The following is a 72,089-nucleotide window of genomic DNA, read 5'->3' on the forward strand; positions in this document are numbered from 1 at the left end:
GCGGTTTTTTCAACGCTTTCAAATTCATGGCCGGTCTAGAGTACTGCTTTCCCACTGCTCCAAAAATGTTTTGCGCGAATAACCCACGCGACAAAAACACACGCCCTACCAGCTATCCTCAGAAGCCTGGTAAAACTCAGTGAAGACAAGTCCCGCACTCACCATTGACCGCCGTGAATTCTGCGAAGTCCGAAGCCGCCTTGACGTCCGTTGTGTTGGGTCTCGCACCGCTGGCTTCAGGTGTTACGAAGTTGCCATCCGACCGCTGCCAACCAGTTGTTGCGACCGGGCGGGGGCACCCGATCCGAGCTCCGTGGCCTCCGACATACGAGTGGTAGCGTGTATGATGCGAGCGGCCAGCCGCTGTTGCAGCCGTGAAGAAGTCCAGAAGCCGTAGGCTAACGTAACTGTTTACTTCATAGCGAGAGGTGAGCCGAAGCCAAAGAACAATGCCCCGACGGGCGAGGTTACAATACAGGACTCGAGCAGAGCGACAACATCGATTCGCTGCTCTAACAGGAATGGTTTACAACGCTTGGGAGCTCTATTTATACCCGAAAGCGGTAACGGTCAAACGCAACACGTGGGAACACGCACTACACTCTTTCCAGAGTTCGTAAGCTGCTCATAGCCTCGGGCACGTTGAGTCCGAGAGAGGGGAGAGAGGAGGACTCCGTTGCGATCACCGGGGCCTCTGTCCTTGAAGAGCGTGGAGACGAGCCACGCAGGCAGCCGCCGAAGTTCAGCCGCCGTAGGCAGCCGCCGAATGCGCAGAGAGCGAAGCGTCTGACGAGGCTTTGTCGCAACTTGTTGCCGACATGATTGCGCCTGTTTTCGAAGGCGCACGAGTGGCTTCGCCGCACAGCCGAGGAGTGATGCGGGGAAGTGCTGCGGCGCTGGCCCATTCGTAACAACGTGCAATCCGCGTGCAAGGTGATTTCAACGGACTGTGGCCCATCATCGTTATGTTGAAGAGTGTCGGACTAGGACCGCACCGTGTGTAGGGGGGGAGGGGGGAGGGGGAGGGGGGGGCCGGGGGATGTCGATTTGTCAGGTAATTCGTTTGCCTTTTCGGCATCCCCCGAAGACAACCGCTTCTGTGATGTTTTTATGTGTTCATTGCGATGTTTACTCGGTAACATCTCCCCTGTAACTTTTTTCGGTTGTCTGAAATAAAACATTCACATTCACATCATGGGTCACTGTGTATACCGGTGTGTCACCGCTGTCCGCTTACCTGTAGACACATCTACCTGTTAGGTTGTCAAAGGTCTGCATACATGCAACCCCCAAGGCCCGAAGACATCATCGTCGAGCATATAGCTTCACGGTGCCCGCAGTCGCACGCCGATTTGATTCCGAGAACCGCAGCAATTATGAGGTTACGCCGTGTTTTGGATTGCTTTATGACATTACCAAGGTCTATGATATTATCGAGGCTACTGCATCTCTCCCGGAAGCCAGACATCTGTGGCGGGTAGAAACTGCGAATGGCGAGGTCGCAGTCCCGCCGATGGGGCACCATTGTTTTCATAAGCTTGCCAACGCAGCTCAAGAGGACAATCGGACGCTAAGACTCAATATGAAGCCGGTATTTCACCTGGTATCAGAACAGCCACAGTACGACCTTGTTTCCAATTTTGCTCTAGGCGGCCAGTTCCACAAGAATGATTGATGCCTAGAAGGCACTTCTTTCCCTTTTCACCCAGATGTGAAAGGGCTGCCACGCTGACATTATCACGACCCAGAGACGAGGCCTTGAGAAATGCCAGCGCAGCGATGCGTTCCGCCGTTGAAAACGATTCATCCGTGGGTGATGTTATCTCTGTAGCTGACACGATCGTGGGCGATGAGAGTCTTATATTTGGTGTCGTCGCAGTAGCGATTTTTCTTCAGAAGGCGCTTGCAGCCTCTAGGTCACTCGCGTTCCTAGATAGAGAAACAAAATTAAAGGGGTGAAGTTGTGTCGGTGGTACCCAGAGACTTCGAACTAGGCGCCATATTACAGAAACAGGCTTCCTCGGGTCTACCCTCGAGCAAAATGAAGCCTACTCGCGCCTGGCCGGCTTCTTCATGTGCCTCTGAACGGGCTTCTGTGCTCTTCTAGCATCTATGATATCTTCAGTTGATCAGGCCCAGCGCGCTCTTCTTTCGGCCCTCCGGTGCACTGCGGGAAGCCTTTCAAACTCTGCATCAGCGGTAGTACGCCTTTTTCGTAACATGGCATACTTAGTGCAGGCAGTCAGGGCGGATAAAAGTGCTTAATAGGCATAGGATGCCGAACACTCTTATATCTCCTCTACTGTGAACTTGAAAGACGTCCAGTCAGAGCAACTCAATGCCCGTTGTGGACGATAGCCCAGTAAACCATCCGCAGTGACGTAATATGATCGCTCTTGTCTAGGGCGCTTGACAAGGTTCCAAAAAAAAGTGGTTCTCCAGTATGGAGGGCACACACGTCGTACCATTGAGCACAGTCAACAAGCCGCCTTTTAGCTGTCACTTTTCGGCCGCCCCGTAACGGGTGGTGGGCGTTAAAATCACCCGTGAGATTGTGGGTTACTGGAGTGGCGTTAATAATGCCTTCAAGTCGATGTATGCCCAGTGCCACACGAAGGGGCACAGGGCATACATGCACTTGAAGGACACATAGGAGGCAGCAATAATACTAAAGTACAAGCCAGCACCACGCACTGTAAGTGCAACTTATTTGATGCGTCGGGTGGAATACCATGTTCTTCGATGACGAGATCGTTACGCAAAGGTACGAGGACTCCTCTTAATGCCACATCAGTTTACGATCGCTTGATCGTGTAGCCCCAGAGACGAATATCTCTGAATTATTACGACTCCGAAATGGCGATCACCGGCAAAAGATGAGTTTGCACAAAACGGCATAAATCAAAGAGACGCTGCCTTAGCCCGTTGCGATTCCACTACAATACCATTGCATTATTTCGCGTTTCCTGCAGTTTCAAAGCTGAGGCCACGGGAGTTACCGTAGCTACTTCCATTGAGTAGGGAACAGCGAGAAAAAATTCAAGAGTGTGAAAGGAGCCGTACCAGCGGCGACGCAAGGAAGGAGCGTACAGCGTCTACGAGCGGTGAAATCTGATTCTAAAATTGTTTCTTTAAGACGTTCATAATCTTAAAGCAACAATTTTAAAATCCGCGTTCAAAACCCACCCCCACCGCGAGGTTAGGGAATCTTATCTCATTTACAAGTTTGGGTCAGCGACGCTTGGTTTTAATGAAAGTTACGGAAAACTAACGTGCTTATTCCTCGATTAAAATTGGCGACTTCATAATTTTTATCACATTGTTTTTAATTTTTTCTACCTTTGAGTTTCCCATCAAAATTCGCAGAAACTCTCCAAATACAGCAGCTTTATTAGCCCAATGCGGCTCAACAATGCGATTTCTCCTTGGGAAGGAGGCCGCGTTCCCCACCACTTAGAAACATTTTACCCTTTGTGATCTATGGACCTTACCTATTTCCTGTTCGGTTGCTAGCTGTCTGTGCAATGCTCTTTTGTGAACCGCAACTATTATTTCTATCCACGGGGGACACACCCAAAATACAGTCTTCGTTCATCCCTGCGTGGATCCGTCCGAGCCAGTCTCCCCACACACTGAATACCTCATTGTATACTTTTCCCTTCTTTGTTAAACCGCGATTGTCCAGTCTTCCGCACTGTCTGGACTTGCAGCCCACGCCACGTGCGTTGCCCTGCCGTTATGCAATCTTGAGAGCTGCCTTGTAATACAACTCCCCTCTCTCTCTCTCTCTCTCTCTCTCTCTCTCTCTCTCTCTCTCTCTCTCTCTCTCTCTCTTTTGTTAATACAACTCCTTTCTCTCTCTCTCTCTCTTTTTCACAAGAAAGATTGATGCCTAGAAGGCACTTCTTTCCCTTTTCACCCAGATGTGAAAGGGCTGTCTCTTCTTTTTGTTGCTGTACCACGGGCATAGCCCGAATGTATGCATACTCTCCGTTTCCGTAACATGTTCCTCTCCTTCTCACAGCTTTCCACGAAGCTATATAAGAAATGCGTTTCAAATGTTCCTGACAGCAAAATCACGTAACTGTACTCTGATGAAGGCAAGTCCCATTGCCGCTCCGTGAGTACACCTTTTTTATTGGTCTTGCTGTGTATCCGACTGTTTGCTCTATCTCTCTCTCTCTCTCTCTCTCTATATATATATATATATATATATATATATATATATATATATATATATATATATATATATATATATATATATATATATATATTGTACTGGAGATAGTTGTCCCCGACACGACATTATACCTTGCGCTTAGTGTGCGCCAATCTCCACTGTGCAACCGACGGGGTATGTGGCGGAGGAAGGACTGCTATGTGCCGCATGATGATGGCAGGCGCAAGGCGCAAGAGAAGAAGAGGAACGGTCAGCATCGCGAGTGGCTCGCTCTAAGAGAACGCACCGAGACATCGGTCTGCGCTGCCTTGCCCGTCGCTGGTCTCTGCCTCTTTCCAAGCGTCTTGCTGGTCCCCAGCTATAATCCCCCTTATAATATATATATATATATATATATATTTACGATAGAGATGTCACAATGAAAAATATAACAATACTTAGTCTAACGTTTTGATCGGGGGCCGGTCTTTTTCAAAGACCGGCGAATCAGAAAAGCGAATCAGAATGGGACACACAACACTAAGAAATAGGGCAACCACTAGCCCTCTCACTAGCGCTGCTACTGTCTGCTGGGCCACCAAAGCAGCACCAGTGTTAGACCTTTTAAATAGTGAATTCGGGACCGATGACGCTCTGCCAGAAAACTAATGCATTTCCGGAGAGACCGATTGCTCGACCGAAAAGCTCTGATAGTGTCTCTGTACACACGGCGCACGCATAAAAGCGGGCTTCCATTGTATCAACATGGTTACTTGAAAATTCCCAAAAACGAGCGGTTCTAATGAACACAATAACACATCGATCACGAAAAAAGAGCACAATAGTATACTTTTATGTAATAAAACACGTATCGATATATATTTAGATCATTCGTAGCTGCGTTTACGTATTGCACAAAAAAATGTCGCATGGGTTCGTTCTTGGTTTGCGATTCGGGTCTTCGAAGATTTGACGCTCGATTAAACGCACTTCTGGCGAAGGCTGGACGCACTTTTAACTTTCTTTGTGCGTTTCGCGCGTATCTCTTTCATTTTTTCATTCATAAATCTTCATTTCATTCATTTCATTTTTCCATTTACATAAATACCTTAGCAACTATTGTGGGGTGAGGAGATAAATTGTTTTTATTTTCCACTTAGTCTCAAGCTCTCTGGTACGCGTACTAAGGTAACTCGAACGAAGTTCCCGATAGCGCACATAAGAACGCGAGAATTTTTTTATGATGCCGCCAAGGCGCTGCCACATTGCCGTCGGTTACGGAACGTATTGATGTGGTGGTCTAGGTGATCGACTTTGACTGCTTAAATAAGAACCCCTCCAAAGGAGCCAATAAATCGTTCTTCGCTCCGAGCCCTCACGGGCGATAAGACAGCCGATGAGACAAGGCGTATTGACCAGGCTATTAACATCTGCCTTCTTGCTTGATTAATTGCGGTCTCTGGCAGATTATTCATGGCGTATCCTACGTTCAAGCAACAATTCCAGCACAGTACCGAATGCTTTGCTTGCGCCTGCAAGAAATTTGTTTCCCAGATTCATAGTGTTGTCGTCATTGCTCGCCGCAGAAGGACGCCCTCATTGAGAAATCGGTTATAGATCCTTCCTAAAAAGCGCCTTTGGCTTATCCGACGCTTTACCCTGCTACGAGATCATGTTTTTAATCAACCCCATTCCCCAGTGCAGGGCAGCAAACCGGGCTCTACACATGGTTAACCTCCCGGCCTTTCCGTCCTTTCTTCTCTCTTCCTAATCGATGTTTGTACGCAACTGCCTTGTCATGCATATGAATGTGTCTGGATTCACCGACATCAGGCGCAGCCTGCAATGGTACGGCATGAGTAATAACGGGGCCGAAAGTAAACTAAGGAAAGCGAGTGGTGACAGGCCCGACATTGAGATAGGTGCCCAGGCTCCACGCAAAGCCTACTTTTTCGTTTTCTTGTTTCGTTTGGCGCAATTGTTACAGCATCGGCCAACAGAAATATTTGGGTAACGGAGCACTTGTGCTCGCGATATAGTATCTCCCGAACGGGTGGTCGCTCATTTCCAGCTAGTTGTGTCCGCTGACAACATACGTATTCACTGGTGGGCCTTTTCGAAACACTGCGTCACCGGGTCATATAACCGGTTTCGACGGGCAACTCTTTATTACAGTATGCCTCTTGTTTTCTTCATGTCTGTGCGTCAAGGAGTGTTACTTAGAACCAGTGCCATCGATCTTGAAAAAAGTGGGATCTAATTGTCCGTATCAGTGCGGTGAAGAACATCTCCAGTCAAACCAAAAAACCAAGGCTTACGATGATGCCCTTTTTAGAGGACTGGCTTTAGTTATCCTCGTTTTCAACGCCACATGGACGCCAGCCTCGCTCACAATTATCCTCTCACCAGCTTTTGCTCGTATTCCTCCTGCATATGAAAACACATTGTCCCACACGCGACCACCCCTAGTAATCGATTTGAATACGCCGCACGACTAACGGAGAGGGACGCAGCAGTCACGTGTTTAGTCTTCGCCTCCCGGTTCGCCAGAGGCCGTCCTATAAAGGGAGGGTGAACAGGATCCCTGTAACGCAGGACCTTTGCGTCGCCTTAAGCTACGTTATCGCGTGACGCATAGCCAGGAAGTTTTCAGAAAGTCAACCTACCCTTGACGTGTTGCTTAAATGGGGCCATTTGAAAAGTGCATTCAATAGCCTACCAAAAGATTTCTTTGCGTGGTCCTCTGTTTCGGGGTTCGCAGCAGGCAATTCTAACCATGTATGAGAAATCCTTGAGAGTATCTATCATGCCCGTGAGTATATACACGTTTACCGTGTCTGTACTAAGTCAGGATTACTATGCATTCTCTCTAAAAACAAATGTCGTAGCCTAAGTTTTGTTTTCAGAAATATTATTTCGTAGCCTAAGTTTTGTTTTCAGAAATATTATTGGCCTCAATTCTCGAATGTTGCTTGCGCTTGTCTGCGAACGGTTCTTTAACGACGTCTAACGCACTATGTTACGCATGAACACCGTGTTCTTTTCGTTTCCACTGTCCTCTAGCGCTGTTTTCGCACAATGTTCGCGTACGAACAACCATCGTACCATACTTCTTTTAATTAACGCCAGGTAACAAGGCCGCAAAAAATATGCACATTATTTCCACTCTTCGGGAGGCGTCGGAATTTTTTTACTAGGTTCCTAAACATTTATAGATATCTAAGGCTGTTTGCTGAGCGTATATTTTGCGTGTGTCAAGCCCTGTTGACATAGCGAAAGAATTAAAAAATAAAACCCGCGCTTTCCACCTCGTGCTCAGTGATGTATACGGCTTCCCTTGAATTGTGATGTGTGTGGACGTGGGGATTTAAGAAAGACCAGGGCGGGGTGCAGGGGGCGCTGTGTCGCGTAGACGGGTCCAAGTGTTCCAAACATTATTTCTGAGAACCTGCTCACGTCTTTCAGTGCGCACCATTATGACTAAACATCTGCACCGGCAAATTCTAAGTGAATGAGAGTGCCTCCACGACCAGCGGAGTAAGTGCATTGTATTGCAGTAGAGCCTCAGTGGCCGCAAATAGGACGCGACGCTGATGGCAGACCTCAACAAGAATAGAGAGAACAGAAACAATAGAACCACAGGCATACAAGTATGCCCATGAGGAAAGCTTACCTCTGTGACTGTAGATGTCATCATCGTACTCCTATTATTCAACGACGATCCCTCGACGACAGTTGAAGTGCACGAAGTGTCAGAATTAATGCTGACGTGTTTATGTAAAGAGAACAGGGAACTTGAGCCCACATGTTTGCACCATAGCTACGCACAAACGTTAGGAATGCCCGACCAGGTCGAGAAGTTGACATTGCGTAAAAAATACCGCGGGTAAACGCCACACTGAATCGCTGATTAAACTAGAGCTGTCACATCACAATGTTTCATCCTTTGTTCCCTGCATTTTTGCACGTTGAAAATGCTGAAATAAAAAAGCTTCAGTCTTTTAAACTACAACTGGGAAGGTCTTGTCCTTCGACTTCTGGCAATTGAAACGGTGGCAACGGAAAGGCAGTAATTATTCTCCTCACGAGAATATAACCGGCAACATTGACTCCTTGTTAGGCGGTTTTTAGGAGATCCGCATTTCTACAGCCTTAAAATCTGTATGCATGCTCTAATATTACGGATAATTATGAATGAATTGCCTGGTAGATATAGATCTACGGCGAATGAAATTTAGCGTGGATAACCACGATTCTGGCATTCACGTGATTCCAAGAATTGTAAATGGTGCTTCTGGGATCAAACCAGGGGTCTTGACATTAACAGCACATAGGCTGCCATCCGAGCAGTGAAAAAGTTCAGTGCTAAGAATGTCTGGTTACCAGCATCACGGAGCGGAGCTAATATGGGAACACTTTCCGAATTCTAAGTTTCCAACCAGACAGCGAGTTGACACGCTGCTTCGCTTGATTCTAGTCCTACAGGCTGCACTTTGAGCAGCCTGTAGTTCTTATCAGCTTTGCGCAGCCTGAGCAATCGACGAAACGAGTTGGAACATTTTATTGTTGCGCGGATTTCAAAAACAAAGGATTTAGGTCAATAGCTATCAGTGTAATGTTACCGTTTGCAGATCTTGTACACCTATGCTGGTCCTAGGTCCTGCACCCCTATACTAGTCCTTAAGGATTAAGCATGCGCTACTAGCCGGGATGACTCCGCATTTTATTTCTGTTTGTGCAGCACAAGCCGACTACAACGGTGGAACGTGGACCTCACGGCAAATACATACTGTCTGGACCGGTCGGAAATATTTTTAACGCCCTGGTCCAAGCGTTGCGCTTTAAGTGAGTACACTGACGTATTTTGTCACGACTGCTGCCATCGCGAACAAAGTCTCCAATTTTTGGGTGATTCTGAGCCATCAGATAAGCTTGAAATAAGAATTCTTATGTCGTCATGAAGGCGTCCTTTATTTACAACTATTTGCAATTGAAACGCTTTTCGCATTTCACTTCACAAACATGCGAATGTGTATAAACAGAAGCTCCAAATACGTGAAGTTGGTTCTGAAACATTATCCACACCACCTGCCTGGTTCCGTAATGTGACAAGCAGCCCTCTTTGTTATTCATTTTTACTCATTTGGTGAAGCAAAGAGGAATGGTTACTGGCGGGGAGGGTGAGCTTGTATTTCCCCACGTATTGCTCATAAAATAAACACAGCTATTACCCTTACTGATTTATTTAGTTGTAGGTAGATGCATTTGAGTAATACCGAGAAATAAAGTCCCTGAACTCACGCATGAACACAAGTGATTAAATGACTTGCATTTCCTGCCAGACGCTGTCAAGTACCGTCGTACTGCTGCGTAAGCATAATTGCTTAATTTAAAAAGTACAGAAAATTTTGTCATCTGCGTTTGTAGCTTATACTTAGCAATGGTTTCAGATATTCATTGTATATACGCGAGGGTATAAAAGTGGAAGTGGCTGCTTCGGTCGCAGTTACTGAGGGTTCTTACACAAGGTTTTAGCAGCCGTGTGCTGCAAACAAAAAGTACGTAGTAAGTAGTTTGTCGGGATCGAAGCTTTAGTTTGATGCGAAATGTATCTTTTTCAAATAGTTACAGCATTGACTTACCCCGAGAGGTGACCACAGGCAGCCCACAGCCTGACGGTTCTTGGACAGGCTGCATGGGCATGTTGCACCGCAATGTGAGTGTCGCCTACTTTTGGGCAACGCCTAGTGCATGTTCCCTAATAGGAAAGTGTTGCGAGTGCTCTTCCTACACCCGTAGACTGAACCGCCTTGCACTCACATACGAACTTCTGCACTTTAGCCGGGGGCGTTTCACAATTCGATTCTGTCCGTGGCACTACACCGAGGAAGGAGGCAATTTCTCCTAAAATAGTATCAGTAACACTGCTGAACCGATCAATACAGATTTTAAGGAGTTGATCCTGTAAATAGGCCACTTTAGTTTAACAAGAGAAGGTGGCCACTACAGGTCACGCAATATCTTTACTACAAGAAGACCACTTAAATATATCTTACAACACGAACAAAAATATAGATTAAAACAACGTTCGCAACTCCATGCACCAAGATTCGCATTTTTTTCTGAGGCTTGCGATTGAACCTGGCAGTAAAACAAAATGCTTTGAAAAGTGCACTCTGAAAATAAGAAAATATTCCAAGCAACGAGTGCCGGAATCGAAAAGTTCCGCCAGAAGAAAAAAAAAAGATGTTCCCGAACACTGTGGCTTTCTCAAATGAGAGAGTTAGCGGCAACATTTTAGCGGTGGAGATTAAAACCAGTCATTGTTGAGGCATCGCGGGTGGTGGGTTCGTCAAAGTACATTGAAATATTTCTGTATTTGTTCGTTTATGTACTCATTGTTTTAAATTGCGAAGCGGGGTAGGACGTGTTTTGAGGCGCAAAGGGGAAACAAACTACAACCGAATTTGAAAAGTGAAGGAAGCTCACACTAAGAAGTAAGAATTGATGGTAGCAAAGCTGTACGAACCCTGCGCGGCCATCAACATGGTTTAAGCCCAAGATTTCAGCCGATTTGCTTCTTCTTCACTGCCGCAATGACCGTCATTGTTGCTATATGTGTAAGTTTCTTTCATTTTTTTGGAAGTGATAATCACATCATCTTGGATGGGCGTACGCTATGACGTGTCTTCCTCGTTCCGAGCAAAAGTTCCCCCGAGCACGGTGATCGCTGGAGTCTTTCTCCTTCCGAGCAAGTGTTGCCACGATTGCGGTCAACGGTGGAGTTTTTTCTGGCCAATATTAGCCAATCTCCGTAATTGGATAGTTTTGGGATTTACAAACTGTGCCGGGCGGCTGCGGCCGCCACAAGGCACTCACACATGGGCGCTCGGCATTTTCTTGTCCTTTTAAAGATGATAGACTTTCTTGGGATACTTTAAAGTAGAAATTTTGGTCTGTCTGTCTGTCTGTCTGTCTGTGACTCGATTCAGCCACTCGGTTAAAGTGAAACAGAAGCTGCGCAATAGTATTATAAACCCCCGCCAAATCTAAACGTCTAAGTGCGTAGTCAATGTTCACACTTCTCCAGATTGTTGAACAAGAACAAGACATTACGAAAACATGAGGCAGAGGATAATACATAAGTTATATTTGCAGTGCTCTGTTAATAAAAAAATGATTGGAGCTTGGTTTTTGCAATAACAAATAAAATACTACATCAACTGCAGAAAACCGGCACCGGCTATTGACGGCGCTCCTGGTGGCATTTAAAAAATCATACCGCAACAGCAACAAAAGGCTCCGCTAGATAGCTTCCACGTTCCGCTTGGAACACTCGTGGATAAGGGAAACGTGGTTCTACAAACATTGTAGTAGGGTGCCTTAATTCACTGGTGTCTCCGTCATAAGACAGCACTGGCATCCAGGCACCCGACTTGTACCAGTGGAACGCAGTAAATTTAAATTAACTTATGCAAACCTCCAGCGTGTTATCTTGGAAGGAACGAGATGGGAGAGGAACAGCATGAGAGGCGAGCGGGAAAGGGAAGGGAAGTATTTACTTGGCAGGGGCGCCAGTCCACTATCGTCTTTCGTCAACATTTGCAACGAAGGGAGTAGACACGCAGCCATTTTTTAACTGCCGGACGGTCGCTGCAATCTTGGCCAATCCCCCTAAGTGGCTATGCTTGGCTTGACAAATGTGAGCAGGGGACGCCGAACGGTCGTCGCGAGGCATGCGCACACTAACGGTGGATTCCTCTTGGTTTTGTTAACTCCCGGGCGGTCGCGGAGAGCCCCGTTCCAACGTGTGCGAGCTCGGCAATTTCTTGGTATTTTGAGCTGCGAACAAGAAAAATTACGACTTGCTGAACAGTTTCGCTGTTAAAAACGTAAGCTTGCGATAAGACGCCCACGATTCACACACTAAAACACGAATATACGTCAACAAGGTGCCACAGCAAACTATAAAAAAAAGCATTCGTGGAATATTCACACGAAAATTTTGTGCGCGGTTACAGGCTAAGGTGACGCCCAATGACACTAGTCCACAGTACAGTAAACTCCCGTTAAGACAAACTCAAAGTTACCGTGCAAAATGTGTTCGTATTATAAGAAATTCGCCCGCGGCCGATTTTATGCATTGCGTACGTTACAAGAGAGCAAAGGTCTTCTTTGTCTTAATCATGTAATTCGCATTAACCGAGTTCGCCTTAACGAGATTCTAGTGTACCTAGACGAAAGACAGACGAGTAAAATAAATCCGTGTAACTATAGGTGCCAACGGAGGCCTAATTCAAGACAAAGTTACCACTTTCGAAGAAATAACGCTTAATCGTAATGTTACGTTGTGGTGGTATGTGGAAAAAAATTAAGATTTTCTGATTTACTAAGTTAAATTGTGATGTAAAATATTAAATTTGGTTTTAGCACCTTAACTTCGCAAAACGAGTCGTGGTAGCCTGTTTTGTTTTGAAGTAAAAATAACAACTGGTAATTGCACACCGTGTTTATTATTCGCATTGAAGCGATGAGCTGACGAATATATGATTAGTTTCTTTACACATGGCAGAAAGCTTTCTCGCGCCAGCGTAATTAGGCCAGCTATAAGAAGGCCTGACACCGACCGCGTAAAATACACGATATGTAAAGATTTAGTGTCATATGAAACATGAGGCTTTCCACTTTGACTGTAAACCAGTTATCTGAGAAAACACACACAAACACTATAAAGAAAAAAACATGTAAATTTATTCGAAACATTTTGAGCTATTTGTTTCTGTAACACTGCTAAATGTATTTACTCCGATGGTATTCGTGGGATGCAGAAATGTATCAACGTAAACCAGCGACTTGCCCTAAAAAGAACCAGACTGATAATTTACCTAATTGAAAATGAAGGGAAAACACTGGACCAGACTGAAAAGGCATGCTTTTTTTATTACTTCGTTGGAGGTTTTGGGCTAAACAGAAACACCAGACATTTTGCTTAAAAACGTGACCGCTTATCTGCTCGCTATGCTGCAAATTTCGTCGAGAGAGGATATTATTCTGCCATCTCTGCCACGTAACCGCCTCTTCTCTCACTCCCCCCCACAACTCACGCTGGCTGGCCTCCCCTATTCTCGGTCCTTCCATGGTAAACGCAATGCAAGTTTGCTGAACTTAATTCAACCTTCGTGCGTTCCAACTCTGACGTGCCCTCTTTTGGGACCTTTCTTTTGCTTGGCCTTGAGGCCACAAGCCTCATGCCTTAAAGCGAGTTCTTTATTTCTTATTTTGTGGTTAATCGTTACTTTGCCCGCCTTTTAGTTTGTTATCGGAAAAATTACGCCCGCGTCTATATTTATTTGAAACAGACCTGCCATCACCGGTTATACAGTGATGCTTTGACTCAAATGCGCCTAATGGTTTCTTTTGCTTATTTGATACAATAGCAGTATTCATACAACACTTTGATATAATACTTCAGTATTGCATCAAATTTAGTAGTTTAAAAATTTTTTAGTGCATACACGTCTTCTTCAAGAATTCTCTCAGCTATTGGCGGTGCCGCTGAACCAAGAGACAGAGAGACAGAGCGAGCGACATACAGACAGGCCAAACTGTTCTTCTGTAACTAGCCCTGTACCACGTGGTACGGGTATTTGAGGCAATTAAGAAGCCCCCAGAAACCCTGGAACCACCACCAAGGCAGTGGGAGGCCCTTCAGTGCGGGCCTCGAGAATCAGTGTGGCCTTATGACTCGGGCCATTCGTGTTGCGGCAAGCCATGGCAACCCGTACGAGAGTCGCGAATCGCTGGGGATGATCCCGTCATGGTTATCGCACACCATATTCCTACTCTCTCACCCATCTAGGGACAATAAACGTTCATACCACCGAGTAGCCCAGCAAAGACTATTGCCTTAAAAAAACTTTTGCAGACCAGCAGACGTCCCGCAATTGTGAGATTTCTCAGTAACACTCACGGATATGGCCCGTTATGTAGTTTAAGAGGCTGCGAAAACAATAACAAGTTGTTTGTTGCGATTGTAGTGGGGTCAGTGGGTACTTTTGATGGCATCCCTGTGACGCTAACGGGCGGTTAACACACTTATAACTGTTTTTTAGGTATGGGCGTCATCCTCAGCGTTCACCGCTTGATATCCGTTTATATGTAGCCATACTCAGCGAGTCCTGATAGGCCGAAATCGGACGACACGAATGTGGCACAGCACAAGCAGGGTGAGCTTCGGGTTCTTTGCATGTCATTGGCCAGAGGACTTGCAAGAGCAACTACTTCACAATTCAAGTAGACCCGTATGAACATTTGTGAAGCGCACACAACTCGGAATTCTGCCCCTGGCCTCTGCTGCACCGCTCCTGCCCATATTCCCTCCTTGTAGTGCACAGCATCTGAACGTTCTTCAATATGTACTGGGTTTTAAGTGCGAATGCACTTTATAAGCGACCCCAAACCTTCCACCGCTGGCGGCGGCGGCGGCGTCCGCAGTCCTCCTCTCTATATATAAAAAAAAAACAGCATCCAGCGCCGGGTTTCGATCCGAGGACTTTGCGGCCGCAGCGCGACGCTCTACCGACTAAGCCACGGACGCGACGCTGATGTCAGTGTTAGTAACGCGCCTTATATCTTTAACGCAGTCCTCCTCTCTATATAAAAAAAACAGCATCCGGCGCCAGGTTTCGATCCGAGGACCTTGCGGCCGCAGCGCGACGCTCTACCGACTAAGCCACGGACGCGACGCTGATATCACTGTTAGTAACGCGCCTTATATCTTTAACGCATTCAAACTACGTCGTCAGCGGCGTGCGTTGGCGACTCAGCGGCGTTATAGCGGCTTGATAACTGCGTGGTGTACACGTGATACTAGGGGAGGACGACGACGACGACGAGCTGTGCTGCCGTTCGGTACATCGGCTCCCGTTTCAACTCTCTCAATCTTTCGACAAACGCGCCATCCAATGGATTAGTTTGCACCAACCGATTCCTCTCGACGAGCGGCATCGAACAAGACCACACACAGGTCGGTGAGTGGACCTCGGGGTATTTTATGACCGTTAGAAATTCTGAAGCGAGGACTGCCGCGCTACGAGTGAACACAGCAGCCACTTGCGCGTGCACTGATTGCTCTCGCGCTGAAAAAGCGCAGGCACGGTTGAGACCTGTGCGCTGGCTTTAGTTGGCAGTTTTTATCTCGGCAATGGACTGTGAAGAAATCGACAACCCGCAAGATACCCCACAGCAAGATGGTGGCTGGTTTTCGGTGCACTACCGCAAATCGAAGCGTGTACTAGTGCCGGAAGGCCACGATGGCGTTGCAAGCCCAGCTTCTCTCAACCCTAAACTGCATTCAAAGCGAAGACGACCACCCCCGCTTCCGCGGCAGGATTACAAAGTGGTTCTGCGACCACGCGAGGGACTGAACCTCAGTCAGTGGAAACCCCATCACGTAGCTCAAGGGATTGCACTCGCCTGCAACAACCACCCGAGCTGTGCCGAAAACCGCCTCCTCGTGCGTACCAACCTCACCCAGAACGTTGCGGTTATCAGTACACCGCACGCCGAGACGGCCGAAATACTTCGGAAACTCACGCACATCAAGCTCGCCGGCAAGAACCACGCCGTGTTCGCTTACGTAGCAGCACCGGACACCTCGGTGAAGGGCGTGATTCACGGTATCGAGCCTGGCACCCAGCCCTCGGAACTCCAAGCCCACCTCCGAGCCCCGAACCACAGCATCCTGTATGCGCGCATGCTCGGTCAAACACAGACGGCTGTCATCACCTTCGAGGGGACACGTGTGCCGCACTACGTCTACTACTACGGTGCTGAAACACGCTGCCTCCCGTACCAGTCGACGCGGCCGGTCTGTACAATATGCCTGCGCGTAGGGCACCGAGCAGATGTCTGCCCAAATCCCGAAACCAACCGCTGCCCACAGTGCGGACAAGCAAGCCCAAGGGAAAATCATGACTGCAAGCCCACCTGCGCACTTTGCCAAGGCGACCACCCTACGGCGGACAAGACATGCCCAGCGCGACTACGAAAGCACACACGTCGCCAAGGCGCGACCCACGACGGGAACGAGGAACTGCCTGCTGGAATTTTGCGACGCAGCCGGTCGTCAAAGCGTTCATCTTTAGGGGAAGAGCAGCAACGCTGGTCCTCCAGGTCTGCCTCCCGAGCCCGTTCCAAATCGAGGCGCCGTTCCCCGTCCCAGAGTCAGGTTCACTCCACGTCGAAGCGCCATTCCCGATCCAAGAGCAAGACCCGCTCCAAATCCAGACGCCCTTCCCGATCCAAGAGCAAGACCCGCTCCAAATCTAGGCGCCGTTCCCGATCCAATAGCAGGGCCTGTTCGAAATCGGGGCGCCGCTCCCGGTCCCGGCACCGTTCCCGATCTCCGAGCCATTCCCGACCAGGCTCCAGGTCTGCCTCCAGATCTGGCCCTGAATCCAGCTCCGGCAAGCGGCCCAGATCCAGTTCCAGACTATCAACGTGGACCAGGAATCCCGGCGACCCGCAGGCAGGGGGCGCAGATGTCACCAAGGTGAACTGGGCGGCGCGTATAGCGCAGCCTCCCACTGGTCGAAATCACACCCACGCAACTCCGGACACAACACACACTTCTCCCAACACCGCACTTCTACTCCAACAAGTACTAGCTGAGGTCAAAGCACTTCGAGCTGAAAACGCGGAGCTGAGGAATGCAAATCAGGAACTGAGAAAAGCGCTCCATGCTAAAGAACAAGACAGAGGGCTAATTCCTGAGCAGCCAATCGAAACCCCGTCATCCAACACCGATACGCAAGATCAGATAAATTTACTTCGCGAAAATCAAGCCCTCATACAGCAGAACATGCTGGCCATCCAGGAAACCCTTACTAAGTTAAACGTGACGGTGGAAAGGATGCAGAACATGCATATTACGACGCCGACCTCTACCCCAGTGCGCAACGAAAAGCGTGAAAAGCCATACGCACGACCCACCCTAAACCCCGCCACCTCTCTTTCGCAGCAGGATGGCTAGGGCCCCAAAAAGGCAGCTGGAACCCCTCACGCTTTGGCAGTGGAATTGCCGGGGCTACTCGAAGAAACAAGGCGCACTTATGCAGTACATAAGCAATGCTCCCACAAAACCCGATATTATAACACTACAGGAGACAGAATGTACACCACACCAGGCAGGCTACGTCACACACCTCTCTGGGAACCTTCCGCCTAGGGTAGCCACCCTTACGTCACGAACCATCACTGTCGTACAACATCAAATTGATGGCTGCAGCATTGAGCATGTACTCATAGAAGTAGTACCTCGTGCCAGAGGCCAACCAAGTGTATATGTGCTCAACATCTACAGCCCGCCTAACCATCGCCGCCATACCTTCGAATACTTAATAATGAAAGCAGAGAGCGCGGCGGGCCGAAACGGCCTGGTAATAGTCGGAGACTTTAATGCAGCGCATCCGGTGTGGGGCTACAAGTACGCCACGCCAAAGGGCAACAAGCTCCACACTACCATCCAGCAACACCGTCTGACAGTCCTCACTGACCCAACATATCCAACTCGTATCGGGAACAGCATCACAAGAGATACCAGCCAAGACCTTACACTGATAAAAAACGTTCCACACGCAGAGTGGCAAAATCTGGAAGAGTCGCTGGGCAGTGATCACTATATTGTCCAGACTACCATTCCGACCGCTCCTTTACGTCGGACACTCAAGTCGACGAAAATAACTGACTGGACCACCTTTCGCAAGCACAGAGTCCAAAGCGACACAACCGACATAAACTCACTTGAGCAATGGATCGTGGACCTGCACCACGATGTAAATAAGCACTCGAAAGTGATCACCCTCACCACAGAAGCGCCTGCAGTGGATTCCCACCTCCTCCATCTCTGGGAAGCACGCAAAGGCCTCCAACGAAGATGGAGGAAGCAGAAACATAACAGAAAGCTAAAATGCAGGATAGCAGAGATAAATCGGCAAGCAGCGGAGTACGCAGCCGAGCTCACGCGACAAAACTGGCGTCAGCTCTGCGACGGCTTACAGGGAACGCTGGGCACGGCAAAGACATGGAAGCTCCTCCGCCACTTGCTAGACCCCACCCAGAGTAAGCTGGAAAGTCAGAAAGCAATCCAGCGCTTGCTACACTCCCATCCTGGCAGCGACGACGAGGTACTGGATAAGCTTAAAGACCAGTACATTGGCACAACTTTACCTTCCGTGACTCCTCGCACGTATGCTGGCCATCCCAACCCGGAGCTGGACAAGCCAATAACGACACAGGAGGTCTGGCAGGCACTTCAAGCCCTGACCCGCAACAGCACTCCGGGCAAAGACAAGGTCACTAACAAGCTACTTAGGAACCTCGACGACAGAAGCATCCAAGCCTTAACGGCGTACTTCAATGAGCACTGGGAACGGGGCACAATACCAGCTGAATGGAAACACGCTGAAATGGTGCTTATTCCAAAGCCAGGCAAACCTACGAAGTTGGACACATTGCGCCCCATATCACTAACGTCGTGCGTAGGGAAGCTTTTTGAGCGTGTGATCCTCGCCCGCCTTCAACCATACATAGAAGCCCAAGACATTTATCCGCACACAATGTTCGGATTCCGGCCTCACCTATCAACCCATGACATCCTCCTTCAACTAAAGGAAGACGTCTTGGCGCACATTTCTCCTCACTCCAGCAGGGCTATCCTCGCTCTTGATTTGAAAGGAGCATTCGACAATGTGAGCCACGACGCCATCCTCGAAAACCTAAGTGACACGAACTGTGGAAAACGAATGTTCCAATATATCCAGGCATTCCTCACCGATCGCACGGCGACTGTGGGCATCGGACCACTACGAACGGACCTTCAAACCATGCCCAACAAAGGAACGCCACAAGGAGCGGTGCTTTCTCCAACATTATTTAACATAGCTATGATGAAGCTGCCACAACAACTTAACACCATCCCGGGGATTAAACATGCACTGTATGCAGATGACATCACGATTTGGACTACTGGTGGGTCAGAAGGCGACATGCAGGATGCGCTCCAGAAAGCTGCTGACGCAGTCCAACAGTACGCCAGTGTGCGCGGCCTTCAGTGCTCCCCGGAGAAGTCCGAGCTCATCATTCTGAGGCGCAAGCCACTGGAACAAACCACAATACAAGTAAAGCTCCAAGGTAGCGACATCCCCGTAGTCCCAACCATCCGCATACTGGGACTTTACATCCAGCAAGACGGAGGAGGAACGCTAACCATCCAGCGCCTCAACCACACTACCTCGCAGATCATGCGTATGGTGAGTCGAGTAACAAACCGGCACCAGGGTATGAAGGAGGATTATGTCATCAAGTTGGTGCAAGCACTGGTTGTCAGCCGCGTGGTGTACTCTACGCCTTACCTCCCGCTGAAACCGAGGGAAATGGACGAACTTGACATACTACTGCGGAAGGCGTACAAGCAAGCACTAGGCCTCCCTCCTCACACCGCCACTAGTAAGCTGGAAGCGCTCGGGGTGCACAACAAGGTGCGGGAGATAATTGATGCCCACCTTGTCAGCCAACTAGAGCGGCTAAGGCAAACGTCGACTGGTCGCACGGTGCTGAGGCAACTAGGCTACCAGATAGCGGACGCCAGCCACCCTCGACCGGAAACTGTGCCGCAGGACATCCGTACGCTGATCAGGGTTGCTCCGCTCCCACGAAACATGCACCCTGAGCATCACGTACAGCGCAGACAAGCGCGAGTACAATTCCTACTAAGGAAGTACTCTGCCCACCCCCATGTGCGATTCACGGATGCGGCCCACTATGCAACCCATCCAGCCACAGCAGTAAGCGTCATCGACGGCTCAGGCGATGTCGTTTGCACTGCGACCGTACAAACCAAAAACATCGTTGAAGCCGAAGAAACGGCCATCGCACTGGCAATAACGTCTGCAACTTCGAATAAACCGCTTCACGTAATTACGGACTGCCAACAGGCATGCAGGAACTACGGCAACGGTCGCATCTCAACATCCGCCCTCCGATTACTAAAAAAGCACAAGGATACCCTGAACCCTACCATACTGATATGGACACCAGGTCACGCAGGGCTCGACGGAAACGAGCGAGCACACGCTACAGCCCGAGCATGCACCCTCCAGGCACCGCACCAGTCGCTCCGTGACCCAGAGCCTGTCCAGCAGCAGTTACGTGCACTTCTGCAACACCACCGCCTTGCCAGATGTGCCTACCCACCACCGCACCAGAAGCTTACCCGAGAAGAGGCTGTAGCCTGGCGGCAACTACAGAGCAACACATACCCCCACCTTAGCTTCCTGCACATCATACACCCCACAATATATATACCAACATGCCCACACTGCAGCGAACATGCAACACTGTACCACACCACGTGGGCTTGCCAGAACACACCAGCAGCCCCCATTATTCGCACCCCCACCCTCGAGCAGTGGGAGGCCGCGCTGTGCAGTTCGAACCCTGAGGACCAGCGACAGTTGGTGGACCGGGCACGCAGGACCGCAGCCGCCGCAGGGGCCCTGGACTGAGGGCTTCTCCCGCTTTCAAGCGCAAATCTGTTGAATAAATGTTTTTACCACCACCACCACGTGATACTACAAACCCGATGGAAGAGATGGAAGAGAAGGCGGCGAGGCGGTGGGCTGCGGGGGCCGAGCGCAAGCGCCGCAAGCGGGCCGACAACCGTGCATTCGCACTTTCACATTCTCCCCCTCGGGGAAATGCGGGGGAATTTTTTGAATTTGCGTTTTAAAAACATCTTTCGTGGTTGGAATAAAGCGGAGTTAGGAAAGGCTAGCTCTCTCAAATTTAATAAGGTGCCATTTTTTCTTCATAGCCCCTTTAATTTGGACGGGATCGCCAAAAAGGTTGAATTCTAGTGCTGTTTTTTTTTGTTGCTTGTATCTAATAATATAGCTACCACATGTCCCCGCAAACGCCTAAAGCACAACGACAGTGCAGCGTTATACAGCTGATCTGTTTCCACGTGCGGTTTTCAACTGCGTGCTTTGCGTGGTGCACTGCAGGAAAGCGACCTGGCCATGGGTCCCTTTTTCCCAGCCAGCGAACGGCTGGAGATCGCTCTACCGTCCACCGTGCTGTACGTCGACGAGTTGCGAATTCTGGCCGGTCGCACCGCATCGCAGGAGACAAGCGTCTTCGGGTACATACTGGCCTTCGACTGGATGGTGAGTGTCGAGAACCTATAGGGGACCTTGTTTCGGAAAGTTTCGAAACTAAATTTTGAAAAAGGGCATAAGGCATTTGCAAAACTAAGTCGCTAGAGTCGAAAGCTAGATGCTCATCTTCGAAAGCACGATGTTGAATTTGAATATCTGGGAAGAGAATTTCGGAAGCCGAGTTCCGGGCTTCCAAGCACACAAAGAACGTCGCCCGTGGAAATAAAATTCAAACACTGTAACAATACCACCAATAATGTTAGGATAAAAGTTCCTCGTCGGAAGATAAGCCAATTTTATGCATGCTGTCATGAACAATTTCTTGAGATTAGCGGCGCGTTTTCGCGCACACTTGACATGTTTCAAACGCGGCGGCCGTGTGCTCCTTCTGTGGTATGCCGCGCCTGCCAATCTTGCTTGATAGGAAAAGGGTGTCACCTTATCTTCACTAACGTGACTCTTCTTTATTTTTTCCATCTAATTAGATTGTTGTACCAAAGAGACTAAATGGTACTAAATTGTGGCGGCGATTTTTTCCCTTTTCAGCAATATGTGCGGAAATGTATCCTGCTATACCTTACTTATTTTCCTTGGACTTGTTTGACTTAAATATAGCAGCACACACCGGATCAGTACTGTGCGCTTTGTATGACAGTGTTTCCAACGACGTTAAATTTGAGTAAGCGTTCGACTTACTTCCTTAGAGCAATTTACGATACCCCTTTTGAACTCATAAAAAGTCGTGCAATAATATAACGGTGATAACGTACCGTGTTACCTACGCAATCATCACTAAGTGTTAGTTGAAACTTTTTCTTTGACATTTTTGTTGCTAACATCACCACATGTATACCTTGTGATTGAAATTGCATTCTGGGAGTACTTCGTGCATGATTTCCCCACTTATTGTCATCCTCCATCCGTACTACGTTTTCGTTCACTATGATTAGTTGCAAAATCCTAAATATGCTTCGGCGGCTAGTTAAAGGTGATGACGTACTTATCTCGCGCCTATAAAACAATTTGAACGTAATCACATTTTACCACTTCTATTAAATGATGTAGGTTCTTGAGTATAAAAATTTCAATTAATATATATGGCTGTTCGCACGGTTCAAGGAGAACAAATTTAAAACTACTGGGAAGAACCGTACTCGGGTCTGTCACCGCGAAGTCGCAACTCCAAAAAAGTGCATCCTATACTTTTTGCTTACACCCACCGCAGGTGTGGATGTTTCTCAGCTTTGCCCTCGTAACAGTAGGCGTCGTGACGGCGTTGTTCACGTCACTGCATGCTGCGACGGCGGGGTACCGATCCTCATTCGTGCAAAACATCGGCGACGCCCTGTGGATGTACGTGGAGAACCTCTTCTTGGAAGGTAACGTTTCGGTCCCTTTCACGTCCGCGTTATGTGGAAGGAGCCCATGCTGGGTAGCACCTAAATGCCGATTTTGTTCATCTACAAGAAACAGCTTGATTTTTCCACCTAGTCAAATAATGGCACGACAGCGTTTCTGGTTTTAGGCGCGTGGACAAATTGGGGGGATGTTGTTCGTGAAGGAAAAGGCATATAGCTGTAGCTTTGATGACGAAATTCTAACGAATTGGATTTTGCAAATGATTCCCAGAAGGCGAACTCACCTCAGCGACGTGCTAGTCAGTAATCAATAAACGCAGAAAAAAACGACATCGTAATGAGCTACTTCGTGTCTCGTGAAAAGGAAAAGAAATGCGCAATAGCAAACTATAGCACTCGGTCTGGCAAACTTTTTCTCATGCTTTACCGAAAAACAGGGTGTTGGAACTAAACGGAAACCGCAACGGAAAAACGACAAGACATGATATTTTTAGCCGGAACGAAAACAATAACGACACGTCATTTATTATTTCGTTCGGGAGCGAAACCGAAAAAAATACCGTACCGTTTTTCGGATAGAGCGTTCATTCCAATTTCTATGCAGCGAGGTGAGAGATTGCCAACGGTTCGTTGGTATAACATTGCTTTTCATCTTGCTGCCGCCATCCCTTCTTCTGAAGGCTTGCTGCCTTCTTCTATACTCGCTCTGTCTGTCTCAATGGTCAGTGATTAGCTGACATCGCGATCACTGCGCGCATCTTGCTGTGGTGCAGACGTAGCGGCCCAATTTATTTATTTGTGTGTGTCTTTACGCAATCACATCTTTACATTCCCCCTACGGCATTGTTGTGGGTGGGTGTTTAAAAAATTTACAGGAATATTCTGAAACACGACATAACAAAAAAGAAGAACCATTACAATGTTCTGTGTGACTACAGCAGCATACGCAATTAACAGCGAAAACAGCATATTACAGCCACACACTCAATGGAAACCACTACAACTAATTTTGCCGGTACGCAAACGCTTGAGAAGTCCATGGGAAAGCATTTCGTAGCGGGCGGAAAGAACAGCACCGGGAAAGCCATTCGTGTATTTTTAGAATAAGACACTTCGAATTCGGACGCGCGCCATCAATATTCACCAATTTTTTGCCGTTTTAGTCCGCGCCTGGATGCATACGTGGGGGGCTGAAGGTACTGATGTTTATCCGTTGCTATCACCTCTCGTACAATGTCTTCGAGATTAAACACAGAGAAAATGTGCGCCGGAGTTTTAGAGTGCCCACAAGACAAAGCGGTTTAATATTTTAACGATAATTACCATATCTATACGAGTTGGTAACAAAGCGTACAGAAGGATTTTGAATTGCCTGAAATTTATTGAGACGTTTTAGCACTGAGGTCCCACACCAAGGCGGATTATTTGAATGTAGGCGTGCCGCATGCTCGTTTTGTGAATGCTCGTGTTCACACCTAAATACTTCACCCCAATGGGGCACCCCAATACAAATAGCGCTCAGGGATTCTTAATGTATACGACAGCATCTCGATGAAACCTGGGAACTAGTTTGAGGACTTCTGGCATGCATGGTCATAGAGAAAGATGTAGTTTCTGGGGACCAGGTTGAAACCTTCGGGCACCATTTGCAGCTGCGCCATCAAGTGCTATACGACAAGGGAGGCTTAGGTATCCTCCGAATCTTCTGTGTGCAGCTGAGCTATTTAACGGGCATCTTCAAAAAAGTTTATAACATTACCTAATGTTTTACCTTAATTAAATATTTGTCAATGTTTTTCAGATAAATTTACAAATCTAAGTTTTCTTCCGCGCACGCACGAACGGTTATGAACCGACACAAACCATCATTCTTTTCTTTCGGGAGACGAATCGGAACGAAACTTTGACTTATGGAACAAACAAGCCGGAACGAAAAGCATTTCGTTCCTATGCTCTGCCGAAAAAGCGACGCGAGGGCGAACCTACTTCTTAAGCTGAACGCAGTTCTGCATGCCTAGATCGGTTCTGAAATCTGCCCCCTCGTGAAAGCTTTGCGCATTTCTCGGCTGTCTTTGCTCGCCAGTCGCCAAAGCCTTCTTGACGCTTTTTTTTCCTTCTACTCGCGTAACGGGGCTAGTTGCAACCATCACGACGACCGAGGCCACACTGCGCAGCAAGTTCGTACAAAAAGCAATATCCTTTCAATGGTACGCATGCAGAGTTGGTGAGTGGGCGCCAGACTCCCAGTAATGACCCCTCCTCTAAAATGTTTTGAAAGTCCAAAGTTCAAGCCCACGGTAATTAGAATGTGTCTTCGTATACCCTAAGCTAACTTCAAAGTGGGAACTGTGACAGAGCGCAGATGGCTTCCGCCCACCGCTATGCAGGCAATGAAACAACTCCACACGTGACTGCGCGTTGTGGCGGGGCCACGGGGCAGCCGCTTCCCCTAGGGCTTTCCCTGAGTTACTCGGCAGCCCATCCAGCACGGCGCAGCTTCTGACCGCACTTCTTTTGTTCCGGCCGCCTGCCATAACTGAACGCTGCCGCTCACGATCTGACGGTACAGTGTTCTAGAACAGTTTGTGGGGTCGGTGCCGGAGTGCCTGCCGGTGTTTCTCGGAGAGCGGCTGGCGCGGAAACAACGCTACGCAATACCCTCTGGCTCCGCAACCGAAGAAGAGCGGCTGTACCACGTGAGGGAGAGTTGAAAGGGACACTGAAGTAAATTTGTCAAGCTCATGTTTTTGCTTGCACTGTGTAGACTGGCCCAAATAAACACGTTTTTCATCGTTTGTCCGGTCGATAAGCCGGTATTTATTTTGTAAAGCCCAAAAGATGAACAACTACCATCCGCTGTCAGCGGCGGCCTCACCAACAGCAGTTATGTCAAAACAAGGTGCTGCGTGATTGGACAATGTCCAATGTTAGACTTCAAACCAGTTTCGGTATCGCTTTTGTGAAACAACATTTTATTTTATTTATTTCTACATACTGCAGCCCCATGGGGCTATCACAGGAGTGGGGAATACAAAGCATGCATCACCCGTACGACGTACACTGAAACCGTTGAACAAAGCCACACAAAAGAAAAAATGACGAACACTCCAAATACACATATGAATATATTGGTGCGTATTAGGAACTGCGGATAGAAATTCAGCGAAGAAAGAGTGCGGGTGGATTGAGCAAGTAAGTTCCATTGCTCTACAACACGTGGAAAAAAACTGTATTTGTAAGTGTTGTTGCGGGCGAAGTAGGGGGTCAGGTTTAGCCTGGACTGGCTTCAAGTGCTGCGTGGTTCGCCAAAAGTTGTAAGGGAATCCTGTGAAAGGCGACGGGAGCCATTTGTGATGTAGTGCAGAAATTTCAGAGCTTCAATGCGCCTGCGCTCTGAGAGTGGTGTCAAATTCAAAGACAGTGTTGAGGACGGGGGAAAATAACGGTCGTAGCGCCGGCACAGGTCGGCGTACTCACTCGTGAGTACACTCATTTGTACTCAAACTCATGAGTGAGTACGATGATGATTGAGTACACACCCATAAAAAAAAAGGTGAGTATGATGACGAGTGAGTACAGTGGTAAGTATACTACTCGTGAGTACAGTACTCATGAGTACACTACTCATGATTTTGAGTACTCTTGAGTACAGTATTCATGAGTATGAGTACTCATGAGTTTGAGTACTAATGAGTATGAGTACTCATGAATACGCAGTACTCATGAGAACACAGCACTCATGAGTACACAGTACTCATGAGTACACACTCATGAGTACAATACTCATGATTACTGGTTTTGCGAGTGCTTGCACTCTTGAGTATATGCACTCGTGAGTACGGTAGTGCAAACAAGTTTTATCACGAGTTCGAGTCCGGACGCGCGTGTACGAGTCGCAAAAATTTAGCGGTGCCGCTGTGCAGCTTAACAGTCAAGGATGGCAAAATTAGACAACGATAACTGCACCTCCCCCCTTTCCCAGTCCCTGTTTGGCGCTATAAGCGTTTCTCGGCGGTCGCTCGCAAAGGGGTCACGGTGAAGAGGGAAAAACGAGGGGTGAGGGCTCGGAGGGAAACGCGGCCGCAGTTGCTCTTCTCCTATGGCACTTGTTGGCTGCCGCAGTTATTTTTGTTGACACGGACTGTGAAGGCGTGGCGGCTTCATTGCGCTTGCTCTCTTCCAGTTGTTTTAGCGGAGAGGCGGTGGAGGCTGCTAACAATGCACGCACTAGGCGTACTGAAGTCCCTGTTTTCGGTCTTCAGAAGTTTCCGTAGACGCATGTCACGCTGTGTAGTCGTTTCGTGAGCCGAGCCGCTCATTTCAACAGCCGCAGTTAATTTACGTAACTCGCGTCAAACCGACTGCGTGGTTTGTAACGTTTGTCTTACCGAAATTGTCCGAACCATTCCGCTGTGCGTATTCAATCGAACAGTTGGCTGATGTACGTGCGCTATATGGATTTATTAGGTTCCCGTTTTGAAACATTTTCCTCACGTTCGCTAGTAATATGGTCTCGTGTAGTGCCATTTACAAGTGAGCATATAGCCCCACCGTACAGGCGCGGCGGTGTAATTTGCCCCAGGAATGGAAATAAAATAGCCGAGTACACCTAAGCACGTTTGTGAGTTGTGAATCGGACATCATAATATCCAGTTGAACGCGTGCGACGTCTTGTTTAGCCTCGCATATTTTGTTTAGCCTCGTATAATTAAACATTTTATTTTTTTTCTGCTTAGCCGTTCATTCGAGCCACGACCTAGCTAAGATGTTGTAGTCGGCGGGATCAGGTTTTGAGGCAATGAGAGGACGAACGGACGAAGAGACGAACAATGTGGACAAACCGCACCACGACTACGAGAGTGCGGCACGCAGACGTGAGGCACCGACGGACTCCATGTCAGTGGTGGTCGACACACTGCTGTCTTCAACGGAAGGCTACGTCCTATGCTCTGCGAAGAAACAGCAGTTCGTGAGTGCACTACGATTACGAAGGCTACCCTGCTCTGGCCGTAAGGACGACATCGTCTTGCGTCTTCTAGAGGACAAGGGAGAACGTCGACATCTCTCCAAACGAACGAATGTGCCACCGGAAATTCAGGCTGCCTCCGACACCAAACGGCAGAGGACCCTGCACGCGGCACTGTGTGAGAGCAGGAGGCTGCGTGAGGAGGAAGAGGAGGAGGAAAAACTTTCTTAATGTACAAGACAGAGTTAAAGAGAGGGAGAGGCGGTTAGGCCTTTCTTGCGTGGGTGGTATTCCTCAGTAAGGGATCCCATTGGTCGAGGCCGCCACCCGTGCCCGCTGGACGAGAGCCCGCTGGGACTCTAGGTCCGAGCAGCCGGACAGGGCCGCCTCCTAGCCCTCCCTCGTTGGCTTCACTTTGACTTTTAAGCCTGGATTATACTGGCTGGCCCATACCATATGATACGTGTCTGCCCACTGACCGCAGAAGTTACACGAACCCGAGAAGGATGGGTTGATGTGTTTGAGCATTGCGGGGCTGTAGAATGAGCCCGTCTGCAGCCGGCGAAGATGGCGCTCCTCAGTTCTATCCAGGCCCTTGGCGGGCACCGCGAACGCCCGCCTACCGTGGCGCAGGTATGTTGTGACCTCAGAGAATGTGGTTAGCGGGTAAGGTACAAGTGTACGGCCAGAGCCTGGGAAGTCAGAGCAACTCCGAGGGAGAGACGCTCGGGCGGCTGTGTGCGCAGCCTCGTTCCCCTCTACTCCCTGGTGGCCAGGTACCCATACAAGTTGTTTTATGGTGTCGGATATTTCTGGATTGGCATTTGTGAGAATTGTTTTCTAGCTAGGAGTGCTATCCAACCCCTGATGAAATTTCGGCAAGCTTTTTCCGAGTCCGACATTATGTGCGTTGCGTCAGAGTGAGTGGCGGCCAAAGCTATAGCCGTCTCTTCAGCAAACTCAATTTTACTCGTTTTCACCGATAGTCCATCCACCTGTATTCCCTCACGCAGGAGGACCGCGACCGTACAGATGCCCTCCGGTGTGGGCCCCGCTGCGTCTACATAATACACGCCTTTACGGGTGCCATATTGTTTTGTTATGGCTGTTGCTCGGGCTTGCCTTCTTCCTGAGTTTCGGTCAGGATGCATATTACGGGGCAGAGGTTTAACGATTAGTTTGCGGCGCCCAGGGGGGAGGGATGTCCGCTCTGTCTTCAGTGGTAGGGGGTAGAGCGATGCGGAGATCTTCAAGGACCTGCCTGCCAGTAGTTGTCATTGACAGTCGCATGATTTGACTCGTGTACTGAACCTCTATGAGCTCAGTGATCGTATTGTGCATCCCCAGCTGTGGTAAACGTTCGGTGGACGTTTTAGAAGGGAGTAATAACAAATGCAATAACGCCATTGCCCTTAACAAACTTAAATCCACGTGTGAACAAATCAGCCGCATGATCGGTCGAGTATCAGGCAAACACGGGGGCCTCCAGGAATGCGAGACGCTCCGCCTAGTGCAGGCCTTCGTCATCAGCCGCATAACAAATGCAGTGCCCTATCTCAAGGCACGACAAAACGATCTTAAGAAACTTGACAATATGATCAGGACAGTCAGCGCAGTGCGTGATGAACAAGAAAGTTTTCAGAGACAACTGGCGAGAGCCGGCCGCGCGTTTCCCACGGTGCCTGGACTGCACGAGATCCGGACACAGGCAGAATGCACGACGGCACGCACATGAACGAGACGACGCATGCAAAATTGTGATTGCGTGCTCACCGGACCTCTCCCAGGTAATCGCCACGATTAGGGAAACGCATCGAAAGTCAGTGCATTTCTGGCGAAATAACGAACACACGTTGCTCTTCTACATCGCCCACGAGCTACATCGCCCACGCGCAGGTCATTTCAACAACGAGCAACGAGACGCACAACGTACGCAGCGTCCACGAGCCAGAAGGCACCACGTTCCTGGCATCCGCTATTCCGGTACACACGTACACGAACGGAACGCTGAGAGCAAGGAACGCAACGGAGTCAGTACGTACATTTTTCGCTGGTGCTGTCCCGGCGCCGGTCCACGCAACCAACGACATCACATCCGGATTGGTGGAAATGGCCACGACAAGCGAACAAGACGCACGGCCGCCGAAATGCACCATACGTGGCGAACAACCACACACCAATTATAGGGGAGTTTCCTAGATAAAGCGAGACGCACAGCGCCCGAAACGCACCAGAGGCGACGAACGACATCCACCTTGAACCAGTGGAGCTGACCACGGCGAACGAAATGCACAGCGCACGGAACGTCACCAAGCCAGCACACACGGAGGAAACTACAATTCGCGACATCCTCCGCTCCCACTGCTGCTATCCGGACTTGGCCAGCGAATGTTACAACCGCAGAAATCACCTGGCCACAAGCAACAATAGACCCAGCGACGCAGTTCAACCCTACCGGAACGTACGAGCTCTCCACACCCGCTGCTCCAGCCCGATGTCCAGCGGACGAACGACATAACACTCGTGAAGGTAGGTCCGTCAACGACCAACGACACGGCCAGCGCATGCGGCATGCCCGAGCTAGAACGAACAAGATCCCCGGCACCCACGCTCCGACCGACACTCACACGACAAACACGATTTTGTACAAGAGGACGCAACCGCGAGCAAGCGGACTCGGGACGAACGGAGCCTGCTTGTATGGGAGAGATAGCGAATATAGAATTCTCGAAACAACTGGTAAAAGACGAGGGCTTGAGCGACGACACGGACAGGGCAAGAACGGAAACAAATTAACCCGATCCAGACGAAGGCATTGAATGCCCTAACGATGAAGTCACGCTTGCGACGCCAAGGAATGTGGGACCCAACGGACGGCATGAACCACGCCTGCTTCCCCACCACAACGCTTTCACTTCCGAAACAACCACTGCGACTGCGAGCACGGAGCCGCAACGACCTTGACCGATCAGCCATGCCACCCTACGAAAACGCAACGCTACCGCACACTAAACGAAAAGCCAAACGGCTCCCGCACCATACGCAACGCATACGACAATTCAAGCAACGTCCTCAACGCGCCGAACTATGCCATCCCTACACAACGCAGCTCGCCACCAGACAAACCGGACGACTACGCCCCCACACGAATCAAGCACGCGACGAGCTGCACGAACACAATCGCCGACGGAAGCGGCGCGGCTAACGCAACGCCGTAAATACTGTCAAGTTCAGGTCTGACGAAGGCAATCCCATGGCAGACACACAATAAAATCAAGCAGATTTGACATTCACCGAACCTCAACGAGACGAACACCCTCTTAACGAAGTTTCTAGTATCCGGGACAATAAAAAACAAACGCCAGCATCGAGCATCTGTGAATAAGTGGACAGTGATCTGGATACGAACGGACGTCAATCTACGCGCAGGCACAATTCAGATTTGGAGCACCATAACGAGAGTATCAGCGCGCCCGGAAACGTAAACGGACGGCAAAAGCTGCCACCCGAAGACACGCACAAAACCGCTGTTTACGGCCACAGCCGCACCGACAAGTCCCGAGCTCCCCTGAGCCACCCGGCCTAGACTTCGTTTTTTTATTCCTGAAACTAGAGGAGACGCCAGACGCAACGCGAGCGCTTACGTTCCGGTTCTGCTCTCTCACATGTACGTGCCTTCGCGCAGTAAGTCGCCCTACGACAGTCCACCGCGTCAGACGTTTTCTTCCTTGTGGGGCTAACGTCTTCAGTGTTCATTAAAGTTTTCTCTCTCTCTCTCTCTGTCCTGATATATATGTCACCTGTGTTTTTCTAATCAATAAAACATTTTATTTTTTTCTGTTTATTCTTCCATTCGAGATACCACCTAGCTAACAGTGCAGATAAGTTGATTATTCGTGAGTAATACAAATTGAATACTCATGAGTACAGATTGAGTACTCATGAGTGCAGAATGAGTAGTACTCATGAGTGCAGAATGAGTAATACTTGTGAGTGTAGAATGAGTAGTACTCATGAGTACAGAAGATTGAGTACTCATGAGTACAGAGTGAGTACTCATGAGTACAGAGTGAGTACTCATGAGTACAGATTCAGTACTCATGAGTACAGATTGAGTACGAATACCAGTGAGGACAAATGAGTTTGAGTACAAGTGAGTATGATTACAAAAGAGTATTTGATGAGTGAGTACGAGTGATTTTGTGAACACGTGCTTTTTGAGTCTGAGTTTGATTGAGTACAGCGTGAATGAAAAAAATTGTGATTGAGTTTGAGTGAGTTCTTTCTCTTTTGCCGACCTATGCGTAGCGGTGGCAAATGAATCGTACAGCTTTCTTCTGAATCCCATCAATTTGATTAATTTCAGTTTTCTTCCAAGGGCTCCAAACAGGAGAGGCATATTCGTGAATCGGTCGTATGAGCGTCTTACAAAACGTTAATTTAGTGTCCTTAGGAGTGTTTTTTAGTGTACGGCGGAGGTAACTTCACTTTTTTATGCTTTTTTGCAGATGTAATCAATGTGTAATGACCAAGACAGGTACTACGTACTTGAACATGCTTGGTATCCGATATTATTGTTGGATGGGCATTCTCGATAACTCAGTAATCGGCATACCGCGTTTCTGCCATGTTTTCGGCTGTGAAATTCCTGACATAAGCCTACCAGCACGACTTGGAAACGTAGAAATCACTAGCCGAGGCGTAACGGTATGGATGGAAGCCCTCCGCGTCAAAGGAGACGCTCAACTGCGAAGCCCTTTTCCCACACCTTTTGGGCGAGCCTGGCTAGTGCTTATACCATAAGAGGTGTGTTCGCACCAGACCAAGGGTCGGCTGATTCGTGACTGTGCCCACAAGCAGTCGGCGTTTATGGCAACACCGCGCCAACGAGAACTCGCACAGCGCGTCCGTGTCAGTCTGCACGCGTTTTGCGTACTGCATGAGGAGCAGCGAACGTTACAGCATAAAAATGACGAATTCAGTTTAAAACATGGCCCAAACACAAAGAAATAGAAAAACAGGCGCTGTCGGGGATTAAAACTTGCGAATTGCAAAACAACTCGCCTATAGCTCGAGCCAGCTCGGCCGTAAGCCAGCGCCGCGTGGTGCGGAAATATGCAGCATATGACGTACAGCCATCTTAGTTTTTATTTAGTTATAGTATTTCAAGCAGTTTAGATGCCTATTTTTTAATAGAGCTACTGCAGTAAGCGTCCCCCGAATTTCCGCTATACCTCGTGTCTAGCGGCTGCATGCATTAGGCAGAAAAGCATTCGCAGATGTGTGGTCGTGCTCCTGACTACTGTGCTAGTTCACACACAGAAAAAAAGTGCTTCCCGCAGCTTAGTTTTACGCTGCACGATAAACGTTTCGCTTGATAATAATTTCTTAGTATCTGTAATAACTTCGCTGACTCTTCTCCGCCTTCAATTGTCCTTAGATTTTTCTGCTATCGTACCAGCCAGCGAAGCGTCGCATGTGAGCTTGTGTGCAGTGACTTAGACTTAGAGCTGGATACAGTCTACGAACTAGCAAACAAAAGGCACATTCTTCCTTGCACAAACGTGTCGTGGCTTAGTTTCAACTGAGAAAAAGAACTGCGACGACTGCTGAACGGTGGGCCGACTGATTCCGTGGGAGGGTCGGCGAGCGGTGCAGTAGCGCAGTCAAGCCAAGCCATCTTGTTTTGACGTCATACGAAACGTCATAGGAAATCGGCAAGGAGGATGTGGGGAGGAGCACATAATTTTCGAATTGAGTTTTCTACTGTGAAAAGTCGTGTAAACGCAGTGAGAGCGGTCGAAACATGGCCTGGAGTTTTCAGACTACAAGTTCCGCTAGTAGTCATGGAACCCATTCATGGAACCCATCGACATCACAGTTCAGGGAATCGCATCACTGATTACTAACCTCAAAACTTCAACTTCCGCTGGCATAGATGGTATTAATTCTAAGTTGTTAAAAAATACTATATCCATCTCAAGTCAGATTCTTTTTCACATCTTTCGACAATCTTTATCATCCGGACAGCTACCCAACGACTGGAAAATTGGAAAAGTGGTTCCGGTCTTTAGGAGTGGCGATAAAACTTCCCCCGATAACTATCGCCCCATTTCACTGACTTGCATTTGTTGCAAGCTTCTCGAGCATATCATCGCCTCCCACATTTACAATCACCTCGAGTCTAATAATTTCTTTTTCACTAATCAACACGGGTTTAGAAAAGGCTTCTCATGTGACACTCAACTTTTGGAATTCACGACTGACTTGCACTCAAACATGGATAACAATCTACAAACCGACTGCATTTTTTTAGACTACTCTAAGGCTTTTGACCGCGTTGCCCACTGCCGCCTCATTTCTAAATTATCGTCCCTTCAATTAGATTCCCTTACCCTATCCTGGCTCCGTAACTTCTTATCGTTACGCCAGCAATTTACAATAGCCAATAGTTTCAGCTCCCCCTTCACTGACGTCACATCGGGCGTCCCTCAAGGTAGTGTTCTTGGCCCTCTACTCTTTCTAATTTACATTAATGACTTACCTACTAACATTTCGTCTTCCATGCGGCTTTTTGCAGATGATTGCATAACATATCGTCCCATAAGCATTCCTCATGATCATATTGCCCTTCAAAATGACCTAAACAGAATTTATAATTGGTGTAACACCTGGCAGATGACCCTTAACCTATCCAAGTGTAAAATAATTTCTTTCTCTCGCAAGCGAAGTAATTCTAACCACACATATTCTATCAATACCACTGACTTAATAAGGGCAACGTCCTACAAATACCTAGGAGTACACTTAACACCTAACTTGTCATGGTCGTCTTATATAACCACAGTCTGTGCCAAAGCCTCTAAATCATTAGGCTACCTACGCCGAAACTTGCGCAACGCACCTACTGACATCCGTAAATTAGCCTATTTAACTTTCGTTCGTCCACAATTAGAGTTTGCTTCATCTGTATGGTCACCACATCAAGCTTATTTAATACAAACACTAGAATCAATTCAGAATAGAGCTGCGCGCTTCATTTCTCGGAATTACGACCGCCACGCCAGTATTACTCAAATTAAAATAGATATGCCACTTCAGCTGTTAGAAACTCGCCGATCAATCGCTCTTCTCTGTCTTTTTCACAAATACATCAATTCAGCTACGCCATCCCCACTGCATCTCGAAGCACCTGTCCGCATGTCAGCACGGCTTCATAATCAATTCAGTTTCAAGCGAATATTTGGTAAGACACGTTCATTCAACTTATCTGCGCTTCCACGTGCCATTTCATTGTGGAATGATCTTCCAAACGCCATCGCCTGCTTATCAAACCGTGATGCATTTCATGAGCGACTGACCAGCCATTTTTCTTGAAGCTCATTTGCACATCTAAAATTGTTGTCATATTGTCAAACTTCCTTTTTTTCTTCCCTTTGTTTAAAATTTATATGGTAGTCTACGTTGTGTAATAAATCTTGCTCAAAATTGTATACTGATGTTGCCCCATATTAATGTTTTATGCCATTTCACATTGCTTGTGTTTTAATTCCCTACCCCGCCTGATACCAAGATGTTCTTAATACCCCGTATTCCAAAACTCATGATGCTTCATTGTTATTTCATTCTTTACCCCAATGTAATTCCAATGTATCGCGCTGTGTATTTTTGTTTTATTTTGTTCCCCCCTCACGCAATGCTCTTCGGAGCCTGTGAGGTACTGTGAAATAAATAAATAAATAATCACGCAATGTTTAGAAATCACTTCAGTGTCCCTTTAGCCAAGCAAGGCGAGCATTCCGTTATGGACAGGAACAATTGGTGCACGTTGCTTGGAGTGAAAGAACCAAACCCATGTTTCTCCGCATCTGGTGACCCGGAAGCAGAAATTATCGCATCGCTATGGCCGATGAAGAAGACATCGCTCTTCGGCAGCAAGTTGAGCAACTCCGACAGAAACTCCAATCCCAACAACAGCTGATTTGAAACCAACAACAGCAATTTCACAAGTAGCAGCAATTCCAGAAGTTCTAGAACACTATCCATGGCACCGTTCTGTGACCATTATGTGTCATCGTCTGGTTACTCCGGAAGTGAAAAACTAGGCGCTGCATGTCGGAGGCAAGAACTGCATCGCCATCGCTCTGCCGGAAACCTGCTCCTCCGGGAAACGTTATTGCTATTGCCGTTCATGGCGTTGTCGACAGCGGAGTTGCAGTTTCTGTCGCAAACATCTGCCGCTGCTTGAAAGAGGACATGACGCCGCACTCCGTGTTATCATACGCACCCCTCAAGGGCAATTGTAAGGAATCGAATTGGCAGCGCAGTTAGCGTTGGAACCAGCGAGGTGAAGCCAGCGCCAAGCACCCACCAAGGGTAGTTATGTACCACACAAGAGCTATCTGCAGCCGCATCACGAACACAGAAAGTGATGATAACGACGAAGCATCTTTTCCAGATAGCCCAAGGTTGCCTATAGACTTCGGTGTTCAAAATGTGGCTGGTTTTTCGTCTCAAGAATAAATCCGCCTCATATTTTATAAAAACAAAAGTCCTCCAGGTTAGTCAGAAAACCGATTATACGATGGAGGGACCGGGTATCACTGATTTAGCCATACCATTTAATGCGGAAAGCTCTTACACTGTTATCTCAAGTCAGAAGTACCCAGGACACATGCTGGTTTATATGATAAACATTCAATGCTCTTCAAGCACTTTCAAAGCTCTGTGCGTAGATTTTAAAGGACCAAATCGCCTGTTAAATCCCCATAAGACCGATATTCAGTATAACATGGAGACAAAATGCGAGAGATCGCCAAAAAATGGAAGAATTGCTCGAGCCAAATTTTCAACAAGAGGACCCTGAAATTGTGGGATTTAATTTAACGCATCGAAGCTACACATGAATTACGAGGCAAAATCTTGAGGGGGGCTCCGGATTAATTTTGACCACCCGGGGATGTTTAACGTGCGCCTAAACCTCCACACACGGGCGTTTTCCCCTCGATCTGAAAGACGACCCCCGCGGTGGGGATGTGAACCGCGTCCTTGGGCTAAGCATCCCAATGCCTTAGCCACTAGGACACTGTGTTGGGTGAACAAAAGACTGGTGTTCGGACAAGTTCTCTTGTCAAAACAACAGCTCCAGCGATATGCCCTCCTTCGACAATGTCCCATAATTTCTTCGTCAGTGTTACACGGATAAGCAATTTGTGCGTCATAAAATGTAAACTCTTATTCTCTGAAGAGAATCAACCAAACTACAAACGCTCACCCAGTTCTTACGTGGCCTTGTGTTGATTTTATGTTGATAAGCATAAAATCAACAAGCATAAAGGCTAAAATAAAAATTGATCAGATCGAGGATTTTAAGGGACTGCTGAAATTCCCGTCTTCCAAGGCCTTAAAAACCAATTCTGCAAATTCAAGGGGCCTACAGTTGCCTTTTAACTTCTACCACCATCGCACCAATTATACTTCCCTAAAGAAGAAGCGAAGGGCATATGAAAAGCGGCCCGGACAGTCGAGCTGTCTGCAGCTTCCCGAATTAGTTCACCTGGGATTGCTGTGTACAGACCAGCAGTCTGTCCGACACAACATTATCACCTAACTGCCTAAACATTTCCTTTTCTCCCTTGGCATTTCACAGCGTCAGCGCGTGTGCCGAAGCGAGCGGGCCCACGTCTCCTGAGCGCCGTTTGGTGGCTGGCAGTGGTGGTCCTGATGAACGCTTTCTGCGGCCACATGCGGGCCTGTCTCATGATCAAGTCTGAAGTGGAGAAAATCGAGAGCGCTCGCCACCTCGTGCGCAGGCCGCAGACTGTGCCCTACATGTGGCTCGGGACATCGTACGTGGCCATGGTAGCAGTGAGTACTGCACAGATACGTTTATAGTTTGGTACCCTGCAGTACAATAAACTAGAGCCCATGACTCCGCCGATATAGGTAATAATGCTGTCGGCCCATCCGACGGGCAGTAAATGGCAAACGTTTGGAGATCCCACGCACGAAAATACGTCAATTTTATTGTTCCCACCACCTTTTGAGGCGACTGTTACCGGACTGTTTCTAAACATCTGCGTGTTCATCTTGGCGGGTCACACGCCCATCCGCTTAAACACACCCGTCCTCACAATTTCCGTCGTTACCTTCTACTGTTATTAGGGCAGCGCACTACCGGACGCGACAATTGAGAAGACAAATTGAGGAGAAGACGAAGCTAAGCAAGGTCGTAGCAAAACCGGTGGGCCGTCTTATGTAGCGCGTAAACGCACTGCCCGGATGTCACCCAATATAGTGTGCTTTATTGCGGGCACTGAATAGTGACGGCACGCCGACACAGTGAAAGCTCGTTAATTCTGACGCCAATAATTTGATTTTCTGGACAATTATAACTGGACGATTTGGTACCGCTAAGCCTCCATAGTAGCGTTCTTATACAATAGCCGTTTATTAGAACGTGAGAGACGTAAGTCAGGTCCGCTACGGGTAAAGCGAACTGCACGCCACCGCACCGAAAGTTTGGCGCCTGACAAACGGTCAGAGAAATGCACCCGCTCCCTACACACAGACATCACCGTGCCAGAAACGGAGGAAAGAAAGGATAGAAGGTAAAACCTGAAAAAACAAACTGAAACCTGAAACCCCCGCACTGCACGCTATTGGAGGAGTATTCGTTGCGTACTACGTCAATGTGGACGTGACTGCAGTGGTGTGTGACAGACTGACGGATAAGGACAGACCTTTTGTTGTGTTCAGAGAAAAAAAAATAGCTTATCCTATCTATCTCTCAGGCCAGAAGCGCAGAACCTTTCGCTTCCAGCGACGACGAGGACGAAGAGGGCGAAGCACCTGTTTCATCGCACAAAAGTCACGCATCAAGTCTTAGGGCTCTGCTCCACTTTTCGTTTAACAAAATAAATAAAATACAAAGAAAGAAGTGATGCCGCATAAACTGCCGGCCGTATTTTGTGTAGTTTCCAAGGCGGAGAGGAGGGCTGCCGCTACATTCGGTCGTTATAGCAAAAAGAGTTGGCTATCGTCTTCAAAAACAAAAGGCAGAGTGCAATCATGGGCAATTTATAAAAATAAAATTGTTCACATGCAGTGTACTTGTCGTTATACTTCATTTTCATTAGCTCGAACTTTCCCTAATTAGAACTGAGATAACTTCTCCTTGCAGTTCGAATGAACGAGCTTTTACGCGGCCTATTGTATCGGTGGCGGCGCCCTTACCACAGCCCAGAAATTTCCACAGTAGTTATTTAACCACACTAAATAGAAACACTTTGAGCAACTCCTAAAGAAAACTTGTTACAAAGACGAGATATATGCGCGTCAAGCATTGATTTCCCAAACAGTGACGCTTATATACTAAATTTTCGTCGTACAAGAAATGGATGCGACGCACAGAAGAAACTGGCTTGTAACGCCAGCTGAATGATGATGCCAATGAAATGGCGTACACATGTAAACTGGAGGCACGACGGAAACGCACAGCAGTACCCTGGGCTTGCAACTACCACCGGCGTTGAAATGGGAGTTTGTCGCGCCCAAAGCTCCAGCCTTCTGCGTAGCGGGCTGTAGTAGACGGCTACGAGAGAATTAAAACCACCCTGGGGTCTATACCGCGCCCCAAAATCTTCGTAAGCTGATGTTTTAAATGCGAATGCATTTATTAGCCGGGGGTTGTCTTGCTCCGTTGGCCGGCGTGCGTAGCATTCCTCCAGCGCGAGCGCACGTGAGCGCGCGCCTCGTAGTTCTGCCTTCGTCGTGGTCGTCGTCGTAAATGCGAATGCATTTCTTAGTCGGGGGTTCACACAATGCAACGTGAGCATTACGCCTCTCCCTGGCGGTGACGTCACTGCAGTTGCTTCCACGTCATCATCATCGGTTGGAGAAGAAGAAGAAGACAAGTCTGCGAAGCGAAGAGCGCGTAATGCCGAACGCGTTACGCGCTCGGGAACATCAAGAAGGAGTCTAGTCGTTTGAACACGCTTCGGGTTCTTTGGAACGAGTTTGGAAGAGGAGGTGATGAGAACGGTGACGCCATCATCGCGGTCTGTGACGACAACCCTCGTCTGGCGCCGTTCAGGTCCTACCTGGTGTGTGCCTCGTGCCGCGAGTCTCTGGTCAACGAGTGAGAAAAAACGTGCCCCACTACCATTCACGGGAGTTGCATTAATCTGGTCTTTACGCGAAACTGTGACGCGCGTATGCTTCTCAAAGACCCTTTCACCGTGCACTTTAGCGATCACAAGGCAGTGATTGTGGCCGTCAGGTACAACGATAACACAAACAGGTGCTAATGAATAAATGATTACGTTCACACTCTCGTCATTAATTACGCCATTACTCGAACCACAGTCATCGGCGCACCCAATGCATTCGCATTTCTGCACGATTCCCTTCGGGGAGGTGCGGGGGAATTTTTTTTGTTTATTTTCGCGGCTATCGTAAAAGTCTAATCCGCGCACTCGAATTCGTTGTGCACAACCTCAGAGCGTGAGTCACTGGAACGGCTGTAGAACTTCGGTTATTCATTCGCAACAAGCTCATGCTGCTGCTTGCATTATAATGTGAAAAATAACTAGCCATTTCGAACAGCAGTGTTTCACCAGTCATCAATGTTTTGTGCTTTTTATTCAAGGTGCAGGGCGTCAGTAGTCTGACGTACTATTTTTTGAACCGCGTTATTGGCTCTTTTTGAGGTATTATTTGTATCCTTCGATTTCACTTAAAAGCAAATTGTCCCAGGAGTGTTGTGCGATGTTGGGCTTCATGGCACATAAGCAACAAAGGCTGTCATGCGCCACATAGGGTTTTTTTGCGCATAATGACTCATTGTTTTAACGCGTTATAGCTTGATTACGAGTGTTCCTTCTTCTAAAAAAACTAAAAACGGAGGAAATATTAACCAGTAAACCATCACCTAGGAGTAGACTGGGGTAAAATGCAAATGTGTTCGTTGTAGAACAGCCTAATGTGTTTTTTCTCACGACCTGGAACTTTGCACATGAGAGTAAGATGTGGTTTACTTTCAGCTCTTAATCACGTTCTTCACATCTCGGTTTATCTTCTTTTATCGGCAGAACGTTATGGGTCAGATGTGTATGGTCTATGCGGAGGCAGCATAAAATTAGTTCTGTGAGGCTTTCTTCGGGTCTGCTTGATCCCCACTCCAGCAGCCGTGTAAGTGGCTAAGGCGTTCTACTGCTGAGCTCAGGGACCCGAGATCGATTCCCTGCCGCGGCGACCGCTTTTCTGACGGAGGCGAAAAGCGAAAACGCCCGTGTGTGGTCAAAATTAATCCGGAGCCCTCAACTAAGGCCTACCTCATCACTTGTATAAAGTCGGCGTGTTAAACCTCATAATCAGTCGATTCCCGTTATGGTATACTAGTGAGTTTAACCATGTGAAATTTGCTGTTAGTTTCAATTATCCCACGAGGACTGCCATTTAGCAATCTGTTTTGTTTACTGCGTCTAAATATCATGCAATCAATGTAAGGACTTCGTACTTGCTTTATGGTTGCGGTACTAGCCCGTCCGGCACTGCATCGGCTTTCTTATTTCAATTTTTTGCTACATGGCTAGCAACCCAGCAGTGTTTAATTTTGTATCTTTGAGCTTTTTGGCTGTTGTCTACATTGGGCATTATGTCTCCTACTATGCGCTGGGCCGCATTGTTCGAACGCAGTGCTGTGATAGCGCTGGACAGTCTGTGTAGATAAAGCTGTCTTCAAAATTTTTTAAATTAATCTTTCTACTGTCACCGCAATGGCGTAACATTGCACTGTGTAAACCGAGGCGCACTGACGTAGCCTGATCACCTTTTCCCATTTCCATTGCACTACTTCAGCCCCAAAAGAGTGAGATGTTTTGGAATCGTCCGGATAAAGAGCCTTTTCGTCTTCACATTTGCGTTTAGGGCCGAGAATTCGTGTGTATGTTCACGCGGTGTCTTCATTTTTTGAAAGTGTTAATGCAAAGTAGCATATAGAAGATATAGTATACGAAGGTGGTAGCCGGTCATGTCTGGGCAATTTCCGGCAAATGTCCAGCATAGTTTTTCTTCAAATGTTTTTCTTCAAAACGGAGAGGCTTGAGATTTGCTAATAAACAATGTCCTGTACGGGCATTTTGTAACTATGGGGTAACACAGATGTATTGACAGTGACCGAATTGAAGATGTATGAGAATGGCAGCATGGTTCTTCTGTCTGCAAGTGGGGGTTCATTGCATTCAATGTAAATACTGTTTGCGGGTATGTCCTGAACTCCCAAAACACGATACGCAAACCTGAATTGTGTGCTAGGTCCAGTCGTTTCAAGGAGCACTGCCTGGCTGAGCTATACTGAATGCAACCATAGCCAATGCAGTAGCGCACAACCAAGCGGTGAATTTGTAAAAGGCAAACCCTGTGGGAACCTCTATGTTACGAGCTCGCGATGCTTTCTTTTTAAGGATATTGATGTGAGGCAGGAAAGTGAGTTTCCTGACAAATTTTACGCCGAGAAATTTGTGTTCGTTTTGTATGGGTAAATTGATTTCCATTAGGTGTAGGGTGGGGTCGGTGTGTTAGCCTCGTTTGAGAGAGAAAATAGCCACTGTTTTGTGTGGCGAAAACCTGAAACCATTTCTGTCTGCCCATGTTAGTCCGTTGAGAGCCAACCGCACTTGTCTCGCAAATGTCGCTACATTGGAGGACGTGGAAGCGATTTAAAGATCAACATAGACCGAATACATAATAGACTGTGGAATTATTTTGATATGGAGTTCCTTTTAATGACAAAGAGTGTTGTGCTTAGAATATAGACCTGAGTCACCCCATTCTCCAGTACAAAGTTCCTCGAGAGGGCTCAATCTAGAAGCAACTTTACATGAACGGTTTGCGATGAAGTCGTTCAGGCAATTCATCATTCTTCCGCGGATGCCTAATTCCACTTGATCACCCATAATTTCAAACCTTCATGTGGTGTCGTAAGCCGTCTCTAGGTTGAAGAATACTGCAAATCAGTGCTGTTTGTGTATGAGCGCTTCTCCTACGGTATTTTCGAGGCGGACAAAATGGTGCATTGTTGAGAACGCTTTTTCGAAACCGCACTGGTGAACATCCAGCAGTTCTACGGATTGTAAAACAAAGCTTAATTTGGTGTTCCCGACAAGTTCATACCTTTTGCCTAGACAGCTGGCATGGGCTGTGGGTCTATAACGACTTGAAGAGCTTGGCGGCATTCCGAGTTTTAAGGATGCTAGGGCAATTGCTTTTTCCAAGCTTCCGGCAGTTTTCCCAGTAGCCAAATATTGTGCAAAAAACTTCAAAGTGCTTCTACAGAGGGACCTGAAAGATGTGCGAGCTTTTCGTAATGTGATCTGCTTACCCGGTCTTCTTACCGACCAACAGAGGTCTATTAGTTCTTGGAGTGTAATTAACTGTTGTATGATTCCATTGTGCCACCACATGTTGGCAGTCTTTGTTTCTTTCTCGGGCTTTTGTACTTAAGGACCGCTTCTGTGTAGTGTGCGGAACTTTAAATTATGGAGAAGCATTCTTCCGGTATATCTGCCTGTTTTTTCATGCTTGTTTGTGCATCCCGTGCTGTTAAAAGGAGTTGAAGATGAGGAAACAGACGCGGTTAGCGAAGCACCACTTTATTGGGGACCTTTGAAGGGGTGATTCGGTTGAGGAATAAGATGTCACGAGGCTCGCTGCCGATGCCGTTGCTGCTGGCCTCAGTGCTTCTGCGTCGTCTTCCTTACAACCAGGTCAGATTTTGTAAGAAGCTCTGGGCCGGCGAAATAATACGGATCTGGTTGAAAAATTTCCTGCATTTGGAATGAGCTCTCCGCGAATATGTCTGAAGCCACAAGACGATGCTATGCTAACTCAGTTGACTAGAAATGATTCCGCCAGGCGTACGCACTTCACGTGAAAGAACGTTTCCATCTTTGCCGGAAACCTTGAGTGACCCGTCAGTTTGTCGATGGGCGGGTTTCTGCTTAACAAGCGCGGTGTCTTCAAGGTCCAAAAGAACTACTGAAGATTTGCTTAGAGTCATATGAGCGGTGGACAATTTGTGCAGTGTTCACGCTGACGCAATGTGTTCCATCGTCTGCTCAATCTATGCCCTCTATGTTTCCATAGAGGCCACAAATGGTTTCGGCTGACGAAGCTTCACGGGCCAAATGGGAGCATAAACTATCGAGGGAAGCAGTTGGGTAATGAGCAGAAAACCCTCTTTCAATCCGGCAAGCACGATGCTTCCGGTGAAGTTCAAGAGCTGAAGAAGCCGTCCTACCCTCAGAATTCCTTTCTCGTAGAGGCAGGCCTCGAAACGTTGCAACAAAGAAACCGTTCCGCTGACTGTTGCTCGAAACGCGTCCGCTTGTTTTAGCTGGACCCAATACAATTCGTATGTTTTGTGTTGCTTTCGTTTGTGGGTACCCACTTCGTTGAGGTGTCATATTTTTACGGGTGGTTGATGTAAAAGCACTTTCATCATGTGTGTTTTCGATATGTTCCCCGTGTTCGAAATCGCTGATCTTGTCGATGTATTCTTCGTGATCGAGGTTATGAGGATTCGGGCACCTATGAAATTCAGCGCGTTTACATTTACTGCTGTTAACTCCTCGTAGTCTTCCTTGGAATGTTTCCGCTTATCTGGGAGTCCTAGGTGGTCGAGCCCACGAAATGATTTAGGTACGGATACGCGCTCTTCAGTTGCCGTGTGCAAGTTTGTCACCGTTTCTGATTCGATGCTGGACGAAATACATTTCGCGTCTCCTTCAGTGTCCACCCAGAAATCGTTTTCTGGGACGTCTCTGAATCAGCCATAAAGCTGGATACAGTCATTCGTTTTTCTGTTGTTGGGGGTTTCCAAGTTCGATCGCACAAGGAAATAATATGATGTCCCTTTCAATTCCGACATGAAATTTTATTGCATTCTTGCAATCCTTGGCGCGGTGGAAGGGCCTGGCGCAGCAAACGCAACATCCCTTTTTTCGCAATTTGGATTTCTTTTCGTCTAACGGAAGTTCAGCCCGGCAGTCATCCGTGATGTGGTCGCTTGATTCACAATACAGACATCTATGGCGGGATATCTTGACCGTTAGCGTGAGAGAAGAACCTTGAATGTTGTCCTTGACTTAGTTTTAAATTGGTTCTATTTTGGCATATGTGTCTGATACAGTCAATAATGAAGTCATCTCCCGACTTCGTACTTTGAGGTTCAATAGTTCAAGTAGTGTTGAGACATCGCCAGGCCGCTCCATTCGTGGTCCTCGTGTTGACGTTTCCTCTACCGTTAGCTGGTTGGACTTGAGGACGAGTTCATCGGGCGAATTCTGCAAAAGTGACGTCGTCAACATTGCACTGTAGGACTGATGGTGTACACCATGATTCTCCAGTGATCTAATGTTAGTCCGTATTCATCCACGGAGCCTCTGGAGGCCGTTCAAGCCGTCGCAGGAGGTCATTTTAGAAAGTCCAGAAATTTTCTCATATGCTCATTGATTAACAGGGTTTCGCTTGCAGAACGCTGCGGCAGCGCTTCGATGGCTATGGGTAGGTCTTGTTGGTTGTTGGTAAGCCGCTGATGACGCATTCCGCTATCCCCTTCAAATAACTGTGCAGATACTTCACTTTATCAACGCCGGGTAGCGATAGTTTTTTATGTATTGTCTACTGTAAAGGTCCAAAAAGGAAAGCCACTGAATGAATTCTCCATTTCAAGGATGGATCTGTAGTTTCTGTAGTCGAAGCTGAACTCTTTCGTGAGATGAGGTGACCTCTTGTCTCGTACTAGTCGTCAAAGAGCACGCATGTGCATGTTGTCTTTCAGCGCGGAAAATCATGCGAGCGTTTCAATCTAGGTAGTGTTCGAGTGTGGCCAATTCTCCATCTAGTTTATTGGGAACATGGCTTGTTTCTCTGTCCAAATCGGTTAAAGTCGTCTCTTTCAGTTTGGGCATACTAAAGCGTTTATTCAGCCCACCAATCGGTAGCGGAGTCACCGCCATCATGGACTTCATATCGTTCAAAATCTTAGTAGTTCAGGCGCGCGAAGCACAATGTTTTCGTTTAAAACGGTCCATGACGGCGCGCGGTTCACGGAGATGCCACCTAGCAGGAGCTGCGACGCTCCGCGTTATTGAACGGTGCGTTCTCTTCCATGGGCTTGCTTCATCGGTAGGGGCTTCAACGAGTATCTGGCCACTCCCATGGACTGTGGATTAGCTACGCGTGCACCATTAACGATGGAGGATGTAAACACTTCATTCACTTCGTCAATGCTAAGAGTGTCCGAAAAAAAACTGCCTAATTTGCTTCGCAAGTAAAAGTCCCCAGTCGGCGGACTTAACTTCCACCGGCGTAGTTCATAATTCGCCGCCGCTCCGTCGTAGACGACCTGGAATCTCCTTCAGTTGTGTCTATTGCCTCTTCAGAGACGATCGACGCTTGTGCGGGACGGACGGGTGTTGAAGTGTTGGACCTCGCCGTGCGGGGTGAGGCCTTGGAGACTGCCGGGCCGGGGTCCGTGCAGCCCAGTTCGGAGGGGGTGGCGTAGCGCTAGCTGCTTCCACCGGGACGCGGGTGGTCTAGCTTTAGCCTCGCTCTGTGTGGCTGCGGCAGGCGCCGAGGTCCGCTGTGGTGCCGCGCTCTATCCCACCACGACAAAGCAGCTACGGTTATGCGCCGGTAAAAGTCGCTTCCGTTCTGCTTAAAGTTATGTTTTCTGACACTTTGAGGGTGATGATTTCTTTCTCTTGTTTTTATGCTGGGCAAACACGAGATTATCCTGCGTGGTTGCGCTCCCAGTTCATACAGAGGTATGCTGTAGTTTCACGGTTTTCAGCAGCATGCTCGTGCGAGGCACATTTCGCGCTTTTTTGTTGGCCCCGGCAGCTCTTCGGACCATGACAGTATCGTTGGCATTTGTAGCATCGGCGTGCATTTGGCATGTACGGTCTAAGGTTCATCTTTGTGTAACCTACCTCCACAGATTCTGGAAGTAGGCTTGATGCAAAGTTGAGGACGACATGCTTAGTCTCAATTTATTCGTTATCCAGTTTTATTTTAATTCGATAGATATTTGCGGAGTTCTTTTTTTTTTTTTGACCTTTAAGAAGCTCCTCCTTACGTCCGGTACTTGAAGTCGTCGTCTAAAATGACTCAACGGTGTGCTTTCAGTGACCGGTGTTTGTTGCCAGTAACAAGGATTTCTCCAAGAAGCGTTAGTTGTAGTAACTTCTCATAGTGATGTTTGTAGAGCACTCTGAGAAGGAGGTCTCCGCTTGCTAGTTTCTTGATCTTCTAGCCTTGACCAATGGTGGCTGTTAAAGTCTTTGCAACTAAAAATGGCGAGACGGGTCGTGCAGTTTTCTGTGACATTACTGTGTACCTCGTGGAAGCGTGGAAAGTTGCTGACGTTTTTCGCGAAATTCGTAATGGTTACAATGCTGCACCCCCCTCGTTCCAGAGAGATCATTTGAGCGAAAAAAATGCAGCCATGAAATGAAACATCTGTACGGCCATGGTGCCAGCCACACACCAAGCCCAACAAGGAGACGGGACAAGAACTCGCCGGCGACCCCTGCCCACGCCAGCTATAGACCACGACTATAACCAAATATGGCTGGACTCAGAGTTGTTGGCCACGCAAGGTTAACTCTAGCAGCCAGGAAAAAGGGAAATTGAAGAAGAAACGAGACGACAGGAAAGTTGTTAGAAAGAAAACAGGAAATCGGAATATGAAGGGGAGGACAAAACAATTGGCCGCGTATCTACTCCTTTCGTTGCAAATGTCGACAAAAGACGATAGTGTTTGCCGGCATTTGCCAAGTAAATGCCTCCCTTCGCTTTCCCGCTCACCTCTCATGCTGTTCCTCTTCCGTCGCGCTCCTCTCAAGGTAAACTCGCTAAACTTTTGCTCAAGTAGATTTAAATTTACCGCGTTCCACTCCTCCAGGCCGGGTGCCTCGATGCCAATGCTGCCGTACGGCGGAGACGCGCGTGAATTGAGGCGCCCTACTTAAATGCTTATAGTACCTTGTTTCCCTAGTCCACGTGCGTTCCAAGCAGAACGTGTGGTCTATCTAGTGGAACCGTTCGTAACTGTTGCCGCTTGGTTTCTTCAAATGCCGCAGAAGCTATAGTGGCGCGGGCGACAGCAGGCGACGGCGGCGTGAATTTTTTCTGCAGTGGATGTAGTATTTCATTTCGCAAAAATCAAGCATCTATGATTTTTTATAAAAGAACACTGCAAATATCACTTTTGTATTATTTTGTTGTCCTATATTTTGCAATGTCTTGTCCTTGTTCAACAATGTTGACAAGTATGAACATTACACCGGACTTGGACGAGCAGATTTAGCTGTGACTATGTAAGCTTATTGCGCAGGCCTTGTTTTACTTTGGCCAGGTTGCTCAATAGGGTCACACACAGACCGGCAAACAGACATACAGACAGACCAAAATTTCTGGGTTTAGGTAGCCCAAGAAAGACTATCGTCTTTAAAAAAAGGCGACTGACGATTCCCCGCGGGCGGGTCAGACCAGAGGTGCTGTCTACAGGAAGCGCAGGCCAAAGTGGTGTGTTGCCTTCGCCAAAGGGCCTTAAATGCCGAAGCACTCAGCGTCGGCTCAACCACCAGGATCATCTTTTCCCCGAATACGGCGCTGCCACGCATGCCTAGACGTGGCTGCTCGGGGTTCGGGTTGTCGCACAGAACACGATGATGATGATGATGGTTGGTGTTTTATGGCGCAAGGCCAACGAGGGCAAAGAGCGCCAAAGAAGTTATTGAGTTTTCATCACACCGTAAGTACTGAAACATGTAACTAAAAGTAAAGGTGATGCAAAACAAAAGACAATGGAGATGGCTGGTGTATAGGGCCAGGGTGATTACACATGATATGACAAGAGCTGCAGGAAGTTTACCTCAGCTAAAAACTTAAAAACACGTTGACTAGAAAACATTGGTTCATCGGCTAAAAAATATGATGGGTGCAAAGGAATGTGTCGTCTGTATAATTCAGGGAAATGTTTGTGTCGTGTTGTGTCAAGTGCTCTGCATGTGATTAGTATGTGGACTACGGATAGGCCCTTTCCACACCTGCTACACGTGGGTCCCGAAGTTCCAGTGAGCAGGTGGGAGTGCGTCGCATGTGTGTGGCCTATCCGCAGCCTAGCCAGGGCAACTTCAGTGTATCTGTTGTGTGAGTCAGTTATGTAGCGTCCCAGTTGTGGTTTTATTACGTGTAGTTTGCTGTCTGCCTGTTGACTCCAATGTAGTTGCCATGTGTTACGAAGCTGTCGTCTGATGTGTGTCTTTAGGTCGGTGTAAGGTACTGTTGTTATGTCAACTGTGGTCATGAGAGCAGCAGCACTAGCCATTTGATCAGCGGTCTCATTGCCAGGGATCCCACAGTGACCTGGTACCCAGCATATGGTTATTTCTAAATCTGAAGCATATGCAGTCATTATGACCTTTAAAAGAACATTGATTACATAGTTTTTTGACGACCTTCCTGATGACAATGCCTGCACAACGCTTAGAGAATCTGTGTAGACGATGGACTTTGGAATCTTATGTTCGAGGATGTGATTTGACACGAGTAAAATGCCATACGCTTCTGCCGTGTAAATACTGCTGTGAAAATTCATTGTTTTGATAACTCTAAAATTTGGTCCGTGCGCTGCACAAGAGACTGTAGAATTAGTTTTGGACGCGTCGCTATAGAATTCTGCGCACCTGTACTTGTCCTGCAGGAACAGGAAGTGCTGCAGAATTGCATTCCTGGGTACCCTATTTTTTTCTACACGAATGAATGACAGGTCGCATGTTACAGGACGAAGATGCCATGGTGCGATAAAATTATGAATGGGTGTCTTGTGCGTGTCTGAAAGGGGGACATTGAGTGCAGAAGCACAAGCCTCCTCCCTAACTCTGAGAGAGAACGGTAAGGGAATAGATGGCCTGTTTAAAAAGAGTTGTAAATTTGATGTATCGTTCATGATGGGATTAAAAGGATGGTTGGTCAGTGACACGATCTTGGATGCATACAACAGGTCAACATACTCCCGCTGATGCCCTAGGCACCATTTGTCGCACTCGACATAAAGACTTTCAACGGGGCTAGTGCGGAATGCGCCACATGAGAGGCGAAGGCCAAGATGCAGCACTGGGTCGAGCATTCTCAGTGCGGTCTTTGTCGCCGACCCATACACGACACTGCCGTAGTCGAGCCGGGACCCCACCAACGCTGTGTACAGGCGCAGCAGGAGTTGTTTGTCGGCCCCATAAGATTGATGTGAGAGGACCTTAAGAATATTCATTGCCTTTAGGCATTTACATTTGAGCAGTTTGACATGAGGAATGAATGTAAGTTTTTCGTCGAATAAAATGCCTAAAAACTTGTGCTCCTTGTTCACAGGAATTGGCACATTCGCAAGAGTGATGTCTGGGTCCGGGTGGACCCCACGCTTCCTGGAGAATACAACACAAGAGCTCTTTCCGGGATTAATTTTAAAACCATTCTTGTCTGCCCAGCCGGCAAGCTTCTTGACGCCGAGCTGGACTTGACGTTCGCAGATGAACATATTACATGATTTAAAAGATATCTGCACGTCATCTACATACATGGAGTAAGAAATTGTAGGCGGCAGTGCCTTCCCAAGGGAGTTCATTTTTACTATGAAGAGAGTGCAGCTTAGAACTCCGCCTTGCGGCACGCCATTTTCTTGCACGTGTACCTTTGACAGTGCAGAACCAACTCTGACGCGAAAGGTTCTCTCCGACAAATAGCTAGCAAGGGTGTTAAACATATTACCAGAAACACCGAATGACTTCAGGTCAGTAAGGATCCCATAACGCCAAGCGGTGTCATAGGCCTTTTCTAGGTCGAAAAACACAGTTAAACAGAACTGTTTATGCACGAAGGCATCCTTAATATACGACTCTAGTGCCACAAGTTGATCATTCGTGGATCGCCCCGCCCTGAAGCCTGCCTGGCAGCTCTCGAGAAGGCCGTTATACTCCAAAAAGTACACGAGCCTCCGGTTTATCATCTTCTCGAGAAGCTTGCACAGGCAGCTGGTCAGGGCAATGGGTCGATAGCTAGCGGGAGAAGAAGGGTCCTTCCCTTCTTTCAAGAATGCTACAACTATGGCATCCCTCCAAGACTTTGGAATGTGCCCCGAAAGCCATATCTTGTTGAAAAGGTGAAGAAGTGTTACAAGAGTGTCTGTGTGTAAGTTCTGTATCATTGTATATGTAATGTTGTCTGGGCCTGGAGCTGAGGGTTTACACGTGCTCAGAGCAGCCCTCAGCTCATGTAGTGAAAACAGGGAGTTGTACGAAGTCTGTGATTTGTTGTTGTCGCGTAGGGACTTCTTTTCACAACAGGCTTTATGTTTCAGGAAAGTGTTTGTGTAGTGTGCTGAACTGGACACGTGTTGGAAGTGTTGAAGTGTTGTGCGAGTGTGTCAGCCTGGTCTTCCAGAGTGTCCCCTGTTGTACTGACCAGGGGCAGGCTGTGTGTCTGTTGTCCTTTGAGTTTGCGTATACGTGTCCATACTTTCCGTGTGTCTGTGTAGGAGTTTATTGATGTTATGAATGTACGCCAACTCTCTCGTTTTGCCTCACGGCGCACACGTTTTCCTAATGCCTTGGCCCGTTTGAACAAGAGGAGGTTTCCCGACGTGGGGTACCGACGAAGGATACCCCACGCCTTGTTCTGGGCCTCTCGCGCCCGCCTACAGTCCTCGTTCCACCACGGCCTCCGCTGGTTGCGCGGGGCACCAGAGACGTGGGGAATGGACTTTTCGGCGGCGTCGAGGATGTGCGCCGTGAGGAGTTGGGTAGCTTCTTCAACGTGTAGGTGTCCTATGGATGTGTGGTGTAGTTTGGATGTCTCTGTAAATGTATTCCAGTTAGCTCGTGCTTCATTGAACCTATGAGAAGATGAACTGCTTGGGCCTTTATCTATATATGTAAGTGAGGTGGGGAAGTGGTCACTGCCATATGGGTCAGTTCCCACACCCCACTCGAGAAGAGGAAAGAGAACTGCGGAGCCAATCGCCAAGTCAAGACATGAGTATGTGTTGTGTCCTATGTTATGGTATGTAGGCTGTTTACTGTTGAAAAGGCATGCTCCTGATGATGTAAGGAATTTCTCTATGAGGCGACCTCGGGCATCCGTGCGAGAAGAGCCCCAAAGAGTGTTGTGAGCATTGAGGTCGCCTGTCAGGATGTATGGTTCGGGCAGCTGGTCAACCAGCGCCTCGAATTCAGAGCTTAAAAGTGAAACATCAGGAGGAATGTATATGGAGCATACCGTTATCAACCTATTAAATATTATCGTTCGAATTGCCACAGCCTCCAGGATAGTGTTCAAGGTGACAGGGTGGCATGCTAAGGATTTGCGGGCGATTATGGCCACACCGCCAGAAGAGTGTGTGCAGCCAACCCTGTCCTTTCTGTATACCAGGTAACTATTCAAGAAATTTGTGTTCTTGGAATTCAGGTGTGTTTCCTGAACACACATTACACTTGGCTGATTAGCATGCAGAATCTCATAGACGTCGTCAAGATTATTTAGAAGGCCTCTGCAGTTCCATTGAACGATATTTTCTCTTCCCATTATTATGTATTAGAGCTACTGGAGTGTGACTATTTATGTAGGGTCTTTCGGGGCTTGGACTCTTGGACGGGGTTTCTTTACCTCCTCTGGAGGTTTAGATGGGGGGACCCGTTCCTTCCGCTACGAAGCAGACAGGAAGGGTCCCACATCCAAGTCATCATCTGATTTGGAAGGGGTACCCGGCGTACCGGACCCCCCGGACCTGGCACCCTTTGCGGTGCCCTTCGTTTTGGCCGCGACCGCCGAGGGCGTCAGGAGCGCCCCGGGTGGCACAGGCGGTGCGGCGGAGGTGGGAACTGCTGCGGTTTCCTCCAGCTCCATCTCCTCCGGGCCCTCGCATGTGCTTCGGGCCGGTGGAGAGGAGGAAACAGAGGGTGCAGCAGCATCCCCAACGGACGTGGATGCCACCACAGCCGCTGCTGACTTAGCAGGCGGTGCGGTGGCGGGTTGGGCCGCCAGAGGCAACCCAGGGGGGGGCGGGGGCGGGACCAAGTCCGACTCGCGGTACTGGGTCCCCGCCGAAACAAGACGCCGCTCAGCCCCCCGGCGAGCTGCGTCGGCGTACCTCCCCAAGGGGAAAGAGGCGAACCTCTTTCGCGCCTCGGGGAAGGAGATGTTCTCAGTTACTTTCACGTGGATGATCTTTTTTTCTTGGTGAAACTTCTCACAGCTGCGGGAGTATGCCGCGTGCGGCCCCTGACAGTTTGCGCAGGTGAAGGTGGTGGAATCACATTTTTCAGTGGGGTGGTCGTGTGCGGCGCATTTTGCGCAGGTCTGTTTCCCGCGGCAAGAAGTTGTAGCGTGCCCGAACCGCTGGCACTTGTAGCAGCGGCGCGGGTTAGGTATGTACGGACGTACACCACACCTAATGAAACCAGCATTGATGTGATCAGGAAGTTTTGAACTGCTGAATGTTAAGATTATGTGCTTTGTGGGTATTTCTACATTGTCGCGACGGATGGTGATTCTCCTGACAGCTGTTACGCCCTGATCCTTCAGACCTTCTAGAAGGTCGGCCTCTGTTTCACTTAGCAGATCTGGTTGAGATATCACCCCCTGCGAGCTGTTGAGGCTGCGGTGGGGTGTGACAGTGATGTCCAGATCTGCCATGCGGGTTTGGGTCAGGAGATTTGTGGCTTGCTGCTGCGTCTTGACTTCAACCAACACTTCGCCTGTTCGTAGTTTTTTTGCCTCGAAAGATTTGCCAACAATTCCTTCAAGGAACTTGGAGACGAGGAATACAGATTGGGAGGAGACGGGTTTGGATTTGTCTATTGATTCAAGGACCAAAAAACGGGGATAGTTGTCATGTTTCGGAACGTTGATAGTTGGTAGGGGTGGAAAGGAAACTTCGGTGCGGCCCCTTTTCGGGGGCCGATCACGTCTGGGGGGGGGTTTTGAAAATTCCATATGATACATTGGAAAGCAGGGAGACGGGGGTACTTTCTCCTTTGACCTTACCCTGGTAGTCAAAGAGGTCCCGGAGCTCCCTGCCTGGTAGACAGGCAGGGAGCCCATCGGCCGGAGCTTGACCAAGGTTCCGACGGCCACCGTTTACGGCTTCTACCCTTCACCTTAAAAACACCTCGCCACGGTTGGACACGGCTTATGTTGGGAGCTCGGGGTCCGCGGTGTCGCTGCTCACCGTCACCATGAATACTCAAGGTGCCCCGTGCGGGGCGCACAGAACACGTAAACATCTGTTTAACAGATACCAGCTGCGGGAAAATTGTCTGAGGAATAACACCATCCCCGTTCCAGACACAACCTTTACAACATTTAGGTTAAACACGATCTCGCTCCTATCTCTATGGCTCTTTAGTGTATTTTTGATCCGAAAATAGTCTGCTCTCTGAAATATTATTTTGGCTGTCTGGTTCTGCGCTGAAGTGCCAAAATCGAGCAGCAATTCCGAATCAACATCAGAAATTTCACCACAGTAATTAATTTTATAATCACGAATTCATTCTGATTCAATTCCACGAAACAGAAGCATCCTTTGAAGAAAGTTCCGGCTGCTCGTGTTTCACGAGAACTGCCATAATAACTAGGAAAGGCAATATGCGGCCTTGTTTTAGAGACCGCCAATTTCTCACTGACGCACTTCTTAAGTATAAAAATACACGGTTTTCTGTGGTCGCACGAAGAATGCAGATCTTTCACGAACGCACTGATTGAGCGGGATTCAAAACTTTGTGCGCCCTAACCACCTATTGCGTGTCTAAGTGCGTATGAAAGCTTTTGCAACCTTAAGAGCTACTATTGGTATATTAATACACTAAAGCCTCGTTAATTCCGCCCCCGCGTTTTGGTATTTTCGGATGGTTCGCCTCGCCTGCTCCTTCCTTTCAAGAATGTACAGTGCCTTATTTGCCACAGATTCGTTATTTTGGCGCACGTTTACCCGCGCGGCGCTGACTTCGTACCAACACCTTCTCGAAACATTACCCACAACGCGTCATCCTTCGGCCGCCCAGTTTCTCCCTCTATAGCCGAGGGCAATATGCGAGCGTACATCGTGGCCAGTAAACAGCCGGCGGAATCCGGCGGTTTACCCCCTAGAAGCTGCGTATGCTCTTGCTTATTTGAAATAATTCCGCTATGGTGCTTCATGCAACACTCTTGCTCTCCGCAAATTGTTGCACGCGAAACTTGTTCGTTCCCCCCAACAATCCGCCGAAAGGCAAACTAGCATGACTGATTACTTCACAAACTAGAAGCGCGCATATAAAAGAATAGTAAATGTGCTGTTCTTGTCCTTCCTTCGATAATTCGACATTTGGATAATTCACACATGTTTTTGCTGCCTACAGACCCGAATTACCGAGCTTTCACAGTCGTTACAATTTTTCAGAACGTAAATCAACTGTACTTAGCATTCTAATAAAGCCCAATTCTGCTCAGGTCAGCAACTTTCCCAAGAGCCTGACATTTTACCCTTTGCCCCAGCCTCATGTCCACCTTCAAAAGTTAAAAACTTGGCAACGAAAAGACCTAGGCATACCTACTTCTCGCCACAGGGTGATATGTCCTCCTTTTAGTACTCCCTGCTCTTTCCGCAGGACTCCACCAATCCTCACCTGCGCCAAATCGGCCGTGTGGTTCGCGAACGACGCACGGCTGTTCCGGTGTCCGTGCTGTACGGTGAACGCCTTCTTCGGCGGGTGACCCAAGGCGGCGCTGCCATCATCAGCGACGGCACGTCGCTCACCTTCCAGGTCACCTCCGTGTGTCGGGGCTTCGTCGGGGCAGAGTTCTACTTTGCTCGAGAAGGTGTCATGTCACACCCCCTGCACAGCTTCGCTCGCAAGGACATTGACCCCCTCGTCTTGGGAGATATCAACAGAGTGTATGTTTGCCAAGCCGCACGCGTCAGAAACAACAACAAAAACGATGTCCCTAACAGTCGTGCGCATGGTCTCCTTTTTTAAACTTTTACCTCCGGCCTTTAAGGGCAATTGCAACAAACCTTAGCCACGATTTCGTTTCCTGTTGGCGCTAGAATGTAGATACTTAGAATACACAGTTTCGTCTGTTCTACAGGCGTGTTTTGTTTATTTTTTATCTATTTATTCACACAGTCAAGGGTAGCGCCATTTCAGAGGGGGGTGAGTTACAGGGGCACCAGTGAATCAACAAATTGAAAAGCAGCAGGAAAGGGTTCAGACGATAGGTAAACATTTAGCTGATATCTAATCCCAAAATGTTACACAGAGTTCTACAAAATTAAATTATGGCCTACACTGACGCCGGTAAGTGCCAAACGGCAGCTACAATCTTGCAACAGTCGGAGAATTAATAGAGAACGGAGGTTTCCGCATTAAAAGTAGTAGTTTTTAGTGTATGTCAATGGTCAATACAGAATAAAATATATAAACCAGCCGTAATCAGGCCATTTTATGGGCAGCAATTTGTCGAACGAACCAAAGCGAAAGCACGTTTACAAATAAAATCCAAAGAAGGTAACTGGGTATATTCTGTATTGTACTGCTTGAATTGCAGTTGACATCTGTAGCTCAAACGACAAATCTAAAATACGTTTACCTTTCCTGTCGGGCGCACGAAATAGACCGTGAGATTTGTTGAAAACGGCCAAACAAGTCTGTATGATACAGGAGTGTAATTTAAGTGAAAAATGGCGTATGTTGGCGTGAGTGTGTAGCTATGTGAACAGCTAATGCGTCTTGGCGGCATCTATGGCGAGACCGATGATCTTGCGCTGGGTTTCGAAGGTTCGGCTGAGGAGTAGTGCCTCCCAGTATGCTACGTTTCGGTGCGGTTTCTTGTACGAAGGACACGTCCACACCATGTGGACGAGGTCCGCTCGACCCTTACATTTCTTACATCTTGGATCGACGACTTTGGGATGCCACTTACTATATAGGACTGGGTTCTGGAAAACTCCCGTCTGCAAACGTCTCCAGTAAATCTCCTCTTTTCGACTTAGCTGCAGATCCGCAGGAGGTAGTATCTTCCTCTTCAGTCTATAATATTGCGTAATTTCACTGTAGTCACTCGGCCCTTCGTTCGCCGTCATTTGGGAAGGAGGTTCGGCATGCAGGGCTGAGGCCAACGACTGGACATCAGCAGCGGCGGCGTTGGGGGTGGTTGCCCGGACTGTAAGACCTCGGGCGGTCGCATGTGCTGTCTCATTCCCAATGAGTCCCCGATGAGCTGGTGTCCACACTAACGTTACCTCTTCGGTTGTAAAGTTTTTTATGATTGCGAGGATACTCCAAGCGGCGCTGGAGATCCTCCCTCGGTCGAAATTTCTGATGGCCGATTTAGAGTCGCTCACTATCGTTCTAATTTCCGGCCGGGTCATTGCTAAGGCAATGGCTACCTCCTCGGCCTCCGTCGTGTCCCTACTCAGTAACGTGCAACGCGAGACTGGGACCCCGCTTTCAGTAACCGCTACTGCTGCGTAAGCGGTTTTACTCTGATATGATGCTGCGTCGGTGTAAAGGACGTCCGTCTGTCCACCGTATCTAGTTTGCAGGTCTTTGGCTCTGCTCTTTCGTCTAGCTTGGTGATACGCGGAATGCATGTTTCTGGGCATGGGTGTTACCTTAATTTTCTCCCTGATCGACTTTGGTATCTCGCGTGTATCTTTGGCTAGTTCACTGGTCTGGTATCCCAGACGTTCGAGTATTTTGCGACCCGTCCTGCTGCCCAACAGTCTCTGCTGTTGCGATGCATTTGCCGCCTCTATGAGTTCATTTAAAGTGTTCGATACGCCCAAACTAAGAATCTTGCCCGTTGACGTGTTCGGGGGAAGACCTAGCGCACATTTGATTCCCTTTCTTATTATTATGTCCAACTTATTTTTCTCGGATTTTGTCAGCCTCATGTAGGGGGCTACGAAAAGGATCCTACTTATACCGAAGGCCTGAAACACCCTGAGGAGGTTGGGCTCCTTCATCCCCCCATGCTTGTTTGAGATGCGTTTCATCATTCTGCAAACATTTCCCACCTCATTTTCTAGTCGCCGTATGACCTCCGTGTTTCTGCCGGTGTCCTGGACATAAAGCCCCAGTACTCTTATCTTGTCCCTCGCGGGGATTTGCTGTCCTCCTACTTTAAGTCTTGTGTTGTGTCTATTCCTGCTCGCTTTCCGCTTGTACTGGGGGACAAGGAACAGTGCCTCGAATTTTTCTGCCGAGCACTTAAGTCCCAAAGTTTGTAGGTAGTTTTCAATTTCATCTATGGCTTGCTGTAGTATATCTTCAATGCGCCCGTCACTACCACGGTTGATCCACAGAGTGAGATCGTCCGCGTAGATGGTGTATCTCAGGTCTTCCATCTTATCGAGCCTCTCGAATAGTCCTATCATGGCTACGTTAAACAATGTGGGAGATAGGACCGACCCTTGAGGCGTGCCCCAGTTACCTAGTTCGATGTTCCGGAGGGAGGAACCCCCTAACTCTATGTTAGCCCTACGACTTGAAAGGGAATCCCTGACATAGTTGTATGTTTTGGTCCCCAAGTTTAGGGCGCTCAGGTGGCGCAGGACAGCCGAATGTCTGACGTTGTCGAAAGCTTTGGCTACATCGAGGCCAACAATGACTCTCGTATCTTTACTCGTACTGTCAATTATATCCTCCTTGATTTGTAGCATTACATCACAGACCGAAAGGTTCGCCCTGAAACCTATCATGGAGTCTGGGTACATCCCCTTGTCTTCTAGATACCTACCAAGTCTGATATGAAACACATTGCAATTACTCTGGGCCGAAGTCTTCTGCGAGAGGAGCGAAGGAAACCAAGGGATCCCAGTTCGAATTAACCGTCCTGGATAATGCCGAGTCGAATTATCTGAAGTTTTCCCCCCATTCAAATATACAGGGCTGTGCCGGGAGCACAGCGTCAGTTCGAATTAACTGCAAGTTCGAATTAACGAGCTTTTACTGTACATTCCTTAGTTGTACTTAATAGTTCATAATATAAATCTAACATTCAGAGCTGAATATATTAGGTGAGTTTTGTGTAAAGACTTTCGTTTTGTCCACAGTATTCGGCGGCTAGTGGAAGCCGGGTTGGTCAACTTCTGGCTGGAGCGTGCCAAGGGCGACGTGACCCGCTGCGGAGGTTCGTCTGCGGAAACCGAGCAGGCATCGCCACTCGCCCTGGGGGATGTCTTCAGCGTCTTCGTGCTGTGGCTGGCTTGCGTCGGTATCTCCTGCCTAGCCTTCGTCGCCGAGGTGTGCACACGATGCGCCGAAAAGACGCCTGATAAACACGTACACAAGGCGGCAGATAGAGGGCGCCCCAGGTGGCACAGAAGGGGCATTCGCCGCTTGAGGAACGCGTACTGAGCCACCGTTCCCGGAGGCAAAGTCGACCCGGAAGTCGAAGGCGTTGTTATTTGTTCAGCGAACACGTGTCCCAACGGAGTGCACTTTTATGTAGAGCGCTACCCAAACGCTGCAAAGGTCACTTTTAATGCGAATGAATTAGCTGCCCATACACAAAAATTCGGCGTCGGGGTGACTACGGATTCTACAAAAAAAAACAGATTTATTTTAGTTATTTAAAAATACTGCCAATCCCTTGTCGGGATGTTCGCAGGAAGGACACAGGAAAACATACAATAGAAACATCCGTAAGTTATACGTCGTTTAGGATACGCGTTACATTGCTGCTTATCAAGTTCTAACAATTTGTAACAACCATGAGAAAGCACAATAAAAACATCCGTAAGTTATAGATCGTTTGGGACACGCGCTACATTGTTGCTCACAAGGTTCTGACCATTTCTAAGAACCACATTCTGACAAGTTCTACCCTAGTTCTAACAACTAAGTTCTTACACAATCATTGTACTACGTCTAAATGATTCGAGTGTGAAAGAGTCAAAAGAATAAAACAGTCTAAAACAATCGATTTTTCCAAAGATTACTGCCATAGCACATGTTAGTGTTGTGAACGCAAATGTTCTTCAACAAGAGATAAAAATATAGTTAAAGAATTGCTGCTAGTAATCATGGCTGCTAGGCTGTTCCATTCCCTTATTGTTGCTGGGAAGGATGAGTGTTTGAAACATTCCATGTGAAAAGACTATTCTTGCATTACGTATGGGTCGTAAATTGTTTGACTGTAATGTATTTGGAGGCGTCGATGCTGGTTTGCTTATGGTGTAGCTGGTAGATGAATCGTACGCGTGCTGGTCTTGCTCGTTTATGCAGCGTTAGCATGCCTGCTTTTAGATGCAAAGCATCTCATTGTCGACCCTCCGTCGTCCGGCGTCCGCACCTCTCCTCCTCTACACCACCTGTGATAATACCACTCTCTCCCCTCCTCCTCTCCACACCACCTATGCGCTACGCGCGCTCCTCCTCTTCTCCCCTCTCCACACCAGATCTCCAATCACGCGCATGCGCGCTGCTCCTGCTCTCCACTCCCACTGCTCTGCAAATAAACCCGGTCCGTGCTCCGCTCAGTTGCTTCTTCGGTACTGAGTCGTCCGATGACTGGAAATGGACACCAACGATTCCGTCAGCAAACTGGCTGGCACACCTTCCACTAGCGCCAGCCAGCACACTGTCAGAACCGCGAGCATCTAAGCCTGGATCTCCAGAAGTCACGGGTCGTGCAGCCACAGTCGCCGAAGCTCTACGGTCTTCGGTCACCAAGCTGCGCTAACCCTTGGTTAAATAAAGTGTCTCTCTCTCTCTCTCTCTCTCTCTCTCTCTCTCTCTCTCTCTCTCTCTCTCTCTCTATCTATCTATCTATCTATCTATCTCTCTCTCTCTCTCTCCGAAGACAAGGCTGCACAGAGGAGAGCTCGCGACGCCGAACGTAAATGGCGGTGTCGACCAGCGGATTCCTCGCTTCGAGAACGACAAGTCGCTTTGAAACGCCAGCGGCGAGTAGCTGATCCAGATGGCACGGCTTTGCATCACCTCAGAGTTCTCATGTGGGAAGATGGTATAATTTTTTTTAATCATTTCGGTTGGTGAGTCCGTTTGTCTCAACTTGTTAAAAATGAATCGCACAGCTTTCCTCTGAATGCCTTCTAGTTTCGCAAATATTTATTTTTTGTGTGCGGGAACCAGACAATGTTCCCATATTCAAGAATAGATCTCAAGTACGTGTTGTAGGCTAGCAATTTAATTTCAGAAGGTACTAGCCGGAGGCATCGTCTCTGAAAAAAAAGTCATTTGAACGCGGTTGATGTGACGTTAGAAACGTGGGCATCCCATCTGAGATCGCGGGTAAAGGTGAGGCCAAGGTACTTGTGGTGGCTTGCTCTAGGAAGTGGGATGCTATTAAGGGTACATGAGAACTCTGACCATTCCTTTTGTCTTGTTACTGTCATTATTGCTGTTTTTTTACATTCAATAACATTTGCCAATCAGAACACCAGTTTGATACCGTTTGATACTAAGGCTTTGTTTAGGGCAACATGATCTTCGGAGAGTTTATTTTATGATAAATTATGCAATCATCCGCGAAAAGTCTGACGCTGCGAAAATTTGAGGGGGTAAGTCATTGATAAAAATTAGGAATAAGGTGGGAGCAAGAACACAGCCCTGGGGAACACCGGATGTTAAGGCAATTGTGCATACCTACAGCTGGCCATTGAAATTAACAAATTGTGTGCGACCAGTAAGGTAGTTTTTAATTCATTGCGTAACGGAGTCATTGCCTAAGGTGCATTCTAACTATTGTATCGGTTTCTTATGCTAAACCTCAAAAGCTTTCGCAAATTTTAATAGGAAAAGGTTGATTAAACACATCTGTTGGGAAAGTTGGTGCATTATGATTGAAAAAAATATAGCGCGACTTAGACAACGACAGTAAAGACGGACGACGGGACAAGCGCTCAACAAAGAAGCGCTTGTCCCGTCGTCCTTCTTTACTGTCGTTGTCTAAGTCGCGCTCTGTTTTTTCAATCATAGGAGAAGGTTGACCTGTCCGCGCTTAGGGATAAATGATGGGTTAGTTCTATTGCGTGACTGTAGAAAGTCCCCTGCGGGAACCATGTTGAGAAGGCGACATGATGTGTTCGTGCTCAAGGTATATATTGATACGCTTGAAGATAATGTGTTCGAGAAGTTTTCTGGCAGTGCGAATAAGAGATATAGGCCTGAAGTTATTTACGTCATCTTTAGGGCCTGATTTGTGTATCGGTTTACCTTTCATTTTTTTTCCATTCATCGGGTATGGTGCAAGTTGCTAATGATTTTTTAAAAAGCATGCACAGATATTTTGCCATCCACTCCGCATATCTGTAAAGAAACAAATTTGGAATGTTGTCTGGTCCTTGGCCCTTTTTTACGTCAAGTTGGAGGAGCAGATGAACGGTACCTTGTTGGGGTATCAGGGGCAGTTCCAATGCTTCTTTGTTGGAAATGTCGATTGGTGCTTTGTTGCCGTCGTCTGTCGTGAAAAATGGTTGGAAGTGCTCATTGAGCGAAGGAGTGATAAGGCCATATTGCGAATGACTAGCGTTTTCGCTGGTCTTCAAATTTTTAAGCCCCAAAATCTTTACGGAGAATTTTTGATGAAACTAGGAAGGGTGTTGGTGAAATAGTTCTTTCTTGCGGCTTTTATTTTTTTTTCATGTCGGTGATTGCAGTTCTGAGCATACCTCGGCAAAGTTGGCGCGGCTCACTCAAACTCAGACTCAGTGCTGAGCAGCACATCTGCGCTCACTCAAACTCAAACTCACATTGAGCGCAAAACTCCGAACTCACTCGGACTCAACAGTCAAAATGTACTCAGAACTCAAAATGTACTCAAACTCAAAATGTAATCAAAACTCAAAATGTACTCAAACTCAAAATGTACTCAAACTCAATATGGACTCAAAACTCAAAATGTACTCAAAACTCACAATGTACTCAAACTCAAAATGGACTCAAAACTCAAAATGTACTCAAACTCAAAATGTAATAAAAACTCAAAATGTACTCAAACTCAAAATGTACTCAAAACTCAAAATGTACTCAAACTCAAAATGGACTCAAAATTCAAAATGTACTCAAAACTCATAACGAACTCAGAACTCAAAATGGGCTCAGAACTCAAAATGAATTCAGTACTCAAATGGCCTCACAGAGATTGACAGTGAGAGTGTGTGAGTGAAAGTGAGAGTGTGGGTGAGAGTGAGTGTGACTGAGAGTGTGAGCGAGAGTGTGAGTGTGACAGAGTGTGAGTGAGAGTGAGAGAGTGTGTGACTGAGAGTGTGAGTAAGAGGAGAGTGAGAGTGTGACTGAGAGTGTGAGTGTGAGTTGAGTGAGAGTGTGAGTGAGAGTGAGAGTGAGCGTGTGAGAGAGAGTGTGAGTGTGTGAGAGAGTGGGTGAGTGTGAGTGAGTGGGTGAGTGTGTACCTTTTGCTATATACCTTTTGCTATATCCTCATAATTATAACCAGAAAGCATTTTTATATTTATCCCACGCGATTCCCCTCGACGAGACCTTTAATTTTATACCCCACACACCCTAGCAGGGTCATATGGAATTCATACCAGTCAAAATAACCATGACTCTTATGACTGTAACCAGGACGCATTATTTAGGTGTCCGACGTGATTCCCCTCACTAGAACCTTCAATTTGACGCCCCACATGCTTCAGCGGCCTCACCTTGAATTTAACCCAATCTATGACTCATAATGACTATCTCATGATTCAAACTACGAAGCCTTTTTTTATTTGTACCACGTGATTCCCCTCGTCAAGACCGTAAATTTCATACCCTACACGCCCTAGCGGGGTCACTTCGAATTTTACCCCAATATAAGACTCGCCATGACAATCTAATGGTTATAACCAGGAAGCATTTTTGTATTTCTCCCACGTGATTCCGCTCATCAAGACCATTAATTTGATACCCATCACATCCTAGCGGAATCAATTTGAAATTAAACCAATCAATGACTAATCTTGACTATCTCATGATATATCCCTAACACACTTTTGTCCCACGTGATTTTCCTTATCGGAACCTTCAATTTGATGCCCCGGACACCCAGTGGCATCATTGTGAATTTTAACCTAATTTATGACCCATTTTGACTATGTCATGATAATAATCAGGAAGCACGTGATTACCCTCATCGAGACCTTTAATTTGATACGCCACACGCCCTAGCGTCATGAACTTGAATTTTAACCGAATCTATGACTTACTATGACTACGTCATGATATATCCATAACTCATTTTCGTCCCGAATGATTCCCCACATCGAGACCTTGAATTTGATTCCCCACATGCCCTCGCAGCGTCATTTTGAATTTTAACCCAATCTATGACTCATTATGACTGCCTGATGACTACAATCAGGAAGCATTTTTTTATTTACCCCGCTTGATTCCATTACTCCGGACCTTTCATTTGATACCTTACACGCCTTAGCCTCATCAGTTTCACTTTTCACCCAATCTAATGTGGTCATTATTCTGTCTTAAGGGGCGCTGCCCAGTCAATTCAGCTAATTCATTTGAAACAGCAGAAAGGACAGCCCCCGCTCCCATTTCGCCCCGGCTCTTACCTCTTCCTTTGTGACCCCTAGTATATCAAGCTGTTAACAGTAGCAGGCGAACAACCAGCACACCAGCGCCGCCGTGGGCTTTCCCACCACCTTTTCCCACGCTCTTAGTGGATCCGTCAGGAGGAAAAGTTAAGACAACCCATTTTTATGACGTCACCAGACAATTATCACTCACGCGCCCAGCCGCGAAAATTAGGTATACAGCAAGTGCTTAAGGCCATGACAATTCAACAAGAAAATAAAAAAAATCAGACACCCCCTCCCTCCCAACCGATCATGCAGATCGCGATTGGTGCCGTACCCACAGGTAACCTGAATTCCGTGCCCACAGTGACGCATGAAACTTAACAGCCAACCATAGCTGCCTGCTAGGCTACTCATATATACTCAAACTCAAAATGAATTCAAAACTCCTATGTACTCAGAACTCAAAATGTACTCAAAACTCAATATGTAATCAAACTCAAAATGTACTCAAACTCAAAATGTACTCATAACTCAAAATGGACTCCAACTCAAAATGTACTCAGAGCTCAAAATGTACTCAAACTCAAAATGGACTCAAACTCAAAATGTACTCAGAACTCAAAATGGACTCAAACTCAAATTGTACTGAGAACTCAAAATGGACTCAAACTCAAAATGAACTCAAACTCAAAATGTACTCAGAACTCAAAATGGACTCAAACTCAAAGTGTACTCAGAACTCAAAATGGACTCAAACTCAAAATGGACCCAAACTCAAAATGTACTCAGAACTCAAAATGGACTCAGAACTCAAAATGGACTCAGAATTCACTAGGTCTCAGGCGTACTCAAACTAAATCGGACTCAAACTCAGTCGGGATCACTGGGCTCAAACTCGCTCAAGCTCAAACTCACCACGCCACACTAGCCTCGCGCTTAACTCAAACTCACGCGTGAGTTTGAGTCCAAATGAGTCTGAGTGAGTGGACTCATGAGTGAGTTCGCCGACCTCTGGTTGTGAGAGCAGTTTTACATTTGTTATTACTTATTTTTAGGGATTTCTAACTCTTTTGACTGCGTTTTGCGTGAATGACATCGGATTGACCCAGGGATTATATTTCCTTGTTCTCATTGTTCTATTTGGTACATATAATTCCATGCAGCGTGTTACGATATACTTAAATTTGAGCCACAGTTCATCGAAACTTATAAATGCGCGCTGAGAAGCTTCTTCAAATGGTGCTTATACTATTGATAGGTTATCAGTTACGCTGGCATCATCCGCGTTCTAAAAGCCTGGAACTTTTTTTACCGGTGAGAGTGACATTTTTTCGCATAAATGATGCGCTGCACACGATTAGCTTGTGGTCCGATGGAAAATGGTCGCTTAAGAATACCAGGTCAATTATGTTGGTGCTCGCTACCTGCACCCGTGTTGGTTTAATATTATCGGGTTGAGGGTAAAAGATAGCATTGTATCAAAAAGGGTTTCTGAGCTTAACCACTCGTGCTGTACGGTGTGACAGTTTATGTCGGGCAGAATAAAGTCCCCTAAAGAATCAACATTTTGCCTTTTACATTGCGCTGCATGTATGCGTACAGTGATTGCATAGCGATACGGCCTGTCCCTGGACTGCGATATACACAAACAACTACGATTCCAAATGAGCCGAACAATAATTTGCAGAACACCGCTTGAGCAACCCCTTCAACAACAGGCATCTGTGTGAGTTGAATACATTTGTTAACAACCCAGTAAAGGCAAAACGTCCTGAGTACGTCCTCAAATGGTCTAAACGTCCTGGATCCTTTACTGGGCGTCCAGGGGACATCCACAGGGTTAGATATTGTAAATGATCCCTCAGTGGTCCATCCTAGAACATATTTTGGACCACAATGGATTGCGAATGATCCCTAAATGATCCGTTGTATTACTTCTTTTGGATCACAATCCGTATGGACGTCTGACGCTGCCGTTACCATGGAGGAAAGGCTATTACACTCGTATTCCTAGCAAAAAGTCTGATAGAAACTTGTATTAGTCTCATATCTATTAGGTGTATAAGATGTATTAGTCTAATACAAATGAACCTATAAGGTTGTATTAGTTTACAAATACAAATAGATCTGATAGACCGCTAATAGACTTAGGAGCTATTAGTTTGTATGAGTCTAATACGTAGAGACGTATTGATTTAAATAAAAACTAATACAAATGGACCCACAAAGTGCGATTTCCTGAATTTTATTTTTTCCCGAGAATCACAAGACAAAAGGTTGAAATGAAGGCTCTTAAGCAATAATTTTTATTTGGTATGACATTATGAAGCGTATTGTTCAGTTTTAAATCCCCGTAAATCTCTAACCAAATTATTATGCAAAATAGTCAGACAAGAAGAGAGCTGATGGGAGCTAATACCCCTGTCACACGGGCACTTTGAATCGCGATTGAAGTGAATCGCGATCGAGTTTTCGAGCGCGCTCGAGGCACTGCCGCTGCTACACGGCACGTTTCAATCGCGATCGAGAAGTTGCACGGGTTGCACTCGTGTACGCTAGATGGCGCTAACAATGTACTTGCGGCCGGCGTCTGGTAACTTCGCGCGGTCGTAGGTATACGTAACTATGTAAATATTACCTCACGCTTATTTGGGGAAAGTTATTTGACACAATTTGTGGCGTTAGTTGAAGTTGTCACATTCTGTGCCATTACTGAGCGGGGACGAGAGCATCGCCGCTTTCGTTCGATCATGCTTGGAAGCCTCGATCGCGCTTGAGAAACCAGGATTGAGTTCGAGAGGGATCGAGCTCGATCGCGATTGAAACTGCCGTGTAGCAGCGGCCCGATCCGGTTCGACTCAATCGCGATTGAAAGTGCCCGTGTGACAGGGGTATAAGAGCGCTAAAAGTGCTGCGCCTGTGAGGCCGCAAAAAGAGCAAGAAATCTAACCCAGAAAGACTGCAACGAAGTCAAGCCAAGCCATGCCATGGTCTTAGTTGGGTAGCCAATGTGGCGACAAACATCGAAGTGCGTTTGGTGTGTGTGAACGTTCAGGAAGAAGGCGGCTATAAGCAAACAGGTTGTAGCGTTATTTCACATCAGACGCGTGTGCATCGAGTCATGGAGAAGTGTTGGAGGTGTGTCTAACGCCCGCATAACTTTGGCAAGTATGAACCAGGCCGCCGCGCAACCCATCTTGGAACCGTCACCTCACCGTTTCGAACATATTTGCTCCTTCTGCTATGCTGTGTAACGAACGCCTGACATCGAAGAAAGCGTGCGCATCACGTCATCGAGAAGTGTTGGAGATGTGTAGCGCCCGCCTAACATCTACAAATACAATCTGGCCCGCGCCCCGACCCATCTTTCACCCATCACCTCGCCGCTGCGGACTTTTTTGTTGATTCTCAAGGGAGTGCCTCACGACGAAGAGATTCCATTCTAATTGCGTGTTGCGGAAGCGTGAATGCCGTTTTGAAGTGGCATCACAATGGGAATGGTGTTCGATCGGCCATTAATGTGCTCGATGTGTGCCTATGACTGGACCGTACAGGTTTGACTTGAGCTTTTTTGATTGCATGCTGCAGCTATTTTGGGGATTCGCATTGCAATTTATTCGTTTGTTCTTAATCAGGTTATGAAAGTATGCATCGTTAAATTATTCAGCCAGATTTCTGTCAACCAGAGGAATTTGCCTGTGTACAGGGGGGATTAAAAGAAATACGACCAACGGGGCACACAGCCTCCGACGCATGCCACACCGTTTGGCTGCGGCGGCGCGCATGCGTAATTCTTTCAGAGCGTTTGAGAGTGCCAATTCGGAAGCCAAGCTCGCAGCAGGCTGATTGCAGCTAGCATGATGCCCTTGAACGATCACCCTACTCAGTGGCGACGCAGCGTGAAAAGACGCCTCTCAATAAACAATCGGGGTCGCATCTTGATCAAGCATTTCCCATAAATATAGGCCACACTCTCAAACTCTCTCAAAGAAATGCGCATGCGCGCAGTTTAGTGACTTTGCAGCCAGACGGTGCAGCATGCGTCGGAAGCTGTGTGCTCCGTTGTTCGCATTTTTTAGTCCCCCCTGTACCCTGATAATAAATTGTGTTGCCATGTTTCATTGCTTTGTTTGAACTTGCCACTAGTTCTGATAGAACTAGTACACTCTGGTAGACCTACCAGATTCATACAATCTGATAGACCTACCAGAATACACACTGATAGATCTAATACACGAATACAGACTGATGAACCTAATAGACTAATACAGATTGATAGGTCTATTAGCGGAAATAATTATGTACGTGTATTAGAATTTGTACCAGAATTTCGGCTTCGAAAAAGTTTATCAGAATTTTTTTTTCAAAAATGGCCAATCCACTTTGGGTGGAATCGAGAAAAACGTCGTTTTTTGCTCCCAAAATAACGGTGGCAACTGCTGAAATAATTTTTGCCGTGGTGTAGAAGCAAGGAAAGGATCTTATTTGAGCACTGAAATGGAAATGTGGCTGCATTACTTCCCTCAATGGTAAATACTTGTAAAGTTCGGATCTGGCACACATTTATGTGACATGCAGGATTTGAACCATTTCGGATGAAAAGTTGTTAATTTCACAGGTCTTTGCGAGTGAATAACGGCTGGAAACATATCACTTAAGGGCTTTTTCAAGTAACCCCCACAAAAGTAGTAAGATGACTGTCATTTTTCAGCGGCAATGCCTTGCTGCTCTGGAACTGAGGTCACTGGGTGTTGAGAGCACGATTGATGCGGACAGAAGTGTCTTCTTGGCAACATCCGCACTCTTCCTGTTCAACAGCTGCCTTTTCTTTATCTTGGAATATTTTTAAAAAGTCGGAAAAGTACTTCAGCTCTTCATGCAGCTGCAATGATTCTCCAAAGCTAGAAAAGTCCCGTGATGCCTTTCACCTTCAGAGGTCTTACGTTGTGCTCGTACAAGCCACGCCTCTCTGGGGCACCTGAAAGATTCTTCCCTTTGCCTGAAACTGAAACAAAATTTGACATCGAGAACTGGTAATGTGGTTCTGCTCGAACTTCCAGGGTTTGTCTGTTGAGGTTCAGCTAGCCTATATACTCCGCTTTAGTTTTCTTGGGTTACCCGTGCCGTCTTTTCGGATGCAGTGTTTTTGCCTCCCTGCCAGGCACGGCTTCCCCAGGTTCTACTGTAATCATTTAAGATGTGCCTGGTTTATGTAGCGAGGCCTGTTGCATTAGCTTGTAGATAACTTCAGACTGAGAAAAAAATATTAGTTTGTATCCTGGAAGTGTACGAAAATTGTCCAGCGGCATCATTTTGACGACGTTCTGAGGATTACGCTGGACGGACAAACGGACCCCGATTGGACTGGCTGAGGATAAGATATGGACAACATGAGGACGCTGAAATGTCCCGAGCAGGACATCCTGAGGATTTACCCAGGTTTGTTTTGCGTTATCTGGGAAGAATGGTTACAACACCGCCGCGTGTTGATCGGTCCTTCTCACAATGTCGTAGTTTGGAGGCGCTATTTCCGTGTCTCCAACCTCGTTTGAAAGCCACGTATTTGTCATAGCCAAGAAGTCAGGGTCGACAGCTAGAAGTACTGATTCTATCGAGTCGAGATTGTTCAGTACGCTGCGTGCATTCACATCCACAAAAACTACTTTGGACGTGATTGTTGGCGGCGAGTGCGCAGGGCTGATGTTCCTTCTTGGTTTTTTGGGTAACCGCGCAAACAGAAGACTGCACCAACAGAATAAAAAAATATTTGGTTGACTTTTCGACTTCAATTCGCACCTTCGTTCGACATCTCTAGCTGACTAAAGTTGCACGAACTAAGCGCCTTCCTGCCTTCAACTCAGAAATGTGTGTTAGAGATACCTACAGACGATGCAGTCATGACAAATTAGATGCGTACACGTACATATAAAACAGAACACGCAAAATTGAAAAATAGTCATGGTTGAGGTAAAATAATGGAAGTCTAGTAGTACATTTCAAAAGCTACATTTCCTAACATTGTTATCGCAATTAAGGCACGCGTCACTCTGACGTGCATAGAAAAAAGTCCTGGTATTTATTTGTGTGTTCTGGTTAATATTTTCGTGATCGCGTTTCATTTTTCCATGACTGTACATGCCGAAACGACTGTTCGCTAATTGCAGGAGTACCACAGAACGTTCACGCTGATTGCATATATGCATGGCTTATAACAGCGGAAGGTGAGGCCTCAAAGTCGTAAGTGACAGTGAGAAGAAAACGACGCACAGAAAAAAACATTGTGACGATGGCAACCAAAGGGAATAATCGCGCCACTCGACAGGTTAGCGCGGCAGTTGCTTCATCGGTGCGCGCAAAGTTGCACTTTGCTCGCACTGTTTTATTTAGTGAAGAGAAAGAAAAAAGAACGAAGAAACAATCGGCGCGCGGTCAACGTCCATTGGCTTACGACGCACAGCATGAGTATTAAAAAAACGAACCTGCGTCTAATATTTCCAGCCCAGTATCACTTCGCCTTCAGCTTCTGTGGAGGCGGCATTGCAGCAGCATGAATACTAAATCTTGAAAAAGCACTTGAAGTGACACGGGTGACCGTGCGTGTAGCATTAGATTTAAATGTCATCCGGACGCTTTTTTCGCGTTTAGATTGAATATTCAATCTTACGGAACGCCCAGTTTGGTCGTGAAATGCTGGGATGAACGACGTCTATGGAACCCGAATTTATTTGTAACGTCAGAACTACACGCATGTCGTAACTGGTACAGTACTATGTGCAGCGCTCGTTCCGCTTCGTACTCTTACGGCAATATCGCAAGCGTAAATTAACCATTCATCATCATCATCATCACCATCCTATCTACGCCCACTGCAGGGCAAAGGCCTCTCCCATTATTCTCCAATTACCTAGGTCCTGTGCCAACTGTGACCAATTTATCCCCGCAAACTTCTTGATCTCATCTGTCCATCTAACTTTCTGCCGCCCCCTGCAACGCTTGCCTTCTCTAGGGATCCACTCTGTTACCCTTAATGACCAGCGGTTATCTTGCCTTCGCATTACATGCCCTGCCCACGTCCATTTCTTCTTCTTAATTTCTACTAATATGTCATTAACACCAGTTTGCTCTTTGACCCACTCTGCTCTCTTCTTGTCCCTTAATGTTACACCTATCATTTTCCGCTCCATTGCCCGCTGAGTCGTTCTCAATTTAAGTTGAACTCTCTTAGTGAGCCTTTCAGTATCAATTAACCATTCAGTATCAAGTAAAAATATTCAAAAATGGCTGGTAAATTTCTGTCACTTATGGAATTTTCAGCTTAATGACTTTTTTTGCTTAGGGTGTGCAACACACCTTGGCGATCAGAGTAACGCACCATTTGGGATTTCCCAGGTTTAAGGCAGAGTATTATTCTGGTGTGTGGTCTGTCGTTTGCTAATAACTTACATGTTTCAGGCTGCTGACTTGTGCAATTTGCATTCAAAATGACTTATTGGTGCGGCCTACTTCAAGGACAGAGGCTGCCTCCTCGTCGGACATCACCGACTGTTTGTCATTCCATGCAAAAGTGGGTGAACACGTTTGTTTTACAGTTTTTATGGATCTCGTCTTGCTGTTACATGAACAACGGAATTTCAGTAATCAGAACTCGGCATTTTATGGCTAGGGACTCATTAGAAGGTGTTTAAGCCGTCGAACACCAGTGCCATTTTTGGTGACTACGTGTGCCGATGGGATCTTTTTCAACACAACGTAGATCTGCATATGGTTGATGTAGATTTAC

The 72,089-nt window shown here is 47.4% G+C and overlaps 1 protein-coding gene across 1 annotated transcript; it reads left to right on the top strand.

The window, feature by feature from the left end:
• The first annotated feature begins 6,935 nt into the window (after nt 1-6,935).
• On the top strand, nt 6,936-59,441 carry LOC144173689 (putative glutamate receptor). Its single transcript, XM_077702009.1, has 8 exons — nt 6,936-6,971; nt 8,901-9,004; nt 9,785-9,875; nt 21,223-21,384; nt 22,601-22,754; nt 37,349-37,566; nt 55,407-55,693; nt 58,856-59,441. The coding sequence occupies exons 1-8, from the start codon at nt 6,936-6,938 to the stop codon at nt 59,157-59,159; spliced, it is 1,356 nt and encodes a 451-aa protein (XP_077558135.1). The 3' UTR covers nt 59,160-59,441.
• The last annotated feature ends 12,648 nt before the right edge of the window (nt 59,442-72,089 follow it).

Source organism: Haemaphysalis longicornis, unplaced genomic scaffold, assembly GCF_048455015.1.
Source record: "Haemaphysalis longicornis isolate Haplotype H1 unplaced genomic scaffold, Haemaphysalis longicornis Haplotype H1 scaffold_3, whole genome shotgun sequence".
NCBI classification, from domain to species: Eukaryota; Metazoa; Arthropoda; class Arachnida; order Ixodida; family Ixodidae; genus Haemaphysalis; species Haemaphysalis longicornis.

Bases quoted from the DNA above. Each gene is read 5' to 3' on its own strand.
- LOC144173689 (XM_077702009.1), top strand. From the start codon at position 6,936: ATGTATGAGAAATCCTTGAGAGTATCTATCATGCCC. The intron at 21,385-22,600 runs GTGAGTGTCGAG...CACCCACCGCAG, and splicing joins TACTGGCCTTCGACTGGATG to GTGTGGATGTTTCTCAGCTT. The intron at 37,567-55,406 runs GTGAGTACTGCA...CTCTTTCCGCAG, and splicing joins CGTACGTGGCCATGGTAGCA to GACTCCACCAATCCTCACCT.